This window comes from Conger conger, chromosome 10, assembly GCF_963514075.1.
Source record: "Conger conger chromosome 10, fConCon1.1, whole genome shotgun sequence".
In the NCBI taxonomy this organism is placed as follows: Eukaryota; Metazoa; Chordata; class Actinopteri; order Anguilliformes; family Congridae; genus Conger; species Conger conger.
Window position 1 is genome coordinate 50,070,562 of NC_083769.1, and position 70,848 is coordinate 50,141,409.

The 70,848-nt window shown below is 49.2% G+C and overlaps 4 protein-coding genes and 1 long non-coding RNA gene across 5 annotated transcripts; 2 read left to right on the forward strand and 3 right to left on the reverse strand.

The window, feature by feature from the left end:
- Positions 1-19,751: 19,751 nt before the first annotated feature.
- LOC133139315 (uncharacterized) lies at positions 19,752-36,885 on the reverse strand. Its single transcript, XR_009709805.1, has 4 exons — positions 36,600-36,885; positions 27,483-27,675; positions 20,144-20,194; positions 19,752-20,003 (listed from the first exon to the last, which is right to left on the reverse strand). It is a non-coding gene; the product is annotated as an uncharacterized LOC133139315 (long non-coding RNA).
- LOC133139314 (RNA-binding protein Raly-like) lies at positions 34,455-38,931 on the forward strand. Its single transcript, XM_061258766.1, has 7 exons — positions 34,455-34,710; positions 35,240-35,312; positions 35,806-35,841; positions 37,123-37,280; positions 37,676-37,777; positions 38,151-38,281; positions 38,771-38,931. The coding sequence occupies exons 1-7, from the start codon at positions 34,455-34,457 to the stop codon at positions 38,807-38,809; spliced, it is 795 nt and encodes a 264-aa protein (XP_061114750.1). The 3' UTR covers positions 38,810-38,931.
- A 4,397-nt stretch (positions 38,932-43,328) lies between these two features.
- On the reverse strand, positions 43,329-50,727 carry LOC133138087 (eukaryotic translation initiation factor 2 subunit 2-like). The gene is made up of 9 exons (XM_061256537.1): positions 50,569-50,727; positions 48,736-48,916; positions 47,920-48,020; positions 47,671-47,803; positions 46,455-46,555; positions 45,526-45,674; positions 45,347-45,403; positions 45,004-45,089; positions 43,329-44,316 (listed from the first exon to the last, which is right to left on the reverse strand). Exons 1-9 carry the CDS (start codon positions 50,581-50,583, stop codon positions 44,141-44,143), a joined length of 999 nt encoding a protein of 332 aa, XP_061112521.1. The 5' UTR covers positions 50,584-50,727; the 3' UTR covers positions 43,329-44,140.
- A 1,379-nt stretch (positions 50,728-52,106) lies between these two features.
- LOC133139255 (charged multivesicular body protein 4b-like) lies at positions 52,107-58,573 on the reverse strand. Its single transcript, XM_061258676.1, has 5 exons — positions 58,207-58,573; positions 56,569-56,746; positions 55,607-55,721; positions 55,051-55,177; positions 52,107-54,698 (listed from the first exon to the last, which is right to left on the reverse strand). The coding sequence occupies exons 1-5, from the start codon at positions 58,388-58,390 to the stop codon at positions 54,634-54,636; spliced, it is 669 nt and encodes a 222-aa protein (XP_061114660.1). The 5' UTR covers positions 58,391-58,573; the 3' UTR covers positions 52,107-54,633.
- A 1,914-nt stretch (positions 58,574-60,487) lies between these two features.
- Positions 60,488-65,666, forward strand: LOC133139340 (vesicle-associated membrane protein-associated protein B-like). Its single transcript, XM_061258805.1, has 6 exons — positions 60,488-60,722; positions 62,638-62,790; positions 63,660-63,763; positions 63,964-64,044; positions 64,832-65,014; positions 65,264-65,666. Exons 1-6 carry the CDS (start codon positions 60,665-60,667, stop codon positions 65,420-65,422), a joined length of 738 nt encoding a protein of 245 aa, XP_061114789.1. The 5' UTR covers positions 60,488-60,664; the 3' UTR covers positions 65,423-65,666.
- Positions 65,667-70,848: the final 5,182 nt, after the last annotated feature.

Consider the following 70,848-nt stretch of genomic DNA (forward strand, 5'->3'; position numbering starts at 1 on the left):
AAATAACAGAATCAGAAACGCGATACGACGAACTAGCAACGAGTAACCAACAGAGGCAGATTAAATACAAAACTGATGACCAGGCAACGAGGAACAGGGGAGACCAGCCAGGAAGGAAATACAAATAAGCAGTGAGAGGCGGAGACACTTATTAGGGAGAGAGCAGGTGAAAGAAGTGAATGGCAGAACAGACTAACAAGACTACGGAAAGTGACGGGGGACAAAACACACAAAAAGCAAAGAGAACTGTGGGGAGCAGAGTAAAATTAAGGGAACCCATACAGAGAGGAAAGAACACTGGGAAAAAGCCACGGGCCTTATTAACGTTTTTAATAAAGCTTGATGCTTTAAGCACGTTGTTCATGAAGCGTGATGCTTTAAGCTTGTTTTTAACATGGCGCAATGCTTTAAGCACGTTTCCACCAAACGCGATGATTTAAGCACATTTTTAATTAAGAGCGATGCTGTAAGTGCGTTTTTAACTTGGTGCGATGCTTTAAGCACATTTGTAATGAAGCGTGATGATTTAAGCATGTTTTTAACAAAGCAAGATGCTTCCGTCACCAGAGCAGACCACACAAGCTCCAGCGGAAAGTGGTGTCGATTGATTAATTGAAAGAATATCCGCAGGAGAATTTTCCCTAAGTGCCCCCCCCCCCCACCACCGCAGCCTCAGATTAATGCATGTGCTGATTTCTGATCTGTGTGTGTGTGTGTGTGTGTGTGTGTGCGCGTGTGAGAGAGAGTGTGTGTGTGAGAATGTGAGTGAGAGTGTGTGCATATGTATGTGTCTGTAAGAGAGAGAGTGTGCATATGTGTGTGAGTGAGAGTGTGTGCATATGTGTGTGTGTGTGTGTGTGTGTGAGAGTATGTGTGCATATGTATGTGTGTGAGAGTGTGTGCATATGTATGTGTGTAAGAATGTGTGTGTCTGTGTGTAGGTGTGTGTATGTACATTAGATTAATAAAGGTGCTGATTTGTGATCTGCATGTGTGTGTGTGTGTGAGAGAGTGTGTGTGAGAGAGTGTGTGAATATGTAGGTGAGAGAATGTTTGTGTGTGTGTAAATATGTATGTGTGTATGAATATGTATGTGTGTGTGTGTAACTGTGTATGTGTGAGTGTGTGTGTGTGTGTGTGTGTGTGCATTAGATTAATGCAGATGCTGATTTGTGTGTCTGCCGTTTTTAATCACTGCAATAAGGCCAGGCCTGTGAATTATAGATGGATCTGCACTGCACTGAAACTTTCATAGTAATATTATAAAATTTATATTATTAATACCAGGGCAACACGATCCTGAGCCCTGTGTGCGTGTGTGTACGTGTGTGTGTGTGTGTGTGTAACTGTGTATGTGTGAGTGTGTATATGTAAGCGACAGTGTGTGCGAGTGTGTGGGTATGTGTGTGTAAGAGTGTGTGTGTGTGTGAGTGTGTAACTGTGTATGTGTGTGTGTGTGTGTGTGTGTGTGTGTGTAGGGTGGCTGGAGGAATCGTTCAATTGTGAGTCAATTAACATCCTGATTTGATTTAAGATGCAGATTTCTGCTGGTGAGAGAGAAAATAATTGCATGGTTGGGAGAACAGTTCCTAAGGAGGCAATTGCATTTGTGTGTGTGCTTTTTGCATTAATAATTGTGCATATGTGAGTGCGATTGTGCGCATCTCTGTATGACTTAAATAACTGAATAAAAAATAATCAGAAAAGGGTATTGTCCGTAATCACCCAATACACAGGCTTTAATTACTTACGGGAGGTATCCCATGAGCACCCTGGGGGGGGGGGGGGGGCAGTGCTGTTCTCAGTGCAGCGGCCATTTTGTGCCTCGCTCACTGGAAGGGAGTTTGTTGGGCAAATGCAGATCCATTCACAACATCAGCTGTCATGATGGGCAGAATTTAGGAATTTAAGTGCAACGCCACCCATGTGCAGTCATGTACTGTAGCTTTAAGACTAATTTATGTTTTGGCGACAAAAAGTTGTACGGCAAAGTGTTGTACGTGAGAAATGTAATGTTTGACCTCAAGCCGACGCATTTCAGCACCGGCTGACCTGTACCTGCAGATTTCTGTGAGATCGCAGACGCCCATCAGAAGTGTCATGCAGCCGCGATTGGTCGACTGAAACAACACGAATGGTTCCCCTGGGGAGGATACAAGTTTACTACTAGGCTGCTTGTTTTTATGAATGAAGACATTGTTTACACGGCTAGCCGGCAGAATGCATGGGCGTGAGGAGAAGCTTGTTGCTACAGTAACTGCCTCTCCACTATAAATGGAAAATGTCAAACAAAGTTCTGTCAGCAGACACATCGTCACCAAAGCATAAATTAGCCTTTAGGCGCTTTCACACACCTGCCTCTACATGGTCCGGGAGGCACACCAGCAGTGTGTGTGAGAGTGTGTGTGTGTGTGTGTATGCGTGTGTGTGAGTGTATGCGTGTGTGTGTGTGTGTGTGTGTGTATGCCTGTGTGTGAGTGTATGTGTGTGTGCGCGGCGTGTGTGTTCCTTCATACATGACCATGAGCATCTGGGCTCTTTAACCCCTGTATGTGAACAACGATTTTCCTGCACCCACCAGGCAGCCAATCAGCTGAGCCACGTTTCCTGAGCCCACCAGGGTTCCCATTGTCAGAGAATTTGCCCTTGAATATTGATGTGGGCTACCTGGAAAAAAAATGTCTTTAGGAGCACATTTGGGGCCAGGTTCAGACACAGATTAAGCTTAGTCCTGGAGTAAACTGAGTTTTGTATTGAGAATTTAATTTAGTCTTGGACTAGGCTTGTGTCTGTGAAACTGGCCCCTGATATTTTTGCGATGCATTAGTGTGCTCCTAACGTTTTAGATTCCTTGGGAAAATGTTAGCGTATCGCCCTGTGGACTGCGAGTGTGAGCTGACTCTTTATAACAGCCGTGATGGAGGGGAGGGAGGGAGCACGTTACTCAGAACAGCCTTACTGGAGCTCTGGACATGATGAGAGGGAACGCTGTTCACCTGTTCTCTTCATGTTAATGCTTCACCTGTGCGCTTCATATTAGTGCTTCACCTGTGCCCTTCATATTAGTGCTTCACCTGTGCCCTTCATATTAATGCTTCACCTGTGCCCTTCATATTAATGCTTCACCTGTGCCCTTCATATTAGTGCTTCACCTGTGCGCTTCATATTAATGCTTCACCTGTGCGCTTCATATTAGTGCTTCACCTGTGCGCTTAATATTAATGCTTCACCTGTGCGCTTCATATTAGTGCTTCACCTGTGCGCTTCATATTAATGCTTCACCTGTGCGCTTCATATTAATGCTTCCCCTCAGCACCATGTCCCTGGGCAGGTCGCTGCTCTATAAACAGGGCTCAGGTATCTTGCTGCCTCCAGGCCAGTGGCACGCTCAGCCTGTTCAAACTGTGAGCGTAAAGGGCGGCGTTCCAGGCTAAACTAACGGGTGCGTCGCTCTGCAGAAACACACGGCTTCACAAGGACGAGGCACTAAAATCCCCGCAGAGTTCTGAAGTCCCCTCAGAGCGATACGCTCTGTGACATTGAGGCTGAAACTCAAGGCCAGGCTTGATACGCTGCTAGATACTATTGAGCTTTTAGACTCACAAAGCAGGAGGTGCACTTCAGTGGGAGGAGAAGGCGAGCATTGCTGAGCTGAATGGCCATTCGCCATTATGTGATGTAATGTTATCCACAGTATATGAATTTGAGTAAGAAAAGTTCACAGCAAGCACAAGGCAAGGCCAGGTTTTATAATTAAATTGTTGTTTGTGTGTATGTGTCTGTGTGTGTGTGTGTGGCCTACCTGAAGATCATTACTTTCTCTTTTTGCTCAGTAAAGTTGAGGCAGCCCTGTTCAGTACAGCGCTTCCTTAATTCACTGCCCCAGGGGACAGCAAGCTTATTTAATCTAAACAACTAAAATTTCCCAGGAAGGATATTGTTATGATTTATGATTTCAGACGAACAATGTGGTGCTGGCAGAAAGTCAATTCTATTAAGTAATGCAGACGCAGTGCTGTTTAGCTTTATTTATAACTTCAAAAGGCCAATTTAAGACATCACTTCACTGGGGAAATGCAATTATCTCCATGTAGTGCCCTGTCAGCCAGCCTCCTGGAGTAAAGCTGGCAACTCCACTGAGTCATGCCTCCTCTGCCCTGCTGCGTAAACGAACATGGCGTTTCTGATTACGATGCAGGGCAAAGGCCCATTACTCTCCCTGTGCTCTTTTTCCACACAATGTAGCGCATACTTACTGTCCCTGGCACAATGTCATGCATACTTACTGTTCCTGGCACAATGTCATGCATACTTACTGTCCCTGGCCCAATGTCATGCATACTTACTGTCCCTGGCCCAATGTCATGCATACTTACTGTCCCTGGCACAATGTAGCGCATACTTACTGTCCCTGGCACAATGTAGCGCATACTTACTGTCCCTGGCACAATGTAGTGCATACTTACTGTTCCTGGCACAATGTCATGCATACTTACTGTCCCTGGCCCAATGTCATGCATACTTACTGTCCCTGGCCCAATGTCATGCATACTTACTGTCCCTGGCACAATGTAGCGCATACTTACTGTCCCTGGCACAATGTAGCGCATACTTACTGTCCCTGGCACAATGTAGTGCATACTTACTGTCCCTGGCCCAATGTCATGCATACTTACTGTCCCTGGCACAATGTAGCGCATACTTACTGTCCCTGGCACAATGTAGCGCATACTTACTGTCCCTGGCACAATGTAGCGCATACTTACTGTTCCTGGCACAATGTCATGCATACTTACTGTCCCTGGCACAATGTAGCGCATACTTACTGTTCCTGGCACAATGTAGCGCATACTTACTGTTCCTGGCACAATGTCATGCATACTTACTGTTCCTGGCACAATGTAGCGCATACTTACTGTTCCTGGCACAATGTCATGCATACTTACTGTCCCTGGCACAATGTAGTGCATACTTACTGTCCCTGGCACAATGTAGTGCATACTTACTGTTCCTGGCACAATGTAGCGCATACTTACTGTTCCTGGCACAATGTCATGCATACTTACTGTCCCTGGCACAATGTAGTGCATACTTACTGTCCCTGGCACAATGTAGCGCATACTTACTGTTCCTGGCACAATGTCATGCATACTTACTGTCCCTGGCACAATGTAGCGCATACTTACTGTTCCTGGCACAATGTAGCGCATACTTACTGTTCCTGGCACAATGTCATGCATACTTACTGTTCCTGGCACAATGTAGCGCATACTTACTGTTCCTGGCACAATGTCATGCATACTTACTGTCCCTGGCACAATGTAGTGCATACTTACTGTCCCTGGCACAATGTAGTGCATACTTACTGTCCCTGGCACAATGTAGTGCATACTTACTGTCCCTGGCACAATGTAGTGCATACTTACTGTCCCTGGCACAATGTAGTGCATACTTACTGTCCCTGGCACAATGTAGTGCATACTTACTGTCCCTGGCTTTCCTTCAGCAGGGCACACATGTGCCATGTGTGACAGTCTCATCTCAGCCTGAGGGCCTCCCCCCCCACACTCTCAGGAGTAAAGCGCCAGTGGAGGTTCATTCTTCTTCAAGGATCACATTTCCCAAATGTACCCTGAAAGTAGAGTAATGTTCTCTTTGGGTACAAATAAGCACGTATACCGTCAGAAGCAAAAATCTCGGGGTACAATTTTATCTGCCTATAGGTTACCGCCCCAGCAAACATTTGTACCTTTTTATGCACTTTGTGTACCATTATTCCTGAGAGTGTAGTGCACATTCTCTGTGTCCTGTCCGTGTCTCTGTTTCCCACGGTGACGCGGATAACGGGGCTGGTCAGGCGGGTCCCTGTAGAAGCGCAGGAGACGCATGCGTTCGCTCGGTCTTCTGTGTGGTCCTTTCCCCGCTCCTGCGTTTGGGATGATCAATCTTCCCCTGGTCCTCGTTCGGCACCTGCCCGGGGGGTAATCACTGCTCACAGACTCATCAATTACCGTGTTTGGGATTGTTTCTTTTTTGGCTTTAAGTTACACCCATAGCTTGTGTTCAGAGACAGCATATTCAGGCAAGCACTTAATCATTCGTGAAAAGGCAGTAATTTATATTTATTTATTGCTTTATTTACATAGTATTCGTTTCTTGGATCAACATGCAACTCTTCATTGTCATTACTGGCAGGGGTGTTTGTCATTACTGTTTGTGTTAGTAGCTTTAGTAACAGTGTGGTGCTAATAGTAATATGCATAAAATAAATACATAATTGTTCTTTTTTGAATTACAAGAACAACCTGTCTGTGAGAATTATGACAGATGGCTTTTAGATCAGCCTGACGTGAGAACACTTTATGCAAGTTCCGTCCGCTTCTGGATTCTGGATAAAACACTTTCAGACCGTTTATGAACATTGTTTTAAAGACCTTTTTAAAAGTTTGTTTAAAAGCATGTGACGCACGCTGGAGCCAGTGCAGCTGTTTGGACGCACGACAGCTGCAGTGGTTCTGATTATATTACTCAGATCACATATTATTTTATTCAGAGTTCTTCTGTGAAAGGAAGACCAGACCTGCTACCTCCATTTTGTTCTGAATCATACTTCAGTTCCATTGTAGAGCAGAACGGTTTCCCTGGGACCACAGGGGTTTTTTTATGGAGGAAACTGTTGATTGGTTTTCTAATGTGCAGCTTCATTTGATTGGTTCCTGGCCTGTGCCAATGGAGGTCCTCCTGTTATAACAATTTATCCAGCAGGGGGCGCTGTTCAGGGCAGTTTGTGCAGTGTACTCTCTCAGAATCAAAGGTGTGAAAAGTGCCTAAAAAGGTACAAATGCTTGTTGCTGGGGTGGTACCCTAGAGGTACATACAATTGTACCCTGAGCCAGAAATATATCGTTCACTTGCAGCCTCTTGCTTGCCTGGAAAATGTACTCATTTGTACCCAAAGAGAACATAACTGTACTGTCAGGGTACATTTGGGAAATGTGATCCTTAAAGAAGATAAATGTACCTCCACTGGCACTTTATTTGAGAGTGTGCGCATACTGACCGCTGATCAAGCCCCCCCCCATCACCACAGGAACCCCACCCCCATCACCACAGGAACCCCACCCCCCTCACCACAGGAACCCCACCCTCCACCCCCATCACCACAGGAACCCCACCCCCCATCACCACAGGAACCCCACCCTCCACCCCCATCACCACAGGAACCCCACCCTCCACCCCCATCACCACAGGAACCCCACCCCCCCCATCACCACAGGAACCCCACCCCCCCCATCACCACAGGAACCCCACCCTCCACCCCCATCACCACAGGAACCCCACCCTCCACCCCCATCACCACAGGAACCCCACCCCCCCCATCACCACAGGAACCCCACCCCCCCCATCACCACAGGAACCCCACCCCCCCCATCACCACAGGAACCCCACCCTCCACCCCCATCACCACAGGAACCCCACCCCCCATCACCACAGGAACCCCACCCCCCCATCACCACAGGAACCCCACCCCCCATCACCACAGGAACCCCACCCCCCCATCACCACAGGAACCCCACCCCCCATCACCACAGTAACCCCCCCCCCCCCATCACCACAGGAACCCCACCCCCATCACCACAGTAACCCCACCCCCCATCACCACAGGAACCCCACCCCCCCATCACCACAGGAACCCCACCCCCCCCCATCACCACAGGAACCCCACCCCCCATCACCACAGGAACCCCCCCCCCCCCCATCACCACAGGAACCCCACCCCCCATCACCACAGGAACCCCACCCCCATCACCACAGGAACCCCACCCCCATCACCACAGGAACCCCACCCCCCCCCCCCATCACCACAGGAACCCCACCCCCCCCCCATCACCACAGGAACCCGCAGCACTGATGCGTTGATGTTGAGATTCCTCTGGCACAGATTTCCTCCCGGTCCTTGTCCATCCTCCTGCTCTGACGGTATACACTCCCTCAGACGTACGCTGTGATTTATACACCTGTGATTTATACACCTGTGATTTATACACCTGCAGCGTTTCCACAGAGACGGCATCTTACCCCGCGTGGCAGACCCCTCGCAGGAGTGACAGCTGAGGTTTGAGTAAATATAATAACGTGATAATTCACCTGTGCAGCATCACCTGGCAGGTCTGTCAGCTGCCGTTTAATCGGCCGATGCCTCTCTGTGACAGGTGCGGCAGCAACTCCAGAGACGCCATCCGTCACGCCGTTTACAGTTCCTGTTAAAACAGCACTTTTCTGTAGTTGCAGACTGTCGTGGATAATGCGAAATCTCACTCTACTCGCTGGCAGCTCTGTGTCACTGGAAGACCGACTCAAACAAAGACACACGCCTTACATCAGCGACGCCCGAGTCGGGCTCCCAGGAGCAGAAGCACTAATCATCACTGATTTACACCTGGCACACCTGGCGAGTTACACCTCTGGCCAATCAGTGGCAGGAATCAGTCAATTAACGAGCATGTAGAAAAGAAAACCAATCCTACTGTTCCCGATGGCCAGATTCGAGTATGCCTTCCTCACACACTGCTCCCCCTACACACTGCTCCCCCTACACACTGCTCCCCCCTACACACTGCTCCCCCTACACACTGCTCCCCCCTACACACTGCTCCCCCTACACACTGCTCCCCCCTACACACTGCTCTCTCTACACACTGCTCCCCCTACACACTGCTCCCCCTACACACTGCTCCCCCCTACACACTGCTCCCCCTACACACTGCTCCCCCCTACACACTGCTCTCCCTACACACTGCTCCCCCTACACACTGCTCCCCCCTACACACTGCTCTCTCTACACACTGCTCCCCCTACACACTGCTCCCCCTACACACTGCTCTCTCTACACACTGCGCCCCCTACACACTGCTCCCCCCTACACACTGCTCTCTCTACACACTGCTCCCCCTACACACTGCTCTCCCTACACACTGCTCTCCCTACACACTGCTCCCCCTACACACTGCTCCCCCTACACACTGCTCTCTATACACACTGCTCTCTCTACACACTGCTCTCCCTACACACTGCTCCCCCTACACACTGCTCCCCCTACACACTGCTCTCTCTACACACTGCTCTCTCTACACACTGCTCTCCCTACACACTGCTCCCCTACACACTGCTCTCCCTACACACTGCTCTCCCTACACACTGCTCTCCCTACACACTGCTCTCCCTACACACTGCTCCCCCTACACACTGCTCTCCCTACAAACTGCTCCCCCCTACACACTGCTCCCCCTACACACTGCTCTCTCTACACACTGCTCCCCCTACACACTGCTCCCCCCTACACACTGCTCTCCCTACACACTGCTCCCCCTACACACTGCTCCCCCCTACACACTGCTCCCCCCCTACACACTGCTCCCCCTACACACTGCTCTCCCTACACACTGCTCTCCCTACACACTGCTCTCTACACACTGCTGTCCCTACACACTGCTCCCCCCCTACATACTGCTCCCCCTACACACTGCTGTCCCTACACACTGCTCTCTCTACACACTGCTCTCCCTACATACTGCTCCCCCCTACACACGGCTCTCTACACACTGCTGTCCCTACACACTGCTCCCCCCTACATACTGCTCCCCCTACACACTGCTGTCCCTACACACTGCTCTCCCTACATACTGCTCCCCCTACACACTGCTCCCCCCTACACACTGCTCCCCCTCTGTCTGTGTTCTCCGTGTTTAATCAGGAGAATAAGCAGCCCTTGTGACCCCAGTAGCCGTCCTCGGCCCACTGCTGTGCATGAGGCACGTGTCTGTAAATCTCATTAATGGACCATCAGCCCAGGCCCCAGGGCTCAGAGAGAAACCGAGTTAATGGAGGAGCATGCAGAACCGTGCTGTCTGCGCTGTCTGTGTGTGTGTGTGTGTGTGTCTGCGCTGTGTGTGTGAGTGTGCGTGTGTGCAGTGTGTGTGAGTGTGTGTGTCTGCGCTGTGTGTGTGTGTCTGCACAGTGTGTGTGTGCGCAGTGTGTGTGTGCGCAGTGTGTGTGTGCAGTGTGTGTGTGCAGTGTGTGTGTCTGCGCTGTGTGTGTGTGTCTGCACAGTGTCTGTGTGTGTGCGCGCAGTGTGTGTATGTGTGTGTGTGTGTGTGTGTGTGTCTGCGCTATGTGTGTCTGCACAGTGTCTGTGTGTGTGCGCAGTGTGTGTGTGTGTGTGTGTGCGTGCGCAGTATGTCTGCACAGTGTGTGTGCACCAGGCAGGAGTGTGTGGAACAGGCCATAATTCACCTGTAACAGCAGGTGAGTGAGGAAAATGGCGGACATGTGCCGTATGATCCTGGATTCTGAAAATGTGCATTAAATACAGAGCCTCTATCCATGTATGGTTTCATTTTGTGGCAACTTATATTCTGACCAATGGAGGCACTGTAATAGACAGAGTCAGTGCTGGAATAGTCACTTGTGGAATAATCCCTGTCAGAGACGGTCACAGTGCTGTGGGCACAGAGCAATGGTGTCTCAATCAACAGGGCGGGGGCCTGGATTCAGTCACCACGGCAACCCCCTCATTTCTTTCTGTAGTCGCGCACACGTCTGAATCCCTCTCCACTGTCGTTGTGATCAGACGGGAGCGCAGCGTCGGCTCCCTGGAGCCCCTCCACTTCGGGAGGCTCACAGACAGCCCGGCTCACTTCCCAAGCCGTGCGGAGCGCTCGAAACACACTGCTCCAAACACACTGCTCGAAACACACTGCTCAACACACACTGCTCGAAACACACTGCTCGAAACACACTGCTCAACACACACTGCTCGAAACACACTGCTCGAAACACACTGCTCAACACACACTGCTCGAAACACACTGCTCGAAACACACTGCTCAAAACACACTGCTCGAAACACACTGCTCGAAACACACTGCTCGAAACACACTGCTCAAAACACACTGCTCAAAACACACTGCTCGAAACACACTGCTCGAAACACACTGCTCAAAACACACTGCTCAAAACACACTGCTCGAAACACACTGCTCAAAACACACTGCTCAAACACACTGCTCGAAACACACTGCTCGAAACACACTGCTCAACACACACTGCTCGAAACACACTGCTCGAAACACACTGCTCGAAACACACTGCTCGAAACACACTGCTCGAACACACTGCTCGAACACACTGCTCAAAACACACTGCTCAAAACACACTGCTCAAAACACACTGCTCAAAACACACTGCTCAAAACACACTGCACCCTGGCCACGTCATCCTGAACAGCTCCGATTGACGAGCTGTAATAAAAATAAAAAATGGTTGCCATTTATATAGCGCCTTTATCCAAAGCTTCTCCATTCACCCATTCATACATACACTCACACGCCAACGGCGATTGGCTGCCATGCAAGGTACCAACCAGCTCGTCAGGAGCATTTGGGCGTTAGGTGTCTTGCTCAGGGACACTTCGACACAGCCTGGGCGGGGGATCGAACTGGCAACCCTCCGACTGCCAGACTACTTACTGCCTGAGCCATGTCTCCCCTGTAATTAAAACCCTCATTACTGCCCTCTCCAGAAACCCGTGCCCGTTCATTTTCATTCCCTCTGAGCAGCATCTCCCTCTGCATACATCTTTTGTACAGGTACAGCGTGTTTCTGCACAGGTAGTGGTATTAGTCGTAATCAGCGTGGCAGATCATCTATACTTGGATTGGTTCTGTCTTCCGCTGCCAAGCCATCAGCTCCCTCAGCCAAAGCTAATGCAGAGCGCCAGATCACAGATACTCTACCCAGCGAACACATCTCCTGCCTGGCATTCCGTCCCTGCCCTGTACGTCTACCTGTCGACCTGTCACAGAGATGCAGGCCGGTAACAGTGAGCTCCAGTTTGCCGTCTGCGTTGCTGTGCTCGATGTGGATGATCACACCACTGTTTCGCCTATAAATCATTCGGCTTCATTTCCACAAACAGCAGACAAAAAAGGAGCCAAATATCTGCTGAACGAATAGAAGGTCTGTGGCAAGTTCTCCTCCCAAGCTACCTGTGACATCACAAAGGCTAAAGAAGCATCGACCAATCAGTTTTCTGTAATTGGACTCCTTTCTCTTGACGTTTTGAACGATGCGGTTTGTCTTCAGTAGCAAGTGAAATAGTGAAGTACTCAGTTAAGCCGCGCCCAGGACAGTAAATAATGAAGTCATGCACACAGCCTGCTCGAATAGATGATTTACTCAGTTAACGCTATCATTCTGAATCTTTGCGTGGGGTGCCACTGGAAGATTAATCCTTTGTTTTCTCCAAACAAAATTAATCATACAGTATAGACACTCAGTAAGCAGGTATTAGGTATTTCTTAGACTTATTTTTTAGACTTCTACTGCTGTAGCCTGATGCGTTGTGTGTTCAGAGATGCTCTTCTGCATACCACTGTTGTAATGTGTGGTTATTTGGGTTACTGTCACCTTCCGGTCAGCTTTGACCAGTCTGGCCCTTCTCCTCTGACCTCTCTCATTAACAAGGCCTTTCTGTCTGCAGAACTGCTGCTCACTGGATTTTTTTGTTGTTGCAAACTCTAGAGATTAGTGTGCGTGACAATCCCAGGAGAGCAGCACTTTCTGAGATACTCAAACCACCCTGTCTGTAAGTAGGTGTAATAGAGTAAAATGTTCCTAATAAAGTGCTCGGTGAGTGTATTTCACCAGAGCAGGTCACAGAGCAGTTCAGTGCTTAATTGTGTGGTGCAGTTCACCTGTATGGAGCTTCATACGCTCATTCATTCAGGATTGTCCTTGCGTTTGTTGCCCTCCATCGTTTCAGGGTATGGCTGCTGTAGGGATCACTCAGGTCTGGCATTTATCTGCAAGTATGCATTAGACACACAGCTATTTAAATAAAATAAAGCCCCCTCTGATTTTATAGGGGGGAAAAAATCCCATTACCTTGTGCAGCGTTACGGAGAAGCCGGCGTTTTACCGTAATCTGAAATAAATCTCTCAGTAAAGTATGCAGAATGCTGTGCCATATATTTCCCCCAATATTTCACAGACAGATGCTCAGGCGCACGAGATGAAGTTTTTGTGAGCGATTATGATCACACGGTGATGCCTAATGCGGTCTCTGCAAACGCACTGCTGTGGCAGGTACGGAGGGGTACGGAGGGGTACGGAGGGGCACGGAGGGGCACGGAGGGGTACGGAGGGGTACGGAGGGGGACGGAGGGGCACGGAGGGGTACGGAGGGGGACGGAGGGGCCATTTGTGTCTTCAGTTTGGCCCCTGACAGGGCAGAGCGGCATGTAGTCTGTCTCATTCCACTCTACAGTCCTGCAGTGAGTCAGTGTCATTCCACTCTAGAGTCCTGCAGTGAGAGTCAGTGTCTCATTCCACTCTACAGTCCTGCAGTGAGTCCTGTGCCCTGACTCCCCTCTCGGTGACCGGTCCACACTGTTGGCTGGCCGGCAACTCTTAACAGGTGAAACACTGATTAATTATTAACAGAACCGTCACGCGCTGGGAGGGAGAGGCGGCACTGTCGGGATGTTCGCCCTCGTTTGCCGCATGGAAAGAGAGAGAGAGAGGGAGGGAGAGGGAGAGGGAGGGAGGGAGAGAGGAGAGTGAGAGCGTGAGAGGGAGGGAGAGAGAGAGAGATCAAAAAGGCAATTTTTTACACAATATACAAGAAAATATTACAACCACAACATTTAAAGAAATTTTACAAAATCAACAAAAATCTGTACATTGACAATTGGCTTGAAGAAACAAATTTAAAAATAGATTGGAAATGTACCATACCCCAGACCGAGATTACCACAGCCTTGCTGTTGAAACTGGACTGTGTGCTCACTGCAGCCTGGGAGAGCTGGAAACAGAGGCCCACTTTCAAGTACCTCTTGATCAGAAATCAATATTTTCCCAAATTCATTGCCCACAATGATCAATTCCAATGCCTATCAGATCCAAATAAATTAAAAATAAGAGGAAACAACAAGATGGGAGGTGGCAGCTCAATATGTCTCTCCCTGCCATAATTTAAGAGAGGGTATAAGAGAGGGTGCCTTAAATTAACCGGGATTTATGCGTGTGTGTTTGTGTGTGTTTGTATGTATATGTGTATTTGGGGGGGGATTGTTACTCATGTTTCTTTTTTCCCCATCTTTCTTGGGTGTGAGGGTTTGTTGTGTTTTTGTTGCTTATCATTGATGTGTGTCAATGCTTTTGCAACACAAATTTACTTGTCATGCAAATAAAGCACATTTGAAATCTGAATTTGAGAGAGAGCGCCAACACCAACACAAAATAAAGACATGACCAGAGCAGGCAGGACACAGTCACACCGCTGGGTTTCCGTCACTAAACGTGCAAACACCGCTGTAATGCAGACCTGGCTGCTTCCCCGCCCAGCGATCACCTCCAATCAGGGCACAGTGCTCTAATCATGGCGGTATTGTTAAACACACACCGTTCTCACACTCAGGCACACCTAGGAGCCCTGCTGCTAATTACTGAAGAGTTCTAGACTGAGCAATCCCTATAATTTAATCGGGTTCTGTACAAATGGGCCCATCAGCAGGGGTGGGCGGGGCTCAGCACACACCCTGCGTAGGTCCAATCAGAATACAGAACATACCCTGCGTAGGTCCAATCAGAATACAGAACACACCCTGCGTAGGTCCAATCAGAATACAGAACAATACCTTACTGTGACCTTACTAATCACCAACTGCAGACCAATACACACAGATTTTGTTCAATTTCTTGATAAAAAGAGCAGTTTCTTCTCAGACATAACATTACATGACATTATTGGCATTTGGCAGACACTCTTATCCAGAGTGACGTGCAACAGAGAGCATACCCATAACCAGGGACAAGTGCACTGCAGACCCTGGAGGGAAGCACAGCCTGCCTGCAGCGTGCTGGCGTGAGGCTCCACACCTTTACAGTGTCATGCTAAACCACAGCTGACAGCACACAGGCTGCTGGAGCAATGAGGGGTTTAGGGCCCAACTGCTGCACAGATCTTACTGTGACCACACCAGGGCTTGAACCACCAACCGTCCAGGTCCCAGGCAAGCACCGGAGCCACTAGGATACAGGCTGCCCATCACCATCATCACCATGGTGATCATAGCAGGAAGACTCTGCTATTCATTCCCAAAGCCGCTTTACATCGATATTACATGTACATTTTAGTCATCTGACAGACGCTGTTAATCCAAAGCGACTTACAAGTGCATAGGTTCTTCCACAAGTTAAAAGCATCAAATCCATATCAAGTAAAATACGCATGAAGTGCTGTTCTAAACAAAAAGTCAGCAGTCATTGTTATTATTATTATTATTTTATTTTTTTAAGAGCTAGGGTAAGACAAGAGGGATATCGGAAGGGGGGGGGGAATCAGGAGGGAGGACTAAGGTATAGTCTGCGTCTAAATCAATCAAAACGATCAGAGATCCGATAATGAGGCCAGGAGAGGGGACAGGGTTTGGAGTGGAAACCGGAAGATGAAGAGAAGGCTTCGGGCCGAAAGGAAATTAAAATTTAATAAGAATGTCAGCCACTTCAAAGGGCGCCATTAGGAGAAGGTTGGAAGGTTACACTCAGGAATTACTTTCCCAAAATAAATGCTAAAAAGACGAAATGTTCTCGGCCTCTAGATTGAGGAGAGTGTTGTTTCTGATTCTGGTGTTGTGCTAGTTAGCTCGTTAGCCCGTTAGCTCGCTCGCTGCGGTTATTGCAGTATTTGTGTTGATGTCGGCGCGTGTAAACTGCAGGGTCATTCTGCCTGCTCTGTGGATGAGTGACAGTCCAGAGGAAGAGGAGGGTGAAGAGGATCTGAAGCAGTAAACAGCGTTCACACCAAACTTCCGCACTTCAAGAGACGCACTTCAGTTCGATTTTTTGTGCTTTTCTGTTTTTTTGGGGGGGTTTTTTTTGTCCCATTTGAGTTCTGAGGGCATTTTGAAGCAAGAGGAACGGTGAGTGGCAGGTTCCTTTGAGTCTGTCCCAGATATCAGACTGAACACAAAGACTCCAGAAAGTACCGGTAACACGCTGCCGGGCCTGTGCTTCCGGCGTGCCGGAGCAGGTTCGGTCCTGAGACGATTGTAGAAAGGAGAGTTTACACAATCAAAGCCCTCTCCCTGAGAGATATTACACACATCCTCACATCTGCCGTTACTGTCAGACAAAGCAGCATCCGCGGGCTCGTACTCCCGCAGAAATGTTATTTCACTTCTTTGAGAGAGAGAAGCACACTCTCCTGTCTGGCCCCCAGGAGATCTCATCCCCTGCAGGGCTTCTCAGCCCAGCGTCCGGGGGCGGATTAAAGCGGGTCGTTCTGTGCATTCTCCGGTTTCCCCATTAACATGCAGACGTAGTGAAAATTCATGCAACTGGTTTGGCAAATTCAAGTCTCACAGTATGTGGATATATGTTTACGGTCGGGCAATATTTTAATCAAGGCTGGCTCACAGAGAGGTTTGTGAAACAAACTGAAAATGTGCGTGTGGGCCTTTAACGAGTTATCAGCATGGACCCACCTGGGACCGTGTGCGTCTGATTCGGGTACGGTCAGTTCGATCACGGCCGTGACAGCAAGGTGTGTCAAAGGCACGCGTGTGGTGGGGTGAGAGGTCAGAGGTCAGAGGTCAGAGGTGAGGTCCGAATCGCGGCAGGCGAGACACACCTGTACCTGTACCGCAGTGAAGCAGCCATTTCAGAAACGCACTCCGTGCTCAGTAAACAGGGGAGAACAAGTCTGCCGGCAGGTGTGGTGTGGATAATGACCGAAAGCTTGTGTTTACCCTCCGGGGGACAGATATGAGCCGGCGGGGTACGCCTTATGAAAGCTGCCGATTTGGAAACAGGACGGACGCGGGGAGAAGCAGAGCCGTAATGGCGTAATGGTGTACAGGCGCGGTTTTATGGCTGAATCCGTGACAGACGTCAGTGTTTCTGCTCCGGTCTGGCTGGCGGTGAGGCAGGGCGCCTCGCAAACAGCCCAAATAAAGACAAATTCTTCCAATGAAGCGGCAGAGTGAGGAGACGGCGGTCCATCGAACCGTCTTGTGTTGCTTCTGTTGGGCCTATTAATCCCCTGCAGGAAGCCCATCCCTCTCCTTTATACGGACTGCAAATAGACGTCAGAGCCAATATCAGACTCAATAGAAATTAATCTCCCAGGATTCTGCCCTTTCCCCCCGATTGTGGAAAAAGCTGCCTGATTAATAGATAACAAAATAATTTATGCACACATATTTATACACGTCATCGGTTACACTGGAACTTAATGACCCCCGAAATTACCGTCCCGAAAACAGTCAGCTGTGGTGCCGGATTTTATTAGCCACAATTACAAGTAAAGAAAATCAACTTAATTTTAATCAAACATAAATATATATCCATCATACCTTTTTGTTATTGCTGAATCCATTGAATGGGGAACAATGAATGCACCGAAGAAAAATAAAATGCTGTTGGTGGCTGCCAGATACTGCCCCATTCCACACAGCATACAGTCAGTGTATGCCAGATACTGCCCCATTCCACACAGCATACAGTCAGTGTATGCCAGATAATGCCCCATTCCACACAGCATACAGTCAGTGTATGCCAGATAATGCCCCATTACACACACCATACAGTCAGTGGCTGCCAGATAATGCTCCATTCCACACACCATACAGTCAGTGGCTGCCAGATAATGCCCCATTACACACACCATACAGTCAGCGCCTGCCAGATAATGCTCCCTGCTTGTGCATAGACCAGTCTGGCGAATCCGGGTACTTTGACGTACCCCTTCAAACATAACACAGCGAGAATAGAATATTTTACCTAAACTAGCTATATCTTTTCACAACAATATCCAATATTTTTGTAATTAGATTTCCGACAAACTGACAGTCTTTTGAGCATTTCCATAAGAGGTTGACATTTTTACGATGAGTAGCTTTGAGAATGAGAGCTTTGTCTGACACCTGCACCTGCCCTATCGCCAAGTCCGCCGGTAAACTGGCGTTACATTAAATCACTTCAGCAGCGTGGCTCTGGCGGTGACGTGTTGCCGGTCTGGTCTTTTCGGTGTCGTTCTCTCCATTAGCATGCAGAGTTGATGAAGACGCCCGGTTATATTTTCACACCCGTGGGAAAATGAGAGCGATTCCTTGCCCTCTTCCCCTCAAGTGGCAAAGAAAAAAACAAAAAATAAAAAGTGGAGATAAAATGCGAGGAGGGCTCATTTAAAGGCGTGTGATTCCCCAAACCCTCACCGCCTCCCCTTTAATTAGCGCAGAAAGATGTGCTGATAACAGTCATTAGCCAAAAGACTTCTGTGTCTGCATTCCTTGCAAGGAACTTGGGTCAAAATAACAAATAATAAATTATACCAGTCACCACAAATAAACCGTTCGGAGCAATGCTGGGTTTTCCGTTGGCTAGCTAGTGCTGGGGATCATGGACTCCTAGAACTGATCAACCGTAATTCTCTCTCTCCGTAAAAACACCACACGATTGGTTCCCAGGAGTTACAGGACAGTTCTGGGTTTCACTGTTCATTCTGGGATTCTGAGCACAGAACCCTGCTGCCCTGGGGCACGTGTGCCGATCACAGTTCTATAGAACAAAATCAGATGAGGGGAGATTTTGCCTGGGTGCAGGCTTGGTCGATTTCCTGTCTCCCTGTAAGACGTCTTTGTGACAGAGGCTCTGTAGAAAGTGCAGCACAAATACAACTGAACTGAATAGGAAGGTATCCTTGCATGACTGCGTGAGGCAAAACAGAACAGCTCGATGGAGTACCGAGCAATCAGGATCAGGAAGACATGAGGGACTCCAGTCCAGTAGAACGTCGAACCCTGGGGCTGTAGAACCTTGGGGCTGTAGAACTCTGGGGCCGTAGAACACTGGAGTTTGGTTCTCTTACCCATTTTGGCTTTAATACATCAGCAGAGTTCAGCAGGCTCGGGAGAGAATCTTTCTTTTCTTTTTTAATCCTTTATTTAACTTGAGGAGTCCACTGAGAACGCCTCTCCCTTTCAAGGACACCCTGAGAGACGTCCTTTAATGAACATTTCACTTACAAACAAAAAAAGGTGTGGTGTGAGCACTTTTAGATATTGATTTCTCAGACTCAAGTCTTCTGCTGCTGGAGCCTATCCACTTAGAGGTTCGACGCATTGTATGTCCAGAGACGGTCTTCCGCATACCACTGTTGTAAAGACCTTTTCTCCTTTTGCCCTGGCTGAAGAAATCGGGCCCAGTGCATGCAGACCCATTGAAAATGCCAGACCCACCTGCCCACAGAGCACACTGAGTACAGCTGAAACAGGAGCAAACCGGCTGCCCTCCGCAACCGTACCAACCACCGTTTCAGGCCTGGTACAAAAAACAGACATTTTACAAATCAATTCAAACATCCCCAAAAAATTCTGCCCCAAAAATCCATCTGAATAAGACAGAGAATTTGGAATGACAGTTTTTGGAGTGAGGTCAAATTTCACCCTTTTAAAGTTGTTTATTTATTTTTCTTGCTTTCCTTGTGTTTCTATATTTAGTTTTGTTGGGGGGGGGGCAGGTTTTTGAGCTGTCTTTTCAGTTTTGTATGGATTTTGTTTGTCGGACAAAATGTCTCCTTTTATATTTGTTATAATAAAGGAGAATCAAAGGATTTTTTTAAAGTATCTCTCTCTCTCCCTCTCCCTCTCCCTCTCTCTCTCTCTCTCTCTCTCTCCCTCTCTCCCTCACTATGTCTTCCTTGCAAAAAGAAACCTGTTCTCACTGGACCTCCCCTCAGGTCACTCAGACTGTGTTCTTCAGTGTTCTGGATCCAGAAACCCATGTACCCCATCATGCAGTTCAGTTTACTCCAGAGTTCTTCACGTTACTCAAGCTGAATGAAATGAAGTGTCCGTGTGGAACTGATCCGCTTGGGATGGAGAGCTGCTGACTTTCACTGCCTCACACTGCAGCTGCCGTTTCCGCGTTTAATGAGATGTCTGCCATTTCTCGAGGCAAGGTTCGCCGGGGAAAATAAAAAGGGAAAAAAGAAGACGTTTCAAGGTTCATTCACTCCCAACTTTTACATTGAAAGTAAGGACAATAATAATAATAATAATGCAGGCTTGCATTTACCCACCTAGGTGACGCACGGCGGCCATCTTGTGTCTGAACGCTCACCGCACGCCAGCTGAGGTGGACAGGGAGAGAAGGCTTTTCAGGCAATTAAATCAGGGGATGGTTCGGTGGCAGGTAGAGAGAGCCAGAGTTGGGGATTTAGCCAGCACACCGGGGAACCCCGCACTCTGTGGGATCTGAAAGCAGCATCAGATAACCGCACAAACGCAGGCCATGGCGGGAAGTGTGACAGCATTGGCAGGGAACGCAAACTCCCTGTAAAACAGTCCTCATATCCACACACTGCAGTCTCAGTTTGGACCTGTCGTCTGAAAGCTAAGGTAACAGCACATGACTGAGACCCGGGAGGTTGATGGTTCAAGCCCCGGTGTAGCCACAATAACACCTGCACAGCCGTTGGGGGGGGGGGGGCGGTTTGGCACTGCTTAGTCTAATAAACTGTAAGTTGCTTCGGATAAAATGTCTCTTGTAATTTCATCAACATGTAGCTTGAATGTCAATGTCCTTTAAGCATCCTCATCTCCTGAACCAAAGGTCAAAAGTTTACGGGAGAAAGATATTCTCGTTTATTTCACACTTGGATTCACTTGGCAAACAGCAGTGAAGGGGGTCTGGGTGCAGGGGGGTGAAGGGGGTCTGGGTGAAGGGGGGTGAAGGGGGTCTGGGTGAAGGGGGGTGAAGGGGGTCTGGGTGAAGGGGGGTGAAGGGGGTCTGGGTGCAGGGGGGTGCAGGGGGGTCTGGGTGAACAGACTCCCTCAGTCCTGCGGCAGGCAGAGCAGGCGAGAGTGTCGGTCTCTCCGCACCGCTCGGAGACACGGTCGGAGTGCAACCAATTTTTTATGAGCTTGCGGTGTCCGTGGCGACCACAAAATTCCAGGCGCATAACACAGGCGCGGATAAATTAGGTTTCGGAGAGCTTATCGCTTAAATTGGAACAGACAGCAGGTGACATTTGCGCACATTAAAATACCCCCAACTGAAGGAGCTCCACTTGAAATGTGCTTTTCACCCATAGGGGGAAAAAGAGCCTTTACTCGTTTATTTCTCCCCTTGCAAACCCCACCAGTGAATATCCACCCAGAGAGATAGAGTGTGTTACCAGGAAAAAAATAACAAAAATAAATAAATTCAGCAGCAGCAGCACACAGTACTGTGGTCCAAGACAAATATGATCTGTTTGTGCTGATAATTGCTTTGAATATTATGCATTTTTCTTCAGTTAAGAATTTTTAAGTGCTAGTGCAATCAAACACAATATATTTGTTTGTTTATATTTGCTTTTACAATTATACAAGAGATTCAGAAACAATAATTTGAAAGCTGCTGCTGTGTGTGCATTGTGCATTGGTTTGTCATTGTGTGTGTGTGTGTGTGTGTGTGTGTATATGGGTGTGTGTGAGTGTGTGTGTGTGTGTATGTGTGTGTGTCTGTATGTGTGTGTGTATATGGGTGTGAGTGTGTGTGTGTATGTATGTGCGTGTGTGTGTGTGTGTGTGTGTGTGTGTATGTGTGTGTGTGTGTGTGTATGTGTGTGTGTGTGTGTGTGTGTGTATATGTGTGTATGTGTGTGTGTGTGTGTGTGTGTGTGTGTTTTCATTGATGTTCAGGGTTCACAGTGATTTAAAGCCAGAATGCTCAAAGACTGCTCACTTTACTGCTACAGCCAGTTACCCCCCTCTCATCTCTATTTACCCCCCTCTCATCTCTATTTACCCCCCTCTCATCTCTATTTACCCCCCTCCCATCTCTATTTACCCCCCTCCCATCTCTATTTACCCCCCTCCCATCTCTATTTACCCCTCTCTCATCTCTATTTACCCCTCTCTCATCTCTATTTACCCCCCTCCCCAAAGTATTTACCCCCCTCCCATCTCCATTTACCCCTCTCTATTTACCCCTCTCTCATCTCGATTTACCCTTCTCCCATCTCCATTTACCCCTCTCCCCTCTCTAAAGATCTGTCCATTTTACATTAATTTCTCTTTCAAGCACTGCACAATGTTTTAATCAAGAACACAATCCCATCCTTCAGATCCATTAACAGGAAGTAGGCACTGGATCACGTGCTCCACAATCCTTTCAGCTTAGAAACACTCGTTTTGATTACCAAATCAATTTGTGGCATTCTGAGACTTGGACTGTCGGTCAGAAGCCATCCTTTCATTCTGAAGTCGTACCGCGATGATCTGCGCTTCAGTGAATGACACTATACTGTGCACTCCCTTCTTGTAGCGTTTCTCTGGCGCAGAAATGTGCTCGTGCGTCAGAGTGAACAGACAGCTGTATCTGTGCATGAGCCCTCCTGTCAGCTGGTGCAGAGGAAGGGGACTGGAGCTGACACAGTGCTGGTGCAGAGGAAGGGGACTGGAGCTGACACAGTGCTGGTGATGCAGTCTGAACACCACAGAGCTGGTGATGCAGTCTGAACACCACAGTGCTGCTGATGCAGTCTGAACACCACAGTGCTGCTGATGCACACTGAACACCACAGTGCTGGTGATGCACTCTGAACACCACAGTGCTGCTGATGCACACTGAACACCACAGTGCTGGTGATGCACTCTGAACACCACAGAGCTGGTGATGCAGTCTGAACACCACGGTGCTGCTGATGCACACTGAACACCACAGTGCTGGTGATGCACTCTGAACACCACAGTGCTGCTGATGCACACTGAACACCACAGTGCTGGTGATGCACTCTGAACACCACAGAGCTGGTGATGCAGTCTGAACACCACGGTGCTGCTGATGCACACTGAACACCACAGTGCTGGTGATGCACACTGAACACCACGGTGCTGGTGATGCACCACGGTGCTGGTGATGCACACTGAACACCACAGTGCTGCTGATGCAGTCTGAACACAATGTGTGGAGGGGCTGAAGGCCCCAGCCTCCTCCCCAAATACACTCCGGACAGAGAAAGACGTTCTCATGCACATTACGCCGCCTTGCTTTACATCACCGGCATTTAGCAGAGCCCATTATCCAAGGCCACACAGGTCAGCATTTTTACACAGAATCCTCTTTTTATACGTTGTGACGCAGGGCTGGGAGTGGCCACTGGTCACGAGGTGGGCAGACCCAACAAAACCAAACAGAAGGGTAGATATGCTGCCTTTTATGAACAAAAACGCGACAAAAACGTGACTTTTAACAAAAATACAGTCTGCTCTTATCATTATGATTATGTTTATGATGTTATGTTTACATTATGTTTATATTTATGTTATGTTTATCATGTTCTCTGTCCAGCCGCACAGTCATAGATTCTCGGACAGTCTCTGAACGAACCCAAAACAGAACGCAAACAGTTGCATCTGGTCTTGGCTGAAAGCCAGGTGAAATCCAATTGCATTTAATACAGAACCCGTGTTCAGTTTTCTGACAGAATGTAATCATTTGTTTTTACCTTTGACAAATAAACAGCGGCAAAGCATATATTTTTCTTCACACAAAAACAATTATTTTCCGTGAAATCTGCGAGACTGAGGTTATTAAAGATGGCCTCTCTCTGAACGGAGGAGAACGCAGAGCGAGACATTAAATTACGGAGATGAACAGCAATCCCAGATCGCATTGCTCCATTGAATTTGTAAATAAAAGCTTCTTTTTTTAAATGTGAATAAAAAAGAAGGATTTTGAACCTGCAGCCAAATTAAATATTATTTTTCCATTCTCTGGATTTTCCACGTGTTTATCTTTTCTAGCACAGGTCTTTTTCGGAAACAAAATGAGTTTCATTTTAATTAATGTGAAATATGAACATTGATTAAATACAGGTGAGTGTTCCTGCATTTGCAAATGGGAATCAATTGAGCATTTTTCGGATTCATGCATTATCCTTATACAAAGCAAGGATTTAATTTAATTAAATAATTTATTTTACAATTATTTTGTTAGATCCACCATCTGTCCCAGCTGAAGTAGGAGTCACATTTGAAAAGTGCCGATTCTGGATTCTAAGAGCAGGTTTGTACTGATAATAATTTAATAAAGAGCAGGTTATGATAATAAATGATGGTCATGAAGGGCAGGTTATGATAATAAATGATGATAATGAAAAGCGTGGTGATAAGTGTAGCGTCTTAGTGAAGTTTCAGTTATCTTTACACATTAGACAGCACAGGGATAACTGAAACGGTCGGTTATCAGAATGGTCCAGGTGAATCTGAAACGGTCGGTTATCAGAATGGTCCAGGTGAATCTGAAACGGTCGGTTATCAGAATGGTCCAGGTGAATCTGAAACGGTCGGTTATCAGAATGGTCCAGGTGAATCTGAAACGGGTCCCTGAACCCAGACGTGAGAAGTAAGCTCAGCCCATGCCTATACACCAGGTCTAAAACATTAAAACATCTGCTGACAGAGAAATGCTGCAAAACCTGTGAAATAATAATCATGGCAAAATCCCCAATTACTATTCCAGATGTAAATATGCAACATGTCAGCAATGGAGGTAATGAGAAACATCCCTGACTGTATGTAATCACAGACGCAATCACCCCCTACAAACACAACGTGTGAGGGGGGGGGGGGTCTCACCACAAACCCTTTGGAATGAAACTATTCTTCAATCAATCTCTCAGCCTGCAGTCACTTTGGCCTGCAATATTCTTGAAGGTGTGAGAGTTTAGGAAAAGGTGTGCAGATAGTTTCACACCTCAGAAAGTGCTACTGGCTTAACGCTTGATTCAATCAGAAATTCCTGGCAAAAAAACCCAAAACAGAATATCTCTGAAGTGCTTCTGTGCCAGTGTCTCTGTAAAGTCCTTTAAAAATACAACTCAACTGAAGTTTCAGCATCCTTGTAGCAAGATGTTTTCCTCTAGGAACAGCAGAACAGAGCAAAATGTGCAGTTAAAGGAACTAAAATATCTGTTAACTGCATGTAGGAATAGAAAGCGGAAGCTTACAGCCTACGTGTGTCTCATTACTTATAAATCAACAGAAACACTTCCAACGACTGCTGATTAAAAATATATTGTACTGTGGCAGGTTGCGTTTCCAGAAGATCATCATCACCACCAGGTCTACAGACCGCCAGAGTGCACCAGGTCTACAGACCGCCAGAGCGCACCAGGTCTACAGACCGCCAGAGCGCACCAGGTCTACAGACCGCCAGAGCGCACCAGGTCTACAGACCGCCAGACCGCACCAGGTCTACAGACCGCCAGAGCGCACCAGGTCTACAGACCGCCAGAGCGCACCAGGTCTACAGACCGCCAGAGCGCTAACACACCTTTACTCCTCTCCTCCACTGCCACCGTGACTCCTATCCGGAAGCAAGTGGGGAGGAGAGGAGAGGAGAGGAGAGGAGAGGAGGAAAAGAGGGTTTGTTGAATATTACGACACCGGAGACGCACCTGAAATGCATACTCAAACCCCTCGGACACGGTTTTCCCATCACGATAGCATGGGTGCCAACCATCAAGCGTATATCTAATATGATGTTTTTTCAGTTAATACGACACCTGCTTAATTATCTCTAGTGCAGGGGCCTGCAACCGCCCAGTCACAGGAGAACTTCCCTCCTGTACACAGCACAAAAAAAACCTCAAACATTTGCGTTATATAACCGCTCTTCCTTAGGGAGCTGTCCGCTCTCATCTCAAACAGCTCCCCGGCTGTCATCCAACTCAAACACCAACATGCATTTCCCCCGAAAAAAATAACAGGGAAAAAAAAAAAAAAAAACGACTTTGCTGACAAAACAGACAACACGGCATACTGAACTTACAGATGCACAGAACACAATCACATTCTGCGGGAATGTAGAAGAGAAAAACTGATTTCAAGGATGCTGAGACCGTTCAGAAGCCGCAGCATTGCGAGGCGGAGATCTGAGAGATGCAGATTCCCGTTACCTCAGTGATGTTATTCAGATCAACCCAGAGAAGCGCTCTAACAATCACACTCTCGTTGTTGGTGTGGAAAAAAAACAGAGTCAGTCCCGAGATAGAGACAGAGATTGGACAACACTTTTTAAGGGACTAAGGCAAGATAGCATCCGCCATGTTTGATGTATTTTTAACAGCGCGCTCTGATTGGTGGAGCTGCTGTCAGGTTGCCGGGTGAAAAGTGAGAACATGTTGTTCTTGTTGTCTCTAGTTTGATTCTGGGGCATTCTGTCAGAAATCAATCACTCTTTTATATGTTAACCTACACGAGGCCCCCACCGTGTTTGCAAGCTTTCTCATAATGAGCAAAATATTGTTATGCTTAATTTTTTAAAGATATCTGTGTCTCTAAGTAGCTGTCAATTTTGAGGGCTCTTGTCTCCTGGATGGTTGTTAATTCTGATTAATAAAACCACATTCTAATACTCTCATCCATCTCCTGTGGTGAAGTTTCCTTTCTAATATGTGAACACTTTTGCACCTACATCTAAATAGCAACCAAAATGGCATAGCTAATGCTAATCCCCAATCAGCCTCTCCCTCAGAATCACTGAATGAAAAAGTCTCTCTCTGTTTCGATTAGTCATTTAGTGTGAAGCACATAAGATGGTGTCACTAAATTAGACTCAATCAGGCTAAAGGCACAGGGCTGCTGTAAACAAGAGGCTCGTTTAAATTCTCACACAAAACAACCAGAGACAAGAACTGCAACCATTTACGTTTGTTGGCCTTATCAGTTTTGATCGTGAGTCTGCTAGCAGGGGACAGAAAGGTTGAGACGGCTTTGTGTTCATATTTAATTTATTGGAAATGATAATTGTGTTCTTCATTAGGTAGTCTCAATAAGCATATTCATACCACTACTGCACAAATACTTTATTTTCTTGGTTTGTTCATGATATTTATGTGGCATGTAGGGGGTCACTGGCTCTCCTGTAGTACTGTGTGTGGCATGTAGGGTGTACAATAGTCACTGGCTCTCCTGTAGTACTGTGTGTGGCATGTAGAGTGTACAATAGTCACTGGCTCTCCTGTAGTACTGTGTGTGGCATGTAGAGTGTACAATAGTCACTGGCTCTCCTGTAGTACTGTGTGTGGCATGTAGAGTGTACAATAGTCACTGGCTCTCCTGTAGTACTGTGTGTGGCATGTAGAGTGTACAATAGTCACTGGCTCTCCTGTAGTACTGTGTGTGGCATGTAGAGTGTACAAGAGTCACTGGCTCTCCTGTAGTACTGTGTGGCCTGTGGGGTGGGTAATAGTCAGTGGCTCTCCTGTAGTACTGTGTGGCCTGTGGGGTGTACAATAGTCGCTGGCTCTCCTGTAGTACTGTGCGTGGCCTGTAGGGGTGTACAATAGTCGCTGGCACCAGCGGAGGCCCTGCTGTGGCCCTAATGCACGGGCACCTGCTTCTCAGTGGCTCGACGGGGCCAATTACCTGGAGTTACCTGGGGAATGAGCCCCTGACCACGCACGAGCGCTCCCTCGAACACCGAGTATTCCGGAAGCTTCCGTCTCCCACCGGGGCCGCGGCGGAGAGCGCTGAGGAGGGTCCGCCTTCGCCTGCGGCCACCCTGCCAGGCCCGTGAAGCCTGGGCCTCTCCTGGGCCGCTCCCCAGCCCAGCTGCACTCTGGGCGGGAAGACATCCAAAGGCTTATCAGGCTGAGCAGCTGTAGCCCGGAGCCCTCCGAGCCGTCTGGAGGAATGCTCCACTTTCAGAGAACAATCTCAAGAAATACATGCGCGGCGGGCAGAGAGAGAACTCACCCCCCCTGAACATGACATTAGCATTTTGTTGCCGGCAATCTTCACACGTACATCGGAGTTAATATGCTGGACTTACACAACTTACTCCACACTGTCAGAGTTCGGTCTGCACCGGGGCTGGAGGGAGGGAGGGAGGGAGGGAGATAGGAGAGTGAGAGCGTGAGGGAGAGAGAGAGAGGGAGGAAGGGAGGAGAGTGAGAGCGTGAGAGGGAGGGAGAGAGAGAGAACTGGAGAGAGAGAGAGAGAGAGAGAAAGAGAGAGAGAGAGAGAGAGAGAGAGAGAGAGCCCTGCACCCTGTTACAACTGTCAACCTGTTAGTCGAAAGGCATAGAGATAGAATGTGATGTAACGTTATAGAAGTGAGAAAGGGCTTGAGCAGGTTACAGCTCACTAATAAAGCAGCCGGAGCACAGAGCAGAGAGCAGAGAGCAGAGCCTCATAGAGCAGAGAGCGGTGTGGAGAGAGCAGAGAGCAGAGAGCAGAGCCTCATAGAGCAGAGAGCGGTGTGGAGAGAGCAGAGAGCAGAGAGCAGAGAGCAGAGAGCAGAGAGCGGTGTGGAGAGAGCAGAGAGCAGAGAGCAGAGAGCGGTGTGGAGAGAGCAGAGAGCAGAGAGCAGAGCCTCATAGAGCAGAGAGCGGTGTGGAGAGAGCAGAGAGCAGAGAGCAGAGAGCAGAGAGCAGAGAGCAGAGAGCGGTGTGGAGAGAGCAGAGAGCAGAGAGCAGAGAGCGGTGTGGAGAGGCAGGGAGGCAGGGTGACGCGCAGCAGCTCCAGGGCGTGTGGAGAGGTGGGCAGGACCCGGCTGTGGTCGCCTCAGGCAGAGCCCTCACCCTCCAGCCCCCTCACCCTCCAGTCCCTCACCCTCCAGCCCCCTCACCCTCCAGTCCCTCACCCTCCAGCCCCCTCACCCTCAGCCCCTCACCCTCCAGCCCCCTCACCCTCAGCCCCTCACCCTCAGCCCCTCACCCTCCAGCCCCTCACCCTCCAGCCCCCTCACCCTCAGCCCCTCACCCTCAGCCCCTCACCCTCCTGCCCCTCACCCTCAGCCCCTCACCCTCCTGCCCCTCACCCTCCAGCCCCCTCACCCTCCAGCCCCCTCACCCTCAGCCCCTCACCCTCCAGCCCCCTCACCCTCACCCTCAGCCTCCAGCCCCCTCACCCTCAGCCCCTCACCCTCCAGCCCCTCACCCTCCAGCCCCCTCACCCTCAGCCCCTCACCCTCCTGCCCCTCACCCTCAGCCCCTCACCCTCCTGCCCCTCACCCTCCAGCCCCCTCACCCTCCAGCCCCTCACCCTCCAGCCCCCTCACCCTCAGCCCCTCACCCTCCAGCCCCCTCACCCTCAGCCCCTCACCCTCCAGCCCCCTCACCCTCACCCTCAGCCTCCAGCCCCCTCACCCTCAGCCCCTCACCCTCCTGCCCCTCACCCTCCTGCCCCACGGAGGTTATACAGCAGCAGCCCGGGAGCCTGTGTGCTGGATGGGTGAGGTAACGGCAGCGCGGTCCTGACTGTGGAGGACTCAGAGGTCACAGAGCCTGTCTCCCGGCGACCGCGCTCTCCCGCTGTAAATCCGTTTTAGGACCACAGCGGGGCTTCCGGCGCACCTGCCATAAATCTGCTCAGCACCGACGTGTCCTCGCTCCCCCGACCTTCGCAACCACGACCGGCACAAACGGGTAGGGGCCGCAAGCCACGCAGCCAATGGGCTGCAAGCAGGGGCGATCAGGGGGCAGGGGGGCTCTCTGGGGATTGGCCCAGGACAGCGGGGGCGGGGTTAATGCGGACAGTGGCGCGGGATCTTTAATGGCGGCGGGATGCTGGGCCGTAACTTCATATCCGCAAGATGGATGTGCGCGAAGCGGGAGGCGGCAAACCCAAAACGGATTCGAGGGGGTGATGGATGCCCCCATCCTGCTGGGGTTCCCTAAAGCGCTGCTGCAATCAGAGGAGGGCAAACGCTGCCCCACCAGTGCTATGGCTGCCAGGGCGGATTATCCCATCCAGAGATGCATTATCCCATCCATGACTAACAAATATTCAGTTAGGATTTGCATAGAATATAGCCTATCCTCCGTATTGGCACTTTTTCTGGTTGGTTATTGGTTTTGTTCTGGGAGCCTGAGAAATGAAATCGTGTTGAGTGACAGCTCATATTTCCAGGCTGAATGTGATTCTGGGCTCAGGAGGGCTGAGCCCAACCCAGTCCAGCCCTGGGTCCCACTCAGGCCACCCGCATAAACTCTAATACGATCTCACACCTGATGTGGTGACAGGATAGGAGCTGCAGACAGCACTTCTGCTATACACTATAAACATTATGGTGGAGTGGGTGTGTGTGCGCGTGTGCATGTGAGAGAGTGTGAGTGTGAGTGTGTGTGTGTGTGTGCGTGTGAGTGTGAGAGAGTGTGAGTGTGAGTGTGTGTGTGCGCGTGTGAGTGTGTGTGTGTGTGTGTGTGTGAGAGAGTCTGTGTGTGTGTGTGTGTGCATATGTGTGTGTGTGTGTGCGTGTGAGTGTGTGTGAGTGTGTGTATGTGTGAGAGAGTCTGTGTGTGTGTGTGTGTGTGTGTGTGTGTGTGTGTGAGAGAGTCTGTGTGTGTGAGAGAGTCTGTGTGTGTGTGTGTGTGCATATGTGTGTGTATGTGAGAGAGTCTGTGCGTGTGTGTGTGTGTGTGTGTGTGTGCGCGAGTCTGTGTATGAAGAATACATTGTTAACACATTGGCCGATGAGTTAAAGTAGACCATTCCTGCAGAACAGTAAACCACAAACTTCCATTCTAACTGCTGAAATGGTGAAATATGTGTTCTTGCAGCCCCATTAGTGCTGAAGCAGCCCAGGCAGACCTGTTAGCACAGAACTGGGACAGCCGGAGTCAGTTAGCTGTGGTAGAATTAGACAATAAGTCTGAACCGGGGAGGGAGCTGGCAGTGAATCTCTGCAGCAGTAGCTGTGTGGAGGGAACATCAGGATGAGGGATCAGAGAGAACAGAGCTGGGGGTTGTGGGTTAATAACGGGCGCATCGTTAGGGCAGGCTCACTGTTCCGTCCTCCAGCTGAGTCACTCGGGGGTTATCCAAAGACACAGCGGCCCCTCATGTTTCGCTGCTAAACTACTTTTTTGATAACTATCTGATAATTGCCTGGCAGAACATGTCTGAAATGCAAAGTGCCGCTTCGTCGTTCAGGTATAAAAAATAAATAAAGCGCGACATACGTCGTGTCGCTCTTGCCTTCGATTGGCGGGCTGAATCCGCCGGGGGCGGGGCGGGGGCGGGGCGGGGCGGGGCCACCCAGCGACCGAGCTAACGGAGCGTAATTATTTCCTGGCGGAGGTGGAGATCCGAGTCTCAGGGCTACGGGTTTAATGCCAGACAATCTCCACGCTCAGCCCTGCCCCAGGCTGATATTGACTGGCTGTGGCAGAGGCCCTGGTTAGCATGGAGCGCAGCGCTTCAGAGGCAGCTCTGTGTGTCAGCGCTGGAGGCTAACGACGTGCTAGCAGTGCAGCAGTTCCTGGGCAGCTCTGTGTGTTAGCACTGGGGGCTAAGAACGTGCTAGCAGTGCAGCAGTTCCTGGGCAGCTCTGTGTGTTAGCGCTGGGGGCTAACGACGTGCTAGCAGTGCAGCAGTTCCTGGGCAGCTCTGTGTGTTAGCACTGGGGGCTAACGACGTGCTAGCAGTGCAGCGGTTCCTGGGCAGCTCTGTGTGTTAGCGCTGGAGGCTAATGCACGTGCTAGCAGTGCAGCGGTTCCTGGGCAGCTCTGTGTGTTAGCACTGGAGGCTAACGACGTGCTAGCAGTGCAGCGGTTCCTGGGCAGCTCTGTGTGTTAGCACTGGGGGCTAAGAACGTGCTAGCAGTGCGGCTGGGCTGGCATGCTCTGTGTGTTAGCGCTGGAGGCTAACGACGTGCTAGAAGTGCAGCAGTTCCTGGGCAGCTCTGTGTGTTAGCACTGGGGGCTAACGACGTGCTAGCAGTGCAGCGGTTCCTGGGCAGCTCTGTGTGTTAGCGCTGGAGGCTAACGACGTGCTAGCAGTGCAGCGGTTCCTGGGCAGCTCTGTGTGTTAGCGCTGGAGGCTAACGACGTGCTAGCAGTGCAGCGGTTCCTGGGCAGCTCTGTGTGTTAGCGCTGGAGGCTAACGACGTGCTAGCAGTGCAGCGGTTCCTGGGCAGCTCTGTGTGTTAGCACAGGGGGCTAACGATGTGCTAGCAGTGCAGCAGTTCCTGGGCAGCTCTGTGTGTTAGCACAGGGGGCTAACGACGTGCTAGCAGTGCAGCAGTTCCTGGGCAGCTCTGTGTGTTAGCGCTGGAGGCTAATGCACGTGCTAGCAGTGCAGCTGGCATGTTAAGCCGCAGTGATCCAAACTTCACCCCTCGAGTGTGCGGCTCATTACACTGGGACTAGAGTCACGGCGACAAACAACCGCCCAGATGAAGAGGCATCGCAGCTTTCAGGACACTAACTTTCGCCTTTTGAAGTCCACAAAAAAGCACTTAATTACAATAAAACTAATTATGACAACTTAACTTCTGTAATTATTGTCGCAGCTGTATCCCACGGTGGGAATCGAACTCATGACCATCTGGAAGCGTTGGAAAAAAGAGCAGATTGGTCCACCCAGCTAGCCAATGAGTGTGTGCGTGCCGAACAGGTGTTCTGCGGAATCTCGCCGTCACACCTGTCAGGCAAGGCGGTAAAGTGTCACTGCCCTCCAGTGAACACCAGGGGGCAGCACTGCGTAACAGCATCCAGGACAGAGACTGTTACACTGCCTGCTTGCGGAAGCTTTGGTAAATTAAGACAGTGAATGCACCTTCTTAGTTACCGGTTAAGTGATTGTGTGAATGGTGTAGCCACAATAAGATCCGCACAGCCGTTGGGCCCTTGAGCAAGGCCCTTAACCCAGCATTGCTCCAGGGGAGGATTGTCTCCTGCTTTAGTCTAATCAACTGTAAGTCGCTCTGGATAAGAGCGTCTGCTAAATGCCAATAATGTAATGCAATGTAATGAATGTGAAGTGCAGTGCAGTTGTGAAAGTCTGTAATGTACCGGATGTGACTGTTCTGTACAGAGTGTTCACAGAGCTGTGAACAAGAACAGACCCAGTGGAGCTGCTGTGGAATGAGCAGCTCATGCTGCTAAACCCCCAAATTTATCTCAGTTACAGCGGCTCTGCAAAGACTCCACCAGAACGATGTGTCTGTGATATAATGTAAAATACGGCAATAATTTAATGAAAACGTGTTTTGTGTTTGAGTTCCCGTTGTCTAATATCACATCTTCTCCAAAGAGCTGAAACCATCCAGTGTGACAAGTATGCAATAACAGAGTGAATCAGGAAGGGGGCGGGTACTTTTTCAGGCTCTTCTGAAGCGCTCGTGTGCCGTCTGGATGCTCCTGTCCGTTGCTCCAGATGAGGCTGACGGCCTGTTCCGTGTGTCACGTGTGACGTCACCGGTTTGTTTGAGGACAGGGGCGCTTTCATCACCGCGTCAGGCTCACGGCGGCCGGCGTTCGCCGTTTCCGGGACCGAGTCTGACGGCGCTCCTAAATTAACAATTTCCCTTTAACTGCGTAAGAGCGGCCAGCCAGATAAGCGCACATCAGTCACGCGGAGCCTCGGACACACGCGCCAGCCTCCGATAATTCTGCGTCAGACCGCGGTCCGAGCGGCTCCGGCCCTAACTGGGTCTGACGCTGGGAGCGTCGACGTTCCGCGGAGCGTCGAAAGCACTCAGGAGACCTCGGAGTGCATCTGGGGGCAAACCAAACACAGGCAAACAGCACCACCTAGTGGCGTGAACGCTGCGTGTGCAGCTTCTTACGGGTACTTTTGAGCTCTACTACTTCAGAGCACCCACGAGGAGTCCCTGTGGGGACCTGGAACTCAGGTTAATAATAAGAATAAAATGTTATACAGATTAATAGAATTAAGGTGAAGCAGGGCACTCACTGTCCCTCAGCCTCCTACATGCTGCTCATACCTCAGCCAATGAGACACAAGACTGATTGTACACAGCCAATGAGACACAAGACTGATTGTACACAGCCAATGAGACACAAGACTGATTGTACACAGCCAACGAGACACAAGACTGATTGTACACAGCCAACGAGACACAAGACTGATTGTACACAGCCAATGAGACACAAGACTGATTGTACACAGCCAATGAGACACAAGACTGATTGTACACAGCCAATGAGACACAAGACTGATTGTACACAGCCAATGAGACACAAGACTGATTGTACACAGCCAATGAGACACAAGACTGATTGTACACAGCCAACGAGACACAAGACTGATTGTACACAGCCAACGAGACACAAGACTGATTGTACACAGCCAATGAGACACAAGACTGATTGTACACAGCCAATGAGACACAAGACTGATTGTACACAGCCAATGAGACACAAGACTGATTGTACACAGCCAATGAGACACAAGACTGATTGTACACAGCCAATGAGACACAAGACTGATTGTACACAGCCAATGAGACACAAGACTGACACGTCACAGCCACGATTGGGTTCTCCATCATTAATTTGCTGTAAAACGGATGGAAAACGTCTTCTCATGTTTTTCACTCTGTCTTTTCTCTCTCCAGACTGAATAGTTTCATAAAAACCCAGGAACGAGATGTCGCTGAAAGTGCAAACGAGCAACGTGACCAACAGGAAGGACCCCGAGTCCATAAACTCGCGCGTGTTCATCGGGAACCTGAACACGGCCGTGGTGCAGAAGGCCGACGTGGAGGCCATCTTCTCGCAGCACGGCGAGGTCCTGGGCTGCTCCGTGCACAAGGGCTACGCCTTCGTGCAGTACGGCGGGGAGAGGCAGGCGCAGAGCGCCGTGCTCGCCCAGAACGGCAGAGTCCTCGCCGGCCAGACGCTGGGTACGCATCCTCACCGCTGTGGGCTACACAGGCCTGAGCTAACCCAGCACAAACATCCCAGCACAAACATCCCTCCCGCCTATTGCTCACTCCCCTTCCCTCCTCTCCCTCTCACACTCTCCCTCCCTCTCTCCCTCTCACACTCTCCATACCTCTCTCTCCCTCTCTCACACTCTCCCTCCCTCTCTCCCTCTCACACTCTCCATACCTCTCTCCCTCTCTCACACTCTCCCTCCCTCTCTCCCTCCCTCTCACACTCCACCCTTGCTGTCATCATCCCTCTGTCTCTCTCTCTCCCTCTCTCACACTCTGTCCCTCTCTCTCTCCCTCTCATACTCTCCATACCTCTCTCTCCCTCTCTCACACTCTCCTTCCCTCCGTCTCTCCCTCTCTCTTTCCCTCCACCCTTACAGTCATCACCTCTCTCACTCTCCCTCTCTCCTTCCCTCGCTCTCTCACACTCACTCTCCCTCCCTCTCTCCTTCCACCCTTATGATCATCATCCCTCTCTCTCTCCCTCTCTCTGCAGACATTAACATGGCGGGAGAGCCCAAACCCCAGAGATCTCCAGGTGTGAAAAGACCAGTGTCGGCTCTGTACAGGTGAGGAGAAGCTGCTCTTCGTCCAATCCTTACATAAACAGGACTAATACCCACAGTGCCTTGTGCAGGATATCCCATAATTGCATACATTATTACATAAAATACTATATATCATAGTATTTTAGAGATCAGTTCAGAGATTAATTTGGGTTAAGATTCTCACTTTAACATTCTCAGAATTTTGAGTAGCCTGTGTCTGGTTTCCCCCTGAAGGAAGAAGAGCAGTTTAAAAAAGATAGGCTAAAAAAGTTTTTTACCCCATACAATTCACCATTCACGATTTTATTGAACAAATTGAAGATAAACAGCCAATCAATTTAACAGATTAACACAACTTAAACAAATTACTATTAATGGCACTTCAGTCTGTGTTTATCTCGCATGTTCGTACGTCGAGTACGATAAATATACCATAGCTATATCGCGCAGCCCAACTCAGCGGTCGTGCATACCGGTATGAATGTTTTTGACTGTCTCTCATATTGCCTTTCAGCGGTTACGACTCCTTCAGAGACGACTTTTATGAGAGGTGAGAGAAACTTGACCGGCTGAAAAGAATCTGCTAGTTTGGTTTCAGGAACTCTCAAAGTGGAGCTGTTCATGGCAAGCCTCAGATTTGGAGCAATAAAACCGTAATGTTTTCAACTCGGGAGTAAACTTTTTCTTGGCTCACAACACACGATGATTGACAGCCCATGACAGCCTGGCTCACTATGGGGCGCCCGAAGCCTCGGTCTCCCACCCTGACTGCAAGTCAAAGACAAGTACAGTGGAACCGAAACGACCAAACAGAATGGCAAAACAATGCCAACTAACTGATCAGAGATCAGACATCCGCAGCCTTGACGGGATTTTCTATACCCTCCAGATAGAAAAGCTCTGCCTTTTCAGAATAAGCCCGCCAAAATTACAGAGATGCCCAGCTGAGCTGATCCCAACTGTCAACAATTCGAAGAATGACGGTTAATTCCGAAGTGGCGTGATTGTACTCAGCGTCAGACATCATTGCTGAGAGTCTGCATGGATACCTTAATGACATTTTTGTTTCAAAGTCTAAAAAAAAAGTAAAGACTATGTTGTAACATCTCGTTAGAAACTATCAATCGTCCACATATGTATAGCCGAATAGAGTCCGTTTGTCTGACAAACAGAAACAATTGGGGGCAGATTTTTTGTTCAATCCGAGCGCAAACTAAATAGACTACAGCTAACATGTCTCAGTTAGATTGCTTTGATGTTTATCGCAAAAGCAAGAGGTTTAAAAAAAACTGCAACCATTATTCTTACCTTTAGACCACTGTGTAGACTTGCTTCTTCATCACCCGGCCATTACCAAACTCCTGTAGAAAAAGAGGTGTAGTGTTTTCCCCTGCGGATTGTGTTGGCAATAGCCATCTGTGATCTGACTTGCACATGCTCCAGTTAGAACCATATTTGCATTCAAATGAATTCACATACTCTTCCACGACTGGTAAATTAGCTAATAAAAGACAAAGCAGTATAATGTAGATTTCTGGATGGTACCAAACAGCAAAGCATTTGACTTTGCAAATAAACACGAATTCACTTTCAACTTTCAGGAAGTGAGAAGTTTGATGAGACGGATCTGACGCAGTGCTCTAATTGACAGCCACGCCTTACAAAATTGCGATCCTTCTTTCTTGACCTAATTTAACCAGCTATCAAGGTGGCGCTTACTTCGGCTAATTCAGCTTGCAGTCACGCTCATGAATCAATGTCTCCTTTTTGCAATTAAAAATTAAAAAATACTTCGGGGGAGAATGTTTAATCTCGGGTCCCGTTTGTCCAGACTTCTGGATTATCGCAGCCGGGCCTCGCTCATCCCGCGGCCGGTGCCTGTGAAGCGCCCCCGCGTGGCCGTGCCGGTCATGCGCAGGGTGAAGTCGCTCCCGGTGAAACTGGCGTCGCGATCCCCCGTCGCCGGAAGCCGCTCTGTCAGGCACAAGCGTGAGTCACCCCGAATCGCCCTTCCCTGCTTTCTGGGGTACCCCGCAACCCCTCCATACCTGGTCCCCAGACAAAAGGCCAACACTTTTTAATTGAGCATTAACACAATTAACATTAACATTAATTTGGCATGCAAGCCAAGGCAAAAGATTCATCGATTAACCATTATGAGACTGCTTCTCCATAAGCAGTGTGCAAATTAGACTTACTTATGGCTATTTAAGTAATTAATTTAAGCGGCTGGACCAATTTGATTTCATTACACTGAGGCATTTAGCAGATGCTCGTATCCGCAGTGATTTACACAGTCTTAGTCTTTACACACTCTCTGTATACAGATGGATGTTTGCTGATGCAGTCAGGTCGGGCTCCATGTCTCTGTGCTCGCTCCGCAGTAAAGACCAGCGAGCTGCAGGCCATCAGGGCGGACCTCGCACAGATCAAGGCCAACATCGACACCCTGCTGGGCCACCTGGAGGTCATCACTCAGAGCACAGGTCAGAGGTCAGAGGTCACACGCCACATGTGCATCTAGTTTCAGAGGCACACTAGCTAGTCTAGGAATTCATTCATATGAAAATACTGCACGTGTCTCCCCCCGAAAATTATACATATGCCCAAACATCGTCAGGTGAAGGGGGGTGGGGTCAGAGGTCAAGATGCACACGCAGAGCCTCCTGATGGAGGGTTCAGGCCATCGGAGAGTCAAACTGAATCTCCCCTTTCTGTCTTCATCCCTCTCCCCCGTCTGTCTCTCCCCACGTCTGTCTGCCCATATGTCTGTCTCTCCCCATGTCTGTCTGTCCGTCCGTCCGCCTGTCTGTACGTCTGTACATCTGTCTGTTTGTCCGTCCGCCCGTCACCACGCAGAGCTCCACAGGGCAGGCGAGGGTAACGGTGAGGTCTCTGCAGACGAATCGGCTACAGACACAGAGTCCCGTCACAACCACGAGGAAGAGGAGGGAGACGAAGCAACACAGGAAGAGTGTGAAGAGTTCACGGTGAGAGAAAGAGAGAGAGGGAGTGAGAGAGAGAGGGAGAGAGAGAGGGAGAGAAAGGCTGGGTGCTGGTCAGATGAAGACAGAGAAGGGAAAAGCAGAAAAAGAGGGATAGAGAGAGAGCACAGGACAGGCACTCATGGATTGAAAGTTGAAAAACAGAATCCAGGATCCACCCCCTCACCCCAGACCTTCACTACATTACATCTAGCAGACGCTTTTATCCAAAGCGACGTACAAAACAGTGCATACCATGGTCATTCAAGAAATAACCAAACACATCAGATAGGATACAATCCACACGATTGTTTGTAAGGCCATGAACATATGTCCAGTACACAAGGCAAGTCAAACTTACCATACCAAGACAACTGCAACTTGAGGAACTACAGAAATAAATTCAAAAGTCCTAGATTAAAGTATAAAATACGAGGTATGAAGGTATGATACAAGGTTCTTCAGACTGATTCAGTCCGTTTTGTCTTCTCTTAGGAATACGATCACCTAAAGACAGACTCCATACTTCAATAAAGGCAAGTTTTACCAGTGCCTGTTTATTATATTGCAATACAAGGTGGTTGTGAACACGGTTCTGGCCTTCTCTCTGGGCTCATTCTGCACGCTCTCACCCCACCAGCAGGAGGCAGCACAGAGCAGGGTGGGGCTGCGGCTCTGGGGCGTCGGGCCAGGAGGTGTGAGACGCTGAGGGGCGCTGTGTGTGGGAGGAGCATGCAGCAGGGTCCCGGGAAGAGCCCGAACATCGCAGAGGCACGGACGGACACCCCAGCCTCCCTCCCAGCCTCCCTCCCAGCCTCCCTCCAGCCTCCTCCAGCCCCCTCCAGCCCCCTCCAGCCCCCTCCAGCCCCCTCCAGCCCCCTCCAGCCTCCCTCCCAGCTTCCCTCCCAGCCTCCCGCCCAGCCTCCTCCAGCCTCCCTCCAGCCTCCCGCCCAGCCTCCTCCAGCCTCCCTCCAGTCTCCTCCAGCCTCCTCCAGCCCCCTCCAGCCCCCTCCAGCCTCCCTCCCAGCTTCCCTCCCAGCCTCCTCCAGCCTCCTCCAGCCTCCCTCCAGCCTCCCGCCCAGCCTCCTCCAGCCTCCTCCAGCCTCCCTCCAGTCTCCTCCAGCCTCCTCCAGCCCCCTCCAGCCCCCTCCAGCCTCCCTCCCAGCTTCCCTCCCAGCCTCCTCCAGCCTCCTCCAGCCTCCTCCAGCCTCCTCCAGCCTCCCTCCAGCCTCCCGCCCAGCCTCCTCCAGCTTCCCTCCAGTCTCCTCCAGCCTCCTCCAGCCTCCTCCAGCCTCCTCCAGCCTCCTCCAGCCTCCCGCCCAGCCTCCTCCAGCCTCCTCCAGCCTCCTCCAGCCTCCCTCCAGTCTCCTCCAGCCTCCCTCCAGCCTCCCTCCAGCCTCCCGCCCAGCCTCCTCCAGCCTCCTCCAGCCTCCCTCCAGTCTCCTCCAGCCTCCTCCAGCCTCCCTCCAGTCTCCTCCAGCCTCCTCCAGCCTCCCTCCAGTCTCCTCCAGCCTCCCCCAGCCTCCTCCAGCCTCCCCCAGCCTCCTCCAGTCTCCTCCAGCCTCCTCCAGCCTCCCGCCCAGCCTCCTCCAGCCTCCCGCCCAGCCTCCTCCAGCCTCCCTCCAGCCTCCTCCAGCCTCCCTCCAGCCTCCCCCAGCCTCCCTCCAGCCTCCCTCCAGTCTCCTCCAGCCTCCTCCAGCCTCCTCCAGCCTCCTCCAGCCTCCCTCCAGCCTCCTCCAGCCTCCCTCCAGCCTCCCCCAGCCTCCCTCCAGCCTCCCTCCAGTCTCCTCCAGCCTCCTCCAGCCTCCTCCAGCCTCCCTCCAGTCTCCTCCAGCCTCCCTCCAGCCTCCCTCCAGCCTCCCGCCCAGCCTCCTCCAGCCTCCTCCAGCCTCCCTCCAGTCTCCTCCAGCCTCCTCCAGCCTCCCTCCAGCCTCCTCCAGCCTCCCTCCAGTCTCCTCCAGCCTCCCTCCAGCCTCCTCCAGCCTCCCGCAGACCCGGGAGCCACACCAGGACGGCAGGCTTGTTTTTATTTATTTTATCCACTTTTTTTAAACGGAGCGAGTGGGAGAGTTCATATGCCACAATATAAACTGTGTGTGAAATGGCACGCAGGAATTATTCTGTCGAACAAAGACTCAGCATCCTTTGTGTCGTCTCCTCTTTTTTATATTTGTATCTTTCTTAATGAATTCGGGGCACAGCTGCGTTCTGCATTTGTCCATTCCAAAATGTAAGGTCTTCGCAGATGAACACTATAAAAACAAACAAAAACGAATAAAACAAATATGCGTAGCCTGATGAATGCATGTGCGGGTCGATATAAATGTGCGTGGTTCCGTCTGTCCGCCCATATAGAAATCTGTGTTGTGCTTTATGCCTGTATGGATGGAGCTTTATGCCTGTATGGATGGAGCTTTATGCCTGTATGGATGGAGCTTTCTCTGTGATATGCTTTCATATTTCTGATGAAAATGGATTTTAATGTTTTCTGCTGGTTCACCCATTTGGTATTTCTCAAACGTACTCATGACATAATACGCCATAATCGGATCCTTTGAGATCATGTCTACTCTGCACCTCAAGCCTAATTTCAAATTGAATCTGAATATTATTCTGATATTAAATGTGGACCAAGATGAGCCTCATTGCATGTCTGAAAATGTTACAAAATGTCTACCAGTGATTATGAGTAAAAGATGACTATCACTGAGCCCACTGGAGCGGACAACTCAGTGCTGACGAGACCAGTAACAGTGCCCTCAAGGGTGTGCATGCAAACACACAGGCACATGCATACACACACACACACACACACACACACTTACACGAGCTTTCAGAGCGCTGTGTGTGTGTGCTATCTGCTCGGGTAAGGGGACTGTAAAGGAGTTAATGTCTCTTACAGTGTACACGGCATATACACACACACACCGACAGGAGTCCACAGCATATACACACACACACGGACAGGAGTCAACAGCATATACATACACACACCAGCAGGAGTCAACAGCATATACATACACACACACACACACACACACACACCGACAGGAGTCAACAGCATTCTCACACACACATCTGAGAATGTATCTGAGATTATCAAACATTATGCAATGCAACTCGAAAAGCAGTAGACATGATTCCGGTCGAGGAAGGACGTTGGGAACAAATAACTTGCAACTGGAAGACCTCCGACAGCTCTGGATCCAGACTGATATTACTCTCATCTGAAAATCCTGTCTAACTAAATCCTATCAAAAAGGATCAGTGTAATTCTGGGAGAACGGAGTGTATTCTGCGTTATAACAGCTTTTGGGGGGAAAAGCCTCATTTGAAATTTGTTTGGTTTTGCTCCCTTCATAAGCAGTACATAGGCGTTCATAAACACTTATGTCAATAAAAACAAACGGGACGCTGCAGGACTGCTGACAGAACACACCGTGTGAACAGCGGACTCACCTTCACTGAGATATACAAACCACATCTCCTCTGTAAACACTGAGGCGTCTATGGCCTGAGATGTGGTTTCACACATTTGTTCCTTTTGTGTTCTTTTGTAATGTTAAAAAAATAAAATAAAATGAACCCACCTCTCCACCAGCTTCTAGTCTTTCTGTGACATCTGGAGCAAAATGCCTCAAACAGGACCTTAATATTCTACATTTTACAAATTTCCTTTCTAAATTCACTACTTCATTCATTATTAAACATCAATTTGAATGTTAATACAATTACATGCCTATATTTATTGCTTTTCTGAATGCCAGTTTATACATAAAATTACTACATTTAATTAAACTATTTTTTTAGATGAAAATGATTTTCATTTATTCCCTGTGGCACCCCATAGTGGGAGACAGGCATGCAGGTTAAATTCTCAGATGGGGGCACAGTCGCAGTACCAAGTGTGTACAACACTAAGACCACCCAGGGTCACTGAACGAACGCACGCACCCACCCACCCACCCATATTTGCAAAGCGGCAGAGACTCATTAGGACATAAACTTCAGAAACTCCCTTGTACCTGCTTTTCTTTTGAAGTCTCTGCAGAGTGTTTTTAAAACTTGTGCAGTAATTTGGTGGATAATGAAAGGATTACGGATCTGGCGGGACTTCAGAAGGAGAAGAATAAACCCGTTAATAATGCAGAAAGCTTTGCTGGCGGTATTTCTGCCTTCAAAGCGCTACTTTTCTCTCGTCTGATACAGTGTCGGCATTTACCCGACCGTACATCATTACCCAGCACCTGCACCGGCAGTCTGCACACTGCAGAGAGAGTACACAGGAGCCATTACAGTCAGCACATGCAGAAGGAGTACACAGGAGCACACAGGAGCACACAGGAGCCATTACAGTCAGCACATGCAGAAGGAGCACACAGGAGCACACAGGAGCCATTACAGTCAGCACATGCAGAAGGAGCACACAGGAGCACACAGGAGCCATTACAGTCAGCACATGCAGAAGGAGCACACAGGAGTACACAGGAGCACACAGGAGCACACAGGAGCACACAGGAGCACACAGGAGCCATTACAGTCAGCACATGCAGAAGGAGCACACAGGAGTACACAGGAGCACACAGGAGCACACAGGAGCCATTACAGTCAGCACATGCAGAAGGAGCACACAGGAGTACACAGGAGCACACAGGAGCCATTACAGTCAGCACATGCAGAAGGAGCACACAGGAGCACGCAGGAGCACACAGGAGCACACAGGAGCACACAGGAGCCATTACGGCCTAACTGCAGGAGGAGCACACAGGAGCACACAGGAGCACACAGGAGTACACAGGAGCACACAGGAGCACACAGGAGCCATTACAGTCAGCACATGCAGAAGGAGCACACAGGAGCACACAGGAGCACACAGGAGCACACAGGAGCACACAGGAGCCATTACGGCCTAACTGCAGGAGGAGGCCCAGAGCAGCGACCCTCCGACAGCGTCTGACACAAAAGACCGTTTTATAATAATAATAATAATAATAATAATAATAATAATAATGCAGGAAACAGTGGTGCAATAACGGTCTTCAACAGATTCCAGGCAATTTCATACAGCCATCTTTATTTAAAATTCAGATTTTCAAACATTAAAATAGTGAACCCTCGTCTGCCTCAGCAGCAAACGGTGGTGAGCAATGTCCCTACCTTCTCGCAGATCACACACACACACTCCCAAATCATTATCCACGCTCGCTCACACACACACAAACACACACACACACACACACACACAAAATTCATGAACCTCTCTCTCTCTCTCTCTCTCTCTCTCTCACACACACACACACACACACACACACACACACACACACAACGCTCTACTTGCAAATAAAGTTACTGTCTTCTGGATGTAGCGTTGAACACAAGTTTATACTTTGTCAGGCATCTTGTGTAGCGCGGCCCCCCCACCCCCCACCCCCCACTCGGGGGGGAAACTCAATGCACTTCGACAAGAAAGGCAATACACTTCTCAGGTGCAGAGGAAATAAAGAAGAAGAAAAAAATCTGAAACGAAACGGCATCCAATCAATACACTAAGGGCAGGGGGTGCGGCAGGAACAGCCAATAGGAAAAAAGAGCAGGGCGCCAAGAGGCTGGGAGGGGGCGGGGTTTGGGTAACTGACGAATCACAGCACAGCTACTGCAGATGACAATACCACCCAGCCTGTGCGCAATTTCCGGGTGGGTTTATGCTGTTTTTTTTTTGACAAAAAGAAATGCAGCAACACCCAACCAGAGTGTACAGTTCCAAAAAGAGTCTGTCTGGAGTGGGCCTCAGCGCGGAGCTCAGTGGGCCTCAGCGCGGAGCTCAGCGGGCCTCGGCGCGGAGCTCAGCGGGCCTCGGCGCGGAGCTCAGTTGGCCTTGGCGCGGAGCTGCGCCCTCTTGCCCGTGACGGCCTGGAAGCCGATCTTGATGCTGGCCACAGAGCAGCGGGAGTGACAGGTCTCACACTGCAGGAAGTAGAGCCGCGTGTCCTTCTGCAGGATCGTCTCCGGGGACCGGCACGTGTGACACGTCACGTACTCCTCTGCAACACACACACACACACACACACACACACACACACACACAGATAAATATACACACACACACACACACACACAGATAAATATACACACACTGTATACAATATACACACACACACACACACACACACAGATAAATATACACACACACTGTATACAATATACACACACACACACACACACACACAGATAAATATACACACACTGTATACAATATACACACACACAGATAAATATACACACACACTGTATACAATATACACACACACACACACACAGATAAATATACACACACTGTATACAATATACACACACACACACAGAGATAAATATACACACACACTGTATACAATATACACACACACACACACACACACACACACACACAGATATATACACACACTGTATATAATATATACACACACAGATAAATATATACACACACTGGATATAATACATACACACACTGTATATAATATATACACACGCGCATACTGTATATACACACACACGCACGCACGCACGCACGCACGCACGCACGCACGCACGCACGCACGCACGCACGCACGCACACTGTATATACACACACACGCACGCACGCACGCACGCACGCACGCGTTTGGGACAGAGAAACAGAGACACTGGTACAGTCTGGACGGTGTCGGCCATTTTGAAAGCAGGCCACTCACTGATGTATCTCCTCAGGACGTTCTCAATCTGCTTCTGCTGGAAGCGCCCCTTGATCACCAGCTGGTTATTTCCGTCTATGGAGCCACTGCGGGGGGAGGGAGATCGTGTTACAACACCGCAGGGAATAACACTACACTTCTCTAAACAAATTACCATTACATTACACTTCTCTAAACAAATTACCATTACATTACACTTCTCTAAACAAATTACCATTACATTAACCACACACACTAAACACCGTTATCCAAAAATAACAACTGTGATGTAGGCAAGTATACAGTGATATGGGACCAAACAGCCAATGTCAGGCATCGTCTCATCAATCAGAAGGCATCTTACCTTGTCCCAAGCTCAGCCAATAAGAAGGCCAGAAGATGCTTTGGTTGTCGATGCAGCCTAAACAAAGGAAGGAGTCAGAGCAGGAGGGGTTTTAGCAAACAGCAGCTAACGTGTGACACGCCCTCATTCCGAGGTCCCAGCTGTGTGAGAGGGGTGGGGCGGGGCGGGGCGGGGCTCACAGTTTGCAGATGTCTGTGAAGTTGACGAAGGAGGTCTTCTTGGTTCCGACGCGCACCACCTGCGGAGGCTTCATCACAAACTTCCTCTTCTCTCCGGCGACCATGTCGGGGTTCTTCTCCCTCATGATGTTGAAGACGCGGTTCAGCAGCTGCGTGGGGGGGCAGGGGGGGCGGTGAGATTCCACGTTCACCTGGCCATTAGCTACGCCCGCAAAACTGGATTAAGGCCCTGCAACCCAAACGCTGCGCAACCACAAACGCTCCGGAACCCCAAACGCTCCGGAACCCCAAACGCTCCGGAACCCCAAACGCTCCGGAACCCCAAACGCTCCGGAACCCCAAACACTCCGGAACCCCAAACGCTCCGGAACCCCAAACGCTCCGGAACCCCAAACACTCCGGAACCCCAGCGCACAAGCAAAGCTGCTCGTTGTCCAGAGGAACTGAAGTGACCTCACAGTTACCGTGGCAGCAGGAGAAGGGTAATAAGCACATAATGACGACCAAGCCTGAGAGCACTAACGGAGCGTGTGAAAATCAGTAATTACAGTAACTACACCTTCATCCCCCTGAACTAGCTCACTCAGCTCGAAGGAAAACACTTACTGGAAATGTAACTGTGATGTTTCGGGAGAGAAAACTGTGGTTCGAGGAGAATCATAGATATTGGCAGTCTTGTTGCGTTGCTATATCAACAGGACGAGGAAGTAACTCTCACGCACGCACGCACGCACGCACGCACGCACGCACGCACGCACGCACGCACGCACGCACGCACGCACGCACGCACGCACGCACGCACGCACGCACACACGCACACACACACACACACACACGCACACAGAATGAGGAGGAGCAGCAGGAGGAGCAGCAGGAGGTACAGCAGGAGGTGCAGCAGCAGGAGGAGCAGCAGGAGGCGCAGGGCTCACCTCGTCGTAGGTGTAGTCCCTCTCGGTCCCCGCCCAGGCCGGGCCGGTCTGAGAGCTGAAGGTGATCCCGTCACTGTTCTTCCCATCCTCGTCCTCTGGGGCTGTGAGAGACACACCGTGCACGTTTACCACACGCCTACCGCACGCCTACCGCACACCTACCGCATGTTTATCCCACATTTACCACACGTTTACCACACGCCTACCGCACGTTTACCACACGCCTACCGCACGCCTACCGCATGTTTATCCCACATTTACCACACGTTTACCACACGCCTACCGCACGTTTACCACACGCCTACCGCACGCCTACCGCACGTTTATCCCACATTTACCACACGTTTACCACACGCCTACCGCACGTTTACCACACGCCTACCGCACGTTTACCACACGCCTACCGTACGTTTACCACACGCCTACCGCACGCCTACCGCATGTTTATCCCACATTTACCACACGTTTACCACACGCCTACCGCACGCTTACTGCTGCACGCCTACCGCATGTTTATCCCACATTTACCACACGCTTACCACACGTTTACTACACGCTTACCACACGCTTACCACACGCTTACCACACGTTTACCACATGTTTACCGCACGCTTACCACACGCCTACCGCACGTTTACCACACGCCTACCGCACGTTTACCACACGCCTACCGCACGTTCATCCCACATTTACCGCACGTTCATCCCACATTTACCACACGTTTACCACACGCCTACCGCACGTTTACCACACGCCTACCGCACGCCTACCGCATGTTTATCCCACATTTACCACACGTTTACCACACGCCTACCGCACGCTTACTGCTGCACGCCTACCGCATGTTTATCCCATTTACCACACGCTTACCACACGTTTACTACACGCTTACCACACGCCTACCACATGTTTACCACACGTTTACCACACGTTTACCACACGCTTACCACACGCTTACCACACGCCTACCGCACGTTTACCACACGCCTACCGCACGTTTACCACACGCCTACCGCACGTTTACCACACGCCTACCGCACGTTTACCACACGCCTACCGCACGTTTACCACATGTTTACCGCACGCTTACCACGCGCCTACCGCACGTTTACCACACGCTTACCACACTCCTACCGCACACTTAACACTGCACGCGTACCGCACACCTGATAATAAGCCTGTGCAGAGGGGCAGACAGAGGGGCAGAGAGACGTACCTTCGTCCTTCTCCTGATCATCTCCTTCCTCCAGGAACTCCACTTTCTTGGACTTTTTCTTTTTGGCCGGGAGTGTGATGCCGAAGTCATCGTCGTCCTGCACCTCTGGGGTCTCGCCCTCGATCTTCAGCTCCTGGGGAGAGAAGGTCTGTCTGAGCGACCTCAGCATGCAACAGCACTGGCACCCCAAAACACTCATCTCAATCTCCCTCATCTCAACCTCCCTCTCTCGGATTGGCCAGCGCTCACCTTTAGCCCCTCCTCCAGGTCGTTCTCAAACACCTTCTTGGGCTTCTTCTTCTTCTTCTTCTGATTGAAGAAGTTCAGGTCGTCCAAGTCATCCGACGGCTCTGGAGTAAAAAAAAACAAGAGGGATTCAGGGACTGCATCTCACGTAGTCTGGTGCCACCTGCTGGCCAACTCAGGCCCGGTCCCAAATAATTTACTTACCTACTATAGATTAGTTACATTACATTACATTACATGATTGGCATTTGGCAGACGCTCTTATACAGAGCGACGTACAGTTGATTAGACTAAGCAGGAGACAATCCTCCCCTGGAGCAATGCAGGGTTAAGGGCCTTGCTCAAGGGCCCAACGGCTGTGCAGATCTTATTGTGGCTACACCGGGATTAGAACCACCGACCTTGCTTGTCCCAGTCATTTACCTTAACCACTTAGCTTCCGTCAATCCACCACAGACATGCAACATTTAAATTCCGGTGCACCAACCAATCTCATGGAGATCTAGCATTGTGTAGGTTTTCATGTCAACCCTAACAAAGCACAACTGGACCTAAAGCTACGACCTAAAGCTAAGCCCAACAAGATATCTCGCTGTTGACATGTGGCTTTTTAGGGTTGAATGAGGTGTGCTTTCTTAGGGTTGCCATGATAAGATCCGCACAGCTGTTGGGCCTTTGAGCAAGACCCTTAACCCTGCATTGCTCCCTGCTTAGTCAAATCAACTGCAAGTCCCTTTGGATAAGAGCACCACCTAAATGACTGATGTAATGCTAGCAGAGAGTAGCCATAGCGCATAGCGGCAGGCCGTGACCCCTGACCTTTCCGCCGGCCCTCCTCCTCCTCCAGGTCCGGCTCGCGCTCCTCCCCCACCTCAGGCTCCGCCTCCTTGGCCTCCGGAGGAGGTCCGTCCTCGCTCAGACCCTCCCCCCCCTCCTCCTCCAGCATGAAGGGCTTCTTCTTCTTCTTCTTCTTCCGGGACATGGTGGGGTCAAAGATCATCTGCGCCACACACACACACACACACACACACAGAAAAATGAGCACTCTAACCAGGCTACTGTCAGATTCTAAGACATTTCATGGCAACTGTGTGGTACTGCTGCTACCCCTTTCTATCCCCTGAATAAGTATGGAAAAGTAGAATGAACAGTGAACGGTACATAAAACACACAGCGACGAACACACAAAAGCACCAACAAAGACATGTTATCTGTAAGGTTGTGTTGTACTGTGCACTATTATTATGTTCTTTGTCTTGCTATTGCCCTCTATTGTGTTCACACAGCTTCTATGTGGCTCAGGCGGTAAGAGCAGTCGTCTGGCAGTCGGAGGGTTGCCGGTTCGATCCCGCCCTGGGTGTGTTGAAGTGTCCCCTGAGCAAAACACCTAACCCCCAAATACTTCTGACAAGCTGGTCGGTGGCTTGCATGGCAGCCAATCGCCATTGGTGTGTGAGTGTGAATGGGTGAATGAGAAGCATCAACTGTACAGCGCTTTGGATAAAAGGCGCTATATAAATGCCAACCATTTACCATTTACTTATCCATCTGTATTTGTGCAGGGTAGGTCGAGTGAGCAATGGCCTTTTGAAACAACATCCTGTGAATGTCCCCCAAGCAGCCGAACCAGCAAGCCTTGGGTTGAGCTTCTGCAACAACCAAAGACTGAACGCTACAGAACTGGGTTCTTCTCCACCTGGACGATTAGACCGTTTTCTCGGGCGACATAATGCCATGGAGCCGTTTTCAATCAGCAAGAGCGTGTTGCACACTATAATGATCCGTGTCATGATTACTACAGGAACCATAATATCAGCAACCGACGCCATGACACTGAAAGCGTCGCAGATCGATGCCTGACAGATCATAAATCATCTTTGCTTTCACAGGGAGTGTCAGCTACCTACCATTTCAACAGAAAGCGAGCTGGCTAACATTAGCTAACGTTACGTCGTCAGGAGCTATGACTGACGGCCTAAATCAATGTGCCACGACATTCGCTGGTAATAGTACACTCCATTGCACAACAATATGTTAGCAAGCCATGTACTTAAAAGAAGTGTGCGTATACCAGGCGAAACACGTGACAAATGACCCAGAAAACAATGACCTTCTTCACTAGTTTATTCACGACTTGGTTAGTCAGCGTGAGCTAGCTAATTAATACAGCGGTAACCGTTACTGTAACGCTAGCTAGTTAGCATAGCCACAAGGCCATGAAGTGAGCCAGTCAGATTATTTATCAGCTAGCTAGCTTGCCCGCATCCCTTAATAATCGCTAGCTAGTCAACGAAGTTAGATAACTTACAAGTCTAAAATGTCAGATCATTCCCGTCTTCATAACTTTTTTGAAACGCGAGGCAAATATGTAAATGCACCTGGCAGCCTAAGTCACATGTAATGCTGCTAGAGAACATATGAATTTAAAGCAGCCAGTCGAGCCAGCGACACGACCAGTGATTTCGCCGCTTCGCCTGGTGGGGGAACCGCCATGTGTGCAGCGTGCCGCTCTCACACTGGGAGCGGTGCTCGCAGCCCACGGCACGGCTGACTAGGCCGTGTCCCGCCTCGGCTACCGCGACTCTCTCGCTCTGTGCTCCGCAAAAAGGAACTAAGAAGAGTACAGAATAGCTTAAAAACCGGCCAACTTACCTCGTCTCCAGACATGTTTGCTGTCGTCTTTGAAAAAGTCTCCTGTTGATTTTAATTCCGTTTCCCTCTCCTCTCTCCCTGTCCTCGCAACTCTTTGCTCGCGTCAGCTGCGGTTCGTCCGCGCGCATGACCAAACCTTCCGGCTGGAGGTCGCGCACGCGCGGTGGTGGTGGTGTGGGCATGACGTCAGGTCGCCGCCTCAACTGACGTTGTTGCCGGTTGTTGGACCGGGCTGTCCTGCGCACAAACAACCCGAACGGGACCAACAGAACCTACACGAACCTGGCACATCCTGAAATCTTTGTGACCAGAACGCAAGCACAGACCCTAGAAGAAAAATATGAAGTGCTCTTGGTATAAAACAATTAGAAGCAGCTGCTATCCTTGTGTCCTTTTCCCATGGTCTGAGGACACATCTCTCCAGGCTGTTGACCTCTGTTGACCTCAACTAACTCTAACACTACTCCTCTACAGGGTTACCCAAAATCCAGTGTCATACAGGTATCGCTTGATACCCTGCTGAAAAACCAGCTCAAGTTACGTAGGTTTTGAAAAAGCTGGTCGCTAGTTGACCAGTTCAGACCAGCTCAAGCTATTGAGTTTTGAAACAACTGATAGGTGGTCATTTCAAGCTGGTGAAAGCTGAATTTTACAACAGGGTGATCTTGATCTTCTAGAACTTTCCTATGGAATTTGCATTTTCATCTTTGATGGTGTTTATCCTTAAACATATCCCTGATAATCATGTATCACTTCTTGCGGTGTTCTGTAGCCGCTCCGGTGACACTCGGCTGCACTGACTTTACCTCCCTTTGGAGAAGTCTGCCGAATAAATTTTATTTGGTGTGCAATTACTGTTCATCGCTCAGGATGAAATGAATGCATGTGTGTTGTGTTATCAGTGACGAGGAGCTGTCAGGACATGCCTGTGGCCTTGGGACAGGGCGGATGCCATCTCCTGCGTGACAATATTCACAGGCTGCTCCTCCACAAGTCACACGGTTTCGCAGTCCCTCTCAAAATCTCCGTCTGGCTCGCCGTTCCTCCATGTTCCTCCCCTGCTCCTCTCCATGCCCGGGTCCAAAACCGCTTACTTCCCTACTAACGAGTGTATAGAACGAATAAAACTTGTATGCAACTAGTATACTCAATAGTAGACAAGTCACCTGAGTGGGACAGGGCCCTTTCTCTGTGCGCTTCATGCCAGAAGTTCCGGTGTGGTTCCCATCCCTGCTTGAGGAGTTATTTTTCTGCGATCTCAAAACGGGGAGGTCAGCGAACTGGATGTGAACTGGATGTAAAGTGTATTTTTAAGGGTTGCATATAAAATCACTCAATAGGGAATTTAGCTTCTTATGGAAACCATTACATTCCCAACTCCATCCATCATATGCTCTGTGCATGTCACATCGTATTAGGATAAGACGTACGTGCAAATAATACTTCCCCTAAATGACTACAGCTATATGAATACCGGATGAGTAAGATATGAGCAGCCCTACTTTCTACACTAATTGACAAAACAAAAAACAAACAAAAATGATCAACAAGTTTAATGTTCATTCAAATAATAGTTTCGTCTGAATAATGAAAAACGTACAAGTGCATACATGCCACAGCGTGTTACATTTTGCAAAATACAATGTACAATTATGGTCCTATGTAGAAAACGCACAGCATGTCTGTAAATTAAGTTTTATCTGCACAGCTTGAGAGGCTGTCCTGTCTGGACCAGACTGAATGAAACAGTGGATATTAACCTTGCTCACTTGGGTTCTGTAGTTTATACAGCCAGGTTTCTCTCTTTTCATTTATAAAATTTTAAAAAGCCTTTTTCCGAAGCAGCAGAACATCCATATGATGAATTAAACGTATCAGGTAGAGAGAGAGAACAGGCAGGGAGAGCAGGACCCGATTCAGCTATTTTCTTTCAGCATGACCCTGAACACTTTTCATTACCTCCCAATACAGTATAAACAGAGAAGTGCTTTAGAGTTGAAGCAAGAGCCCAGTAATGTGATAATTATGTTGCTCAGAGCCACCATAGAAACAAGGCTAGCATGTGATGTATCGAGAGCCAATGGGGATCAAACAAACACAAGACAATAAAATATCCACTACAGGTTATGAAATGACAAACTGAAAAACAATGCAGAATGTAAAAAAAAAAGTGTTTTACACAAGATCTTCATGTGTGTGTGTGTGTGCGTGTGTGTGTGTATCAGTGAAACCAGCCAGATGAGAAAGGCTACTGGTCTAAGATTAAAGTTACAAATATAATCTCAGAAAACAGCAGCATTTTAGAACGGTTACATTTGCAATTCAGCAAAGAAAATGAAAACAATCTTGCCTCAGCACACTGCAGGAATAAAGCCCATCTTACCCCTCACAGAACCACAGCTCTCATTGGATGTTGAACACCCAATGAGACGAGGGCACCACCAAGCTTAGGCACCCTGTGACCCTAACAACCTATAGTCATCCCTGGCCAGAAAACGTAGTAACACACACACAAACACTTACACAGACACACAGATGCAAACTCACTCTCACACACTCTCACACACTCTCACACACTCTCACACACTCTCACACACTCTCACACACTCTCACACACTCTCTCACACTCTCTCACACTCTCTCACACACACACACAGAAAACGGCAAATTATAAATGTGAACCGAAAAACCCCAACGAACAAACCTGAGAGGAAAGAAAGGAATAAAAAAAAGTTAAAAAAAAAATAAAGCCTGACTACCTCCCTGCACCATCTTTACCATCCACCATCTTTCCAACCTGTTAAACGTTCCCTGAAGGAGCTAGGAGGGAGGATTGGTGACCAAGGAAACACAGGACCTCCTGTGCAGACGTACTTCTTCTGACTGTGAGGTATGAATGATCAACCTGGGGCTCTCTCTCTCCCCAACTGCCACGTCTGTGACTGACGTGGCTTCACACTGGCACTCAGAAGACCAAGCACACTCCACGTGCCGGATAATCGTTTCCTCAGTTCCTCCGGGAAAGGAAGCACAGAGGTTAAGAAAGCCTGTTCATTCCTCAGAGGAGGTGGACACCAAGCCCAGGATTCCTGGGAAGATGGTCTCAGGGAGGAGACTCAGGAGTGTGATGTGGTGTTGGGAACTGAACGGGAGATCACAGGCACCCAAACGCCAGGATTCAACCTGCAAACGACACTGAGAATGCCAGGCACACAGGCAAAGCAAAGTGCATTCTGGGAGTGTTAAAATGGAACACGGGAAGGCCATTCTGACGTGCCCAACAGGAACTAAAGGGAATCCATATTAAAACATACAGCAGTGCTGTAGTCACTCATTCATCATACAGTCTTTCCCTTGGTCAGAGGAAGGAAAACTAAACACATTTTGGAAGATAAATGAGGAAAAACAAGCCAAATGGAAGTGTTGTGAGACATGGTGCAGAACAACGCAAAGCAAGATAAATGTTGATCGAAAAGCAAAATCTTCGATTCTCAGAAGCCAGTACAATTAACGGCAAATATATCGGTCTGCATTCTACCATTACATGATGAAAGCACAGCCTCAACAGCTCTGGTCTGCGTGAGCAGACCCGATGACAAGACCCTCTGGCATTGGGCAGGGAGGTATTCTGTCAGTCTGTCTCATATGGAGCCACAGTAATCCTACAGGCAACATGTACGGACATAGCAACAGCTGCCTAAGATGTAAGTATGATAATGATCAAAGCTTTAGGTTTGTATGCAAGGCCATGGATGTGTCAAGGACCTATAAAATTTAACCCGCAACCCAGACACAAAGAGCACCCACATCAGACGCTCTGAAAACCCTCTCTTTCCCTCCTGGGGGACAGCGGCAGAGGGGCCAGGGTTGAGGGTTCGGGGTTCAGGGGTTTGGGGTTTTGGTTCAGGGGGGTTCATGGTTGGGGATTCAGGGTTCAGGGTTCAGGGCTGAGGTTGAGGGTTGAGGGTTTGGGGTTTTGTGGTTCAGTTCGGGGTTCGGGGGATTCAGGGTTCAAGGCTGAGGTTGTGGGTTGAGGGTTGAGGGTTCAGGGGTTAGAGTCCTGGCCTACATGGCCTCCATGGCCCATTTCTCCAGGTCTTTCATCTCATCTTCATCCTCCTCTTGCTTGGCTGCAAAACGACAGAGTCACAGAAAGAGAGTTCAGGGACGGGGAGTTTGGATTGCTCATGCTCACTGAACTTAAAGACAAAGGCCTTATAAACGTGGACCGAAGTAAAAAGAGCTGTTCCAGGCATTTTCAGGGCAGGTTTTGCTCAGTGTAGTTATCCAGCTAACTCAGTAATCCTGCTTTGTGGGTTTTGCTCAGTGTAGTTATCCAGCTAACTCAGTAATCCTGCTTTGTGGGTTTTGCTCAGTGTAGTTATCCAGCTAACTCAGTAATCCCATGTGTAATGCCCCCCAGACATGGACAGGATGTCTCTGAAGCAGGTGGGGCTCAGGTGAGGTACGGGTGAGCCTTACCTGGCCGGGAGGGTAGCGATGAGTCGGGCACATTGGGCAGCGGTATGTCCCCTGTGCTCCTGATTTCCAGAAGGTTCTTATCCAACTCCTCCTGTTCCAGCTCCTCCAGCTCAGCCAGCAACTCATCCTGAGAGAGAGAGGGGGAGAGGGAGTAATGGAGGGAGAGAGGGGGGAGAGAGAGAGAGGGGGAGAGGGAGTAATGGAGGGAGAGAGGGAGAGAAAGAGAGGGGGGGAGAGGGAGAGGGAGTAATGGAGAGGGGGGAGAGGGAGGGAGAGGAGGGAGAGAGAGGGAGAGGGGGAGGGGGAGAGGGGGGGGGAGAGGGAGAGAGAGAGAGGGAGAGAGAGAGGGAGAGGGGGAAGGAGAGAGAGAGGGAGAGATGTGATGTTGTGGTGATGGAGAGAGGGGAGAGAGGGGGGGGGGGGAGTAGGGGAGTAGGGGAGGGGGAGCCAGGGAGGGAGAACATGGCCATTTTAGTTCACATGCAATTCTACTGTAAGTGTTTATCTGCATATTAAAACAATATCAAACACAAAGAGGCAGTTGAATGGTCCTGACCTCATCGAACTCCTCTCCGAATCCGATAGGCTTGGAGATGAGATCAGAGATCTCCTGGGCCAGCTCCTGCTGCTCTGTGATGTCCTGCATTAAATCATCCACTTTGTCAATGTCCCTGAAACAGAGAACCAACGTCCACTTTGTCAATGTCCCTGAAACAGAGAACCAACGTCCACTTTGTCAATGTCCCTGAAACAGAGAACCAACGTCCACTTTGTCAATGTCCCTGAAACAGAGAACCAACGTCCACTTTGTCAATGTCCCTGAAACAGAGAACCAACGTCCACTTTGTCAATGTCCCTGAAACAGAGAACCAACGTCCACTTTGTCAATGTCCCTGAAACAGAGAACCAACGTCCACTTTGTCAATGTCCCTGAAAAGGAGAACCAAGGCCAAGCATTCAGCCAAGCGTGGACTTCATCCCAACAGCCAAACCCCGCAGCCTACAGGGCGTAGAGTGGACTGACACCCAGGGGACTGACAGGAGAAGACAGGCGGCACCTGGGAGCAGTCCTGCCATGACACTACACTGAAACAGGAGGCTAAACTACAGACTGTTTCATGTAAATACTGTGTATCTGGATGCATGTATTGATGCATATTTTCTATTAGCCCTGTATTTCTCCATTCTGGCTGACTGTCTCGCTGGAATGCAGCCTTGTAGCGTCATACATCAACTTATGTGGAGTTGAAAATAATAAAAAACTGAAATGATATGACGGGTGGGCTTGGTACATGCGTCTGTGCCCTCTCCTAAATGAACAGCAGGTCACAGTGAGCAGCGTGGTACGGGAGAGTCTGTGGGGGGGTAAGACGTTACATGTGGTGGTGTTACAGTGAGCACCACGGTAGGGGGTAAGACGTTACATGTGGTGGTGTTACAGTGAGCACCACGGTAGGGGGTAAGACGTTACATGTGGTGGTGTTACAGTGAGCACCACGGGCGGGGGTAAGACATTACATGTGGTCGTGGGCGTGCTTCATGGCCACAGCGGCCATGCCCATGTTCTTCAGCACTTCGGTGTTGGTGTTGGCGTTCTCCAGGGCATCCCGCTGGAACTCGATGGTGGAGAGCGTGCCGTCGATCTGGAGCAGCTGCTTCTCATACCGCTTCTTCCTCTTCAGGGCCTGCAGAGCGGCTGGGGGGGGAGGGATAGCATCACCACAACATCACCATAACATCGCCACAACATCGCCACAACATCACTATCACCATCACCATTACCATAACATCACCATAACCATCATATCACCATAACATCACCAAAACAACACCATAACATCACCAGAACCATCAACATTACCATCACCATAACCATAACCATAACCATCAACATTACCATCGCCATCACCATAACAATCATATCACCATAACATCACCATTACATCACCACTGATACAACATTCACACTACAGCCAGACTGAGCCAGTCCAGGCTTTACGAGTGTCTGTGTGTGTGTGTGTGTGTGTGTGTGTGTATGGTGGGTAGAGAGAGAGAGAGTGTGTGTGAGTGTGTGTGTGTGTGTGTGTGTGTGTATAGTGGGTAGAGAGAGAGAGAGAGTGTGAGAGTGTGTGTGTGTGTGTGTATAGTGGGTAGAGAGAGAGAGAGAGAGAGAGAGAGAGAGAGAGAGAGAGAGTGTGTGTGTGTGTGTGTGTGTGTGTGTGTGTGTGTATAGTGGGTAGAGAGAGAGAGAGTGTGTGTGTGTGTGTGTGTGTGTGTGTGTGTGTGTGTGTGTAGTGGGGGGGAGAGAGAGAGAGAGAGAGAGAGAGAGAGAGAGAGAGAGAGAGAGAGAGAGAGAGAGAGAGAGATGTAATGGGGCCGACATTACCTCAGGAAGTAAGAGCAGTAACCGAGACACCTCACCCCCAATTGCTCTCAATGAGATGATTTGTGCTTTGCATGGCAGCCTTTCACCGTGGGGTGTGACTGTGTGTGTGTGTGTGTGTGTGTGTGTGTGTGTGTGTGTGAATAAGAGGCATTAATTATAATGCATTTTGCATTGTATGAAATGTATTCTCCACCCAAGAAAGCGGTTATCATCTATCAGTTGTCATCAATTGGTTATTATCAAAAAAGTGAATCAATGAATCCGTACGATTTCAAAATGTTACCATAAATACTGGAGAGGTTATTCAAAGTATAATAAGGGAAGCCAGCAAACAAATTTTAATCGGAATGCAAATAATTTATAATTTCAGAATAATCTATGGTTTTCATAAACAAAAAAGATTACTTAAAACAAACTATTGAAACATGAGAGGAATTTGAAATACTTTTGAAATAAAAGTACATCGTTTTTACACTTGTTTGAACATAATATATAGATCATGTGTGGTTTCCTATATGCAACCTTTTTTCTTCATTTTTATGAGGGTGCCAATAATTCTAGAGCCCACGTATATGGGTTGCATGACACTAGAGTCAAATGTCTTGTTTTTTTTTGGGTGGTTTGTATCCAGATAACGCTACTTAGTTAGCTTAAGCTTGTCGAGGGTTTGCGGTTTTTCCCGTAAACCCAAACAAGTAACAGATGGGTGGCTGGCTAGCTAGCTGCCGACTGTCATCGCTGTCATCTCGCCAGCCACCGTCGGGATTTACCTCGTTTGTTTTTCGTGCCATTCTTTTTTGCGGTGAGGAGTTCCTGGTTAATCTTTTTCTCCAGAAACTCCTGCTTCTTCGCCAACATCTCCTCCGTTTCCCGGAGTCGCTGGATCGCATCCTGCGTAGTCGGGGGTTTCCCACCTTTTCCGCCACTCCCGAACAACTTTCCAATTAAAGACATCCTGATGGCTGCCACTCGTCGAAATACCCCCACCACCAAATTAAGCTCCACTCGTGTTTATCCTGGCGCCACTGAGTTCAGAGTTCTGCTCCTTATTTCTTTCCTGCGCTGAATAACAAGTTACAGAATTTTCTCTCCACAGACTCCCTGCGCAGTCACCCTGGTCTGGCTTCCGTTGTTGATACTTCCCGTTTTACCACCAAAATTACGTCATCGCGTTACCAGCGCATGTGCCGTTCGATCATAATTTCTAGAACGCTGTCACCCCCGTCGTTTCTGGAAAACATTTCATCCACATTCACCTACTTATTTCGTTATTTTAATGTCCCCTTTTGTTTTTTCAATGTCCCTTATTTTGTATTTCTTCATTTCGCATTTCTTCCATTCCGAATGTTATTCAGTGACGTCTCACTTGTTTTGTTTTGCATTTAATTCAAATTAATAAAAAAAAATAGAAAAAAGTTCAGAGGGCGTTGGTATATACACGTCCATTGTCGTGTTTCTTTTAGCAAAGGGTTCATTCAGTAAAGGGCGTACGTCCAGGCGTGAATAAAGGCAATAATGCATGACTGCTTATTGAAATTGAAATTGAAAAACTGTGGAACTTCCTGGAGCCATGAGAGAAACCTGTATGGTAATATGTAAGGCAGACAAAAATAAGCAGCTTTGTTCGAAATATTGTCCAAAAAATGAATGCAGCCGTTTCAATAAACTGTAAACAATGTTTTTTTTAATGCCAAAGAAAGAATACAAAACATATGTGACATTATGTGTAACACATTAAAAGTAAAAATACGGAGAATCCGCCCCTTTCTCACCCCCTACTCGACCCAGCTCCTGGTCCAAGCGATGGTTCTGTCCCACCTGGACTACTGCAATTCCCTCTTGGCTGCCCTCCCAGCGTCCGCCATCAGACCCCTCCAACTTATCCAGAATGCAGCAGCTCGTCTGGTCTTCAACCTTCCCAAATACTCACACGTCACCCCCCTGCTTACTTCTCTCCACTGGCTGCCTGTCATGGCTCGCATCAAATTCAAAACATTGGTGCTAGCCTTCCCAGCAGTTAAGGGGTCTTCCGCAGCTTACCTACAAAAAATCATCAGACCCTACACCCCTGCCAGACCTCTTCGTTCAGCCTCCACAGGCCGCTTGGCACCTCCCCCTCTCCGAACCTCCACCTCACGCTCACGACTACTGTCTGTTCTGGCTCCACGGTGGTGGAATGAACTCCCCGTTGAGGTCAGAACTGTAGAATCTCTCCCCACCTTCAAGCACAAACTGAAGACGCACCTCTTCAAGCAGCACCTCTCCCCGTCCCTCCCTACCTCCCTGTGAACCTTAATTGTTGTCTTTCTGTGATTTACTTTGTGTATCGGTATTTTTAGTTGGCAAGGTAAGCAGTATTTGGATAGTTAAGTTTGGTCACTTTTGCTTTGTTGTTTGTTTGTTTGTTTGCTTATTTGTTTGCCAAATGCCATTAATGTAATGTAATGTAAAAGCAGAGATATTAAATGATAAACGGCATCAAAAGTACTAAAAGGTTACCAAACGGAAAATAGATAATGTTTTTCTTTTTTAATGTAAGAGCAACAGTAAAACATTTAAATGAGGGGTTGTTTCTTTTTCTTTGAGACAGAATGAACATGCAGGTGATACATTTACAAAAAACGTACAGATACCACTGCTACAGCGGTAATAATCATCGGTGATTTGGTAACACTACTTGAACCCCTCGCTAGGCTCACATGACGCCGCCATACACATAACAGCTGTCACAAGACGGCATAACAAATGATTGGACTGATATTTCCCATTTTTCTACCCTCTGGCTACTATGTAAAGCGTCTTTGGGACAGTCTGCCGTGAAAAGCGCTACAGAAAGAACATTTAATAGAATCTATCGTTACATTTAAGACTGGATAACTCCAGCCACGGAAAACAACGGCTGTGTTCGAAACAGCATACCCAGCAGACAACTCGGACTACATTTAAATGAAAATCGCCTGAAATTTAGTAGAACGCTAGTACGCGGTTCTAAATTTAGAAAGTCTACGCATATTTTTGGCCCACACGACTTTCCATAGTCGATAATCCGTCCCTCCCATGTGTCACAAGCCTCGCTCCCACCTGCTTCCTGCATCGTCACAGCTGCGAGCAGGAGAGTCGTGCGGTTCGGGTTCTCCTAGCTGACCGGGGAGACGGGATAACAACACAAAATATCTGTGAGATTACTACAGCGACAGCTCGCCGAATCGCGACCGTAAGCGCTGGGACATGGCCAGACAGGACCAGGTGTTGGTGCTGGAACCACCACACGAACTGAAATTCCGAGGTGTGTTAAGCAGGGGGCGGCCTGCTGATATCGCTCTCCCTTGGCCACGGCTTTCATGGGCTGGGGCTGGGGCTGGGACGGGGGGGACGGGGGGGGGCTGCTTGGCAATCTCATTTAGGGCCGGTTAGCTTTCACATGTGTGCTGAACAGGTGAAAGGCGGATCATTGCGTCAGCTAATTTAGCTAATGTTAGCATGCTACATTTATGTCCGAGGCCCGTTGGAACGGTCCCTTTCTCGTCTCCGGTTGCACTCTGCACTATTAACAAGCAACATGAGGCCTAACGTTAGCAAGATACATGGCTATCTGCCTTACTAAGCTAGCATGCTAGTGCCAGACAATGAAATGTATATTCGCGAGCTATGATTTTTGGCTGTGACTTCTTCCCTCTCCCACTCCCCAGTTGATTATTATTGATGTATACCATTCGCTAATTTACCAAGCTAGGTGGCTGGAAACGTAGCCATCCATTATAACCCATCCGAATTTGGCTGGTTGACTCATTCAGGGAGTAAGTTCCGCCGACGTTCGCAGCCGAGTGGCCGGAATAGGAACCGATGTAGCGCTGTTGCGGCACATACGCCCTCTGTTGTGTTTTTCACACGGGCTCTGCGTTTTGTAACTTCATTTGTAGGTGCACTGCGTTATGTTGTTAAACGTATCAAACGTGTCAGCTTCAACATGTATGTTGCCTATATCCGAGGTGGTTGGGTGGAGAATCAGTGGTGATCGAAACACAGAAGGGGCCTGTATTGTGTGCCTCTGGTGTACAGGCCAAAACACAGATTTGATGGAAAAGTAGAATTAACTAGAGATCCTAGTTAGGAAATGTGATGGAAAATGCGAACATCGCTGCCTTTAATCCTAATCCGGGAATACCACTACCGGTCTTCACAGAAGACGTACCTGCAGTGTCCAGCGTTCTTACGAATGGAATAATTTAGTTCTTGCTGAAGCCCGCTGATGCGATCTGTTTGTTTAGATTTTGCATCATTTGGCCCAAAGGTCCGAAGCGGGCACTGTCATGTGTTGTATCGCATTATCAAACTGTATTTAACGCGCATAAGGCTGCATATCGTTCTTGTATCGAGAACGGTTACCAATTAATGGGCAAATTAGGAACATAATTTTGTTCCTGTTAGGATTCTCAAGAGTGTCGTGAAAAGGGGCGAGTTCAGGTGTCACGTCCTGAGATGGGCCTGTGCTCTTATTTCAGTGACACCTAACCTCTATTGCTCTGGTAAATATCGGGGTAAACAAGAGGAGAATGTTAACACATAGGTCCTGCAGTAATCCCCGGATGAAGGCCTTCGGCAGATTCATATGTAGGTTATTAGTGTCAGTGTGGAGAAAATGGAGACTGTCTTATTTGTGACCCTGGGGTCTGGATGCCAAACTGCAGATTCACTACAGGGAGAGTGACAAGTACATTAATTTATTTATATTGTTATGTTGCTGGTGAGATGAATCGCGCTCCTGATCCCGGAGACACTGGGTCTGATGGTTTTCATTGTTAACGTTACCGGTTACGCAGAGCAGTGTGCTGGTTTTGTGCCGTCAGCCCTAGGCATGTGTGTCCTGTGGCTCTCCAGGCCCGAGGCTGGAGACACCAGGCGTAAATCTAAGTGGTGCAGTGGGTAGCGCCGTTTCCTCTCAGCAAGAAGGTCCTGGGTTCGAGCCCTTTCCGGGTCTTTCTGTGTGGAGTTAGCGTGTTCTCCCCGTGTCCGCTCGAGTTTCCGCTGCTAAGTTTCCCCTCGGTGTGCTCCTGCCGTTGCCCTTGACGACGGCCCTGGCCTTGCACGGGTTAAATGCAGAGGGCATTGCCTTCTAAGGCATTTCGTCGCCTTAGAAGGCAATGGTGATCATAAAGAAGAATCATAATAATAAGAGTAATAATAGTAATGTTCTGTTTCAGGGCCGTTTACGGACGTGGTGACTGCCTCGCTGAAGCTCAATAACCCCACGGCCCGGAATGTCTGCTTCAAAGTGAAAACGACGGCCCCGCGGCGGTACTGTGTGCGGCCCAACAGCGGCGTGATCGACTCGGGGACCTCCATCAACGTGTCGGGTACGCAGCGCGCCGGCTCGCCTTACACTCCCTGCGGGACGGCCGCGCGGAGAGCCGCTAATGCCGCCAACGCCGAGGCTTAGTGCAGCTGTTGGTTGCCCAGGCAACACTGGAGACAGCTTGGATAGTTCTATTCCAGTGCTTCTCTGGCCACCAGCGGGCGGCTTCGGTGCTGAGCCGCGGGAACTCGCAAACGCAGACGCAGGGACTGACAGAGACGCAGGGACTGACAGAGACGCAGGGACTGACAGAGACGCAGGGACTGACAGAGACGCAGGGACTGACAGAGACGCAGGGACTGACAGAGACGCAGGGACTGACACAGAAGCAGGGACTGACAGAGACGCAGGGACTGACAGAGACGCAGGGACTCGCAAACAGAGACGCAGGGACTGACACAGACGCAGGGACTGACAGAGACGCAGGGACTGACAGAGACGCAGGGACTGACAGAGACGCAGGGACTGACAGAGACGCAGGGACTGACAGAGACGCAGGGACTGACAGAGACGCAGGGACTCGCAAACAGAGACGCAGGGACTGACACAGACGCAGGGACTGACACAGACGCAGGGACTGACAGAGACGCAGGGACTCGCAAACAGAGACGCAGGGACTGACAGAGACGCAGGGACTGACAGAGACGCAGGGACTGACACAGACGCAGGGACTGACAGAGACGCAGGGACTGACACAGACGCAGGGACTCGCAAACAGAGACGCAGGGACTGACAGAGACGCAGGGACTCGCAAACAGAGACGCAGGAAGTCTGTAGGTGACGTGCAGGGTCTGGATGTAGGCCAGGCAGGAGCACATGTGAATGGGTGAAATGTTACCTCTTCTCTCTCCCTCTCCCTCCCTCCCTCAGTTATGCTGCAGCCCTTTGACTACGACCCAAATGAGAAGAGCAAACACAAGTTCATGGTGCAGTCGATGCTGGCTCCTCCCGAGATGACGGACATGGAGTGTGTGGTGAGTGCATCTGCTGGAGGAACGATATGGGGAGAGGGAAATCGTTCTCTAGACTCATTACATTTACGCTGAAGGTTTTTAGGCCATAATGAATGTTTCTTAGACTTGTCCCTTTATGTTGTGTCCACACAATGAAAACGGACATTGACCCTGGCCGTGCTTCTGATCTGTTACCCCCCCCCCCCCTCACCGTTTCTCAGTGGAAAGAGGCGAAGCCGGAGGAGCTGATGGACTCGAAGTTGCGCTGTGTCTTTGAGCTTCCCCCGGAGAGCGAGAAAACGGTGAGCAGAGCCCCCTGAGAGAGAGGAAGCGCAGCGCACCTGTGCTGGCCGCGGGAGCGTAGTGCCTTCAGCACGGATCAGTGCTGCCCCATCATGTGCCAACCAGAGAGGGGGGAACTCACTCGTGTAATGAGCTGGAGTGGAAACCTACACGCTCCCACCCCTTCCTGGCACACGACCGGGCAGCTCTGGTGGAGAATCAGACACTGTGTGCCGTACAGAACGACTCAGACTGAAGACGCACCTCCCCCCACCCCTATTAGCTTTTTGCTAAGCTAAACCGTGAAGTACACTTCAGTGGTAGGGAAAGGCGAGCATTGCTGGGCTGAATGGCGTTATGTTATGCGTCTCAGGCTAGATGGGGTCAGAAATGACACAGCTCAGTCCAGTCCCTGCCTTCCGCCCACGGGCGTTGGGGTACAGGGAGTCGGGGGTGGGGCTGGGGTCATGAGCATTACTGGGGATCACAGCGAGAGGTCAAAGACCTCCACGCGTAACTCCGCTCAAGGCGTTGGGATAGGTTTATTTGGGCGAAATATAGCCTTAACCAAAAAGTTGTTCACCATCGCATATTGAAATTGAAGGTTTTTCTGGCTCTTCTCAGAGACTGGCGTAACTCCACACGCTCATGGCACTTCCTGCCCTGGGCCGCAGAGCAATAGGAGCTGACAGTTGAGATCGCTCTTCCTTCAACATCTTGGGCCTGGCCTCCTCCTGAGTGCGGGACCCCCATATCTGGGGTGTAGGATATCACAGGGCTCTAAAAAAAGGCACACTTCTGTTACAGCACGACACGGACACCAAGCTCTCCGCCGCCTCCTCCACCAAGGCAGAGTCCCCGCCCCCCCTGCCCAAGTCCGGCAGCGCGGCGCTGGACGACACGGAGGTGCGCAAGATCATGGAGGAGAGCCGGAGGCTGCAGGTGGAGGTGCAGCGGCTACGGCAGGAGAACCGGCAGATGCAGATGAGGGTGAGGAGTGTGTGTGTGTGTGTGTGTGTGTGTGTGTGTGTGTGTGTGTGTGTGTGTGGTGTGTGTGTGGTGTGTGTGTGGTGTGTGTGAGGTGTGAGGTGTGAGGTGTGAGGTGAGAGTGTGAGAGTGTGAGAAGGTCTGGTTGTGTTCCGGGGTAAAGGAATACCGCCGGCTTAAATGAAGCGCTAAATGCTAAAGTTGAGCTGAATGTAAATGAAGAAGTGCCTCCCCCTCCCCCCTCCCCTGCAGGATGACGACGGCCTACGGAAGAACCCGGCCCCTATGCCCTCCTCCTCTTCCTCTTCCTCAGGGGTGGGGCTGAAGGAGGAAGGCCCCAGCACTCGGCTGCTAGCTCTGTCCGTCCTGTTCTTCGTCATCGGAGTCATCATCGGCAAGCTGCTGCTGTAGAGGACGGGAGGGCCGAGCAGAAACGCAGATGAGGAAGACGATGAAGACGATGGATTCAGATTCTTAATCAGAGCGGCGTATCGTTTGGACTTAAGTTTAAAAGGTGAAAATGTGTAAACAAAAAAAAAAAAGAAAAAGGAGAAAAAAAGATGGTAGTCCATCATATAATGAAATAAGAAAAAAAAAAAAAAGTCACAGGTCTTGCCTTTTAACTGTTATTATTACCCCCTTTGCCCCTCCCCTTCACTACTCTTGGCCAATTACAGGCCAGGTTTGGAGGGAGGCGGGGTGTAATAATCTGTGAGATCTAGTTGGTCCAATCAGGCTTTTGTAACAGCCCGGGGGTGGGGGTGGGGGTGGGGGTGGGGGGGGGGGAGAAGAGTGGGTCATGTGACCTCGGCATTGTGTCCTGCGAATGTCCTTTTAACGATTGCTGTTGTCATGGCCACTGGGAGGGGGCGGGGCTCTGCGACATCACCACCCTGCATGGGGGAGGGGCTGAGTTTCTGTTTTTTCCAAACATGGTCAAAAACAGCTTTAAACATGATAACTCAGCTTTTAGGACTTACTGTATAATTGCACAACTGTATTTAATTTGCTGCCCCCCCCCCCCCCCCCTCCTAGTTTGCACACAGGAATGAGTACCACCACTGCATGCAGCGGTCTAGGCCCCGAGGCGAACGACTGTAAAAAATTATGTAACAAACAAAACAAGCCTGGTGTCTTGTGCCCTGTATTTGCAGGTATTTGCTGTTTAAAAGAGTTGAGAGCTGTAAAAACTAAAACTAAAAAAAAAAAACCAAACAAACTGTGATTTCGGTTGGCTTCGCTCCGCGTACGCAGCTCCGCCCTGATTGGTCCAAATCCAGTGGCCCCGTCCTGATTGGTCCAAATCCAGTGGCCCCACCCAGTTCTCGCAAAACCGTACTGAAACGCACCTCCGAAACCGCGCTCTTCCACGAGAGGACACATGGTGGGGAGATCGCAGTCCTCCAGACCTTTGAGATGTCAGTCGGGTATCGGGTGAAAGAAACGGCAGCCATTTTCTGTCCTGCTGTTCGAGGTGAACCGTCCATTTCCGCGGCCGCAAGCACGAGAAGGAAAATGGCTTCCCGTTCCGACGCGCACACTGACCGTGTTCACTCTGATCCGACTCACCCACATACCCATTAACGTTCTGTCATTATGAACACTGTAATGCACTATGTACAAATCACGCTTCCTCTCAAACCCCAGTGTATAGAGGTATGGACATATTCTTGGTAGCTTAGACTTCTATGTGTGTGTGTATGTGTGAGAGATTATATCAGCAAAAAAACCCCAATATTAATAAACCTGTCTTCTTTAAAAAGGGGGACCATTCTGTGTCTACATTTAGGTTAAGGCGGTTTTTCTGACTGTAGGCTCTGATGCTTGCTTTTTAAAAAAAAAAAGAACATATTTTCTGCACATCCTGAATAGACCAGTTCCACCTGAAGATGTTTAGAAGAATGATGCCAAATCATGTGCCACAGGAGGATGCAGGTTTTCGTTCCAACCAATCACTACATTTCACTAATTAACACCTCCGACCAGTGAGGATGGAACCAATTAATGAATGCAGCGGATTGGTCGGAATGAAACCTGCAAACTCTCAGCCTTCTGTGATTGGGCAACACTGGCCTAGAAGGGCATTTTAACCCAATCAACAGGTGAAGTTTACCTGTAGCAGGTGTGTCCCTCCTTTCAAGTGTTCTACTTTTGGGGTCAGAGTTGCGGTCTGTTTGGGTTTCCCTCCGGAGAGGTCCACATGAACACCGTATTATCGAGTCGGGGAAATCTGGATTCTGAATGGGGCACAAATTGGCCGAGTTGTGACGTACTCACTCTTGCCAACATGATCAAATAAACACAGATTCCTCTGTGAACCAAAACAAATGTCGTACAATAAAGTCTTAAGTGAACCACAGCTACAAATTTAAAACCGACATTCTTTGATAACTATTGTACTGCAGCATTCACTTTCCTGTGGTATTTTTGCATTCTTAACCCCCAGGAGGGGTAAACAGTGCTTGCTATAACTAGCTAGTCGATTGCTAGACTAGAATGTAAACAGTCTGACCGGAACCAACACACAGCCACACCTACAATGCCCTCCATAATATTTGGGGCAAAGACCCATAATTTATTCATTTGCCTCTGTACTCCACAATTTGAGATTGCCACATTTTTTAAACATTTAGGTTTCACTGTGTATAAATTACTTCCAACTATACAGTCCCCCCCCCCATTTTAGGGCACCATAATGTTTGGGACAGAGCAATGCTATGTAAATGAAAGTAGTCATGTTCAGTATTTTGTTGTGTATCCTTTGAATGCATTGACTGCTTGAAGTCTGTGATTCAAGGACATCACCATTTGCTGGGTGTCTCCTCTGGCGATGCCCTGCCAAGCCTGTATTGCAGCCATCTTTAGCTCAAGCTTGTTTTGGGGGCTAGTCCGCTTGAAGTTCTCTTCAGAAAAGCATGCTCAACTGGGCTCAGATCAGGGGCCTCATTTATAAAACTGTGTAGGATTCACGTCAAAAGGTTGCGTAAGCATGAAACCCAGGACCTGCACACGCACAAAAATATTCTGATTTATAAAACAGTGTATACGCACATCCCACGCCAGTTTTCCTTTGTAAATCACAATCAACTCTAAATGTGGCGCACCTTTGCCAGCTTCATGTCCCGCCCACAGTTGCCTATAAATAGGCAGTGAAACACCCCAAATGAATATGCATTTCACGAAGACGACAATGGCAAACGCTGAAAAGAAGGCCAAGAAAAGGGATTTCAGCCATTTGATTGCCTCTGAAAAGCTACGGGTGTGGGAATTATCCTGATTGATTGTAAATGACGAACAGTTCTGCACAACGAATGTGATGATGACGATTATGACAATAATAATAATAATAATAATAATAATAATAATAATAATAATAATACACGTTATTTGTCTAGCACCATTGAAAACAGTTACAAAATTAAGAGATAAAACGAACAAAAATCCATAACAATAAACACATTATAAAACATAATGTATGAATATAACAATATATGAAACTATGCACTCGTATCTGCCCGACTGACGCATTGTAAACGGCATCAGTGCAGCGTAATTTGTCCGACTGTTCACCATATTATTTATGAGAATACATTTAATAACATGAAGTATTGTTTAACGATTCGTCTACATATTTGAGGGATTATTTTACAACATCTCCGTTTATATTTATCATCCTAAATCATATTTTTTGGGCACTCCAGGGAGCATCAATCAAACAGCTGTTTGTTTATTCGTTGTAAGAGAGGCTTTTATCCGTTTTTGCAAATTAACTCTTCATATATGATACGTGAGAGGTAATATTTCGATTTATTTTACACAGTGGTATCTGGTGTGTATCATTTTCGACTTCTCTCGTCGCCAAATGTTGTGTTGCACGTAGGAAGGGAGAGAACCCGTATAGCGAGATTCAACAATACAACACTTTAATAAGTATAACAGGGACGAAGCACGTCCTTACAGCAGCCATACCCAGCCACAACTCCCGGCAAATCTTTATACATTTTTACATCCTGTTTCACTTCCCGTTTTCCTGGTCTTACGTCACGAGCATTAAAGGCACAGGACACAACAGTATCAATTTCACACCATTTCTCGCGTTTCATCCCATTGCCATCGGAGTCGCAGTTTCTCATTTCACCAGTTAATGTGCGTACGCATGGGTCAGAGTTTCCGTGGAGGACTGCACATTTTCCCGTCAAGTTCGTTTTTTATAAATGCCAAAGTTTGCTTAGAAAGTGGCGTACGCATTCTTTTGTGCATACGCAACGTTTATAAATGAGGCCCAATTTGATTGACTTTGACTTTCATTGGCACAACCTTGGTCCTCATGTTGATAAACTGCAATAAAAGTTTCCAAAGGTGATAGAAAGACTAGGTTCTGAGCCTTATACCTGGGGGGGGGGGGGCACAGATGAAAACAGACACCATCAGTAATCCACAGCTGTCTAGTCTAGCTGACCGCTTTCTATGTAAAGGCCTAAGAGATTAACATCTGTGGGGAAAAAAAATACTGGTCTATGGCACCATAGCATCGCACTCCGTCCAATAAATAACGCCCCAACCTCACCTGTCTGTGAAAACGTTGTTGCTAATCAGCCATACCACCCTGTACCCTTTTCATGGCTAACTGCTGAAGCTAATCAGCCATACCACCCTGTACTGCTGAAGCAGGAGCTGATTCCAAGCTGGTGTTGATGAGCCAGTCAGGGACATTCATTCCTCAAATGCCCCAGTGTGATCCTCCTTTGGAAGAGGCGTTAAACTGAGCTCACAGTGGTGATTACAGATCTAATGACATTTCTGAAAAGTCTGTTGACCCAAGTCATATTTGCCCAGAACTGGTTCTCCACATCTGATTGGCTGAACACCCCCCCCCCATTTTCCCTGCCCACCTTTTGATTCCTCGGGTTCTGACAGAGAGGATCGAGCAGACCTACCTGGGGAAAATAAAAAGCCTGTCCATCTGTCCCGTCCCAAGAGGTCCATCGTCCTCATCCTGGAGTTCTGCTTCAGGACCGGACCGGTGAGATCCCTCCGAAGGGCGAGCCTCCAGAACCTTCTGTATCGAGTGCCGTCCGTCAATTAAAAAACTGTGCGCCATTGGCGACAACCAGTAGCTCCGCCAATTTGGGGTCTGTTTGTGAACCCTTGACCTCATACTGGTGTCAGGAAAACGAACAAACAATATTGAATTTCAACCTTTCTTTGTAAAAAAAAAAAAAAAAAAAAAAAAAGTATAGTAAGGATTTACACTTCCATCACCATTTTGTCACCTGCACTGCTTTAACGGTGATGTCACCACACATGCTCAATCTCCACGGCCTACTGGCCAGATCAGTGGACCTCACTCCTGGTCCCGGAGAGCCACAGGGTGTGCTGGCATTTCAGTTAAAGCAATTGATTACACAGTTAACTCGCCTCACCTGGTTTCTTGGGTCTGAATTGGTTGCTGATATTAAGGTGAAAACAAAAACCAGCACACCCTGCGGCTCACCAGGACAAGGAGTGCCGACCCCTGCCTCAATGTGCTGCTGAACCCTGCTGTTCCCTCAGTGTGCTGCTGTTCCCTGCTGTTCCCTGAGCGTGCTGCTGAACCCTGCTGTTCCCTCAGTGTGCTGCTGAACCCTGCTGTTCCCTCAGTGTGCTGCTGAACCCTGCTGTTCCCTCAGTGTGCTGCTGTTCCCTCAGTATGCTGCTGAACCCTGCTGTTCCCTCAGTGTGCTGCTGAACCCTGCTGTTCCCTCAGTGTGCTGCTGTTCCCTCAGTGTGCTGCTGGACCCTGCTGTTCCCTCAGTGTGCTGCTGAACCCTGCTGTTCCCTCAGTGTGCTGCTGTTCC

Bases quoted from the DNA above. Each gene is read 5' to 3' on its own strand.
- LOC133139314 (XM_061258766.1), top strand. From the start codon at position 34,455: ATGTCGCTGAAAGTGCAAACGAGCAACGTGACCAACAGGAAGGACCCC. The intron at 35,313-35,805 runs GTGAGGAGAAGC...ATTGCCTTTCAG, and splicing joins CCAGTGTCGGCTCTGTACAG to CGGTTACGACTCCTTCAGAG. The intron at 35,842-37,122 runs GTGAGAGAAACT...CCGTTTGTCCAG, and splicing joins AGAGACGACTTTTATGAGAG to ACTTCTGGATTATCGCAGCC.
- LOC133138087 (XM_061256537.1), bottom strand. The intron at 48,021-48,735 runs GTCAGGGGTCAC...TTTTTACTCCAG, and splicing joins GGAGGAGGGCCGGCGGAAAG to AGCCGTCGGATGACTTGGAC. The intron at 44,317-45,003 runs GTGAGTGGCCTG...TGTGTGTTGCAG, and splicing joins CGTCCTGAGGAGATACATCA to AGGAGTACGTGACGTGTCAC.
- LOC133139255 (XM_061258676.1), bottom strand. From the start codon at position 58,390: ATGTCTTTAATTGGAAAGTTGTTCGGGAGTGGCGGAAAAGGTGGGAAA. The intron at 56,747-58,206 runs GTAAATCCCGAC...CTCCCCCCCCAG, and splicing joins TGGCACGAAAAACAAACGAG to CCGCTCTGCAGGCCCTGAAG. The intron at 54,699-55,050 runs GTAAGGCTCACC...GTCGTTTTGCAG, and splicing joins ATCGCTACCCTCCCGGCCAG to CCAAGCAAGAGGAGGATGAA.
- LOC133139340 (XM_061258805.1), top strand. From the start codon at position 60,665: ATGGCCAGACAGGACCAGGTGTTGGTGCTGGAACCACCACACGAACTG. The intron at 62,791-63,659 runs GTACGCAGCGCG...TCCCTCCCTCAG, and splicing joins GACCTCCATCAACGTGTCGG to TTATGCTGCAGCCCTTTGAC. The intron at 63,764-63,963 runs GTGAGTGCATCT...ACCGTTTCTCAG, and splicing joins TGACGGACATGGAGTGTGTG to TGGAAAGAGGCGAAGCCGGA.